The sequence below is a fragment of the Ursus maritimus genome, unplaced genomic scaffold (assembly GCF_017311325.1).
Source record: "Ursus maritimus isolate PB19 unplaced genomic scaffold, ASM1731132v1 scaffold_7, whole genome shotgun sequence".
NCBI classification, from domain to species: domain Eukaryota; kingdom Metazoa; phylum Chordata; class Mammalia; order Carnivora; family Ursidae; genus Ursus; species Ursus maritimus.
Genome location: NW_024426885.1, coordinates 36,952,333 through 37,022,698, shown reverse-complemented (window position 1 = coordinate 37,022,698; position 70,366 = coordinate 36,952,333). Strand labels below are relative to the sequence as shown.

At 47.0% G+C, this 70,366-nt stretch overlaps 2 protein-coding genes and 2 long non-coding RNA genes across 9 annotated transcripts in view; 3 read left to right on the top strand and 1 right to left on the bottom strand.

Moving 5' to 3' along the window:
• The window catches only part of HNRNPF (heterogeneous nuclear ribonucleoprotein F), a 19,599-nt gene extending 8,772 nt beyond the window's left edge, over positions 1-10,827 (top strand). For 2 of the 5 annotated variants that reach the window (XM_040624088.1, XM_008696216.2), the window contains one exon: positions 8,913-10,827. In XM_040624088.1, coding sequence (XP_040480022.1) covers positions 8,964-10,208 — 1,245 coding nt within the window. In that variant the 5' untranslated portion in view covers positions 8,913-8,963 and the 3' untranslated portion in view covers positions 10,209-10,827. Of the gene's footprint in view, positions 1-2,310; positions 2,444-3,318; positions 3,445-5,277; positions 5,344-8,912 lie in introns of those variants that run through there. The other 3 variants (XM_040624085.1, XM_040624086.1, XM_040624087.1) reach the window with 3 other exon arrangements.
• A 10,907-nt stretch (positions 10,828-21,734) lies between these two features.
• Positions 21,735-27,021, bottom strand: FXYD4 (FXYD domain containing ion transport regulator 4). Of its 2 annotated transcripts, XM_008696219.2 has the most exons (9): positions 26,927-27,021; positions 25,666-25,765; positions 24,086-24,145; positions 23,483-23,515; positions 23,344-23,367; positions 22,593-22,667; positions 22,461-22,497; positions 22,118-22,155; positions 21,735-21,925 (listed from the first exon to the last, which is right to left on the bottom strand). In XM_008696219.2, the coding sequence occupies exons 1-9, from the start codon at positions 26,972-26,974 to the stop codon at positions 21,906-21,908; spliced, it is 435 nt and encodes a 144-aa protein (XP_008694441.2). In that variant the 5' UTR covers positions 26,975-27,021; the 3' UTR covers positions 21,735-21,905. The 2 variants fall into 2 exon arrangements, with proteins under 2 accessions (XP_008694441.2, XP_008694440.2); XM_008696218.2 differs by having other exon boundaries at positions 21,735-22,155.
• Positions 27,022-27,828: 807 nt separating this feature from the next.
• LOC121101220 lies at positions 27,829-30,631 on the top strand. Its single transcript, XR_005833172.1, has 3 exons — positions 27,829-27,948; positions 28,276-28,938; positions 30,363-30,631. It is a non-coding gene; the product is annotated as an uncharacterized LOC121101220 (long non-coding RNA).
• A 9,407-nt stretch (positions 30,632-40,038) lies between these two features.
• Positions 40,039-47,080, top strand: LOC121101218. Its single transcript, XR_005833169.1, has 3 exons — positions 40,039-40,396; positions 42,064-42,100; positions 46,437-47,080. It is a non-coding gene; the product is annotated as an uncharacterized LOC121101218 (long non-coding RNA).
• The last annotated feature ends 23,286 nt before the right edge of the window (positions 47,081-70,366 follow it).

The window sequence follows — 70,366 nt, the reverse complement described above, 5'->3', positions numbered from 1 at the left end:
GAGAAGCAGGCTCCCCGCTGAGCAGGGAGCCCTATTTCTTCCTTTCTTTATTGATTTCCTAGTCCACTGTTCTGTGGACCTAGCACAGTGTGTGCATTTTGTACGTGCACAGTATTTCTGAGTTAATGAATGACTCTCCCAAGTTTGGTAAATTTTATCTACCGCACATCACTCAAATCCTTGCACAATTGCTTCATTTCTTCCACAGTGTTTTTATTGCAGGGTACCATCAGTTTTTCCTGAACTGCTCATTGCTTCCCATCTCCTCTCCACACATCTGTTCCCACCATTTATTTTCCAGATAGCAGCTAGACTGTTGTGTTGAAAAGCAGAAACACAAATTATACACCACATTCCATTTTGAAACAATTAAATGACTTCCCATTGGTCTTAGACTAAAGTACAAAATACCAAACCAGGCTTTCAAGACAATGGAGGATCTTCCTTTGCTTTCCTTTCATTGGTCTAAGCACAGCATGCTCCCGGTATCTTTGGTACATGTTGTTCCTTCACCGGGCAGGAGCCATATCATGGCTGATCAATTATTAACTGTCGCCTCCCCAGTGTCACCAAACCACGTAAGCCAAGGCGGCACCTGTAAAACTACTTAACTGCAACAAATACATTCAAATAAAATAAGTGAGAGAACACATACCAACCATATAAATTACCAAGAATATATTTGAAGAGGTTTTCAAAAAGTGAAATAAATGCTTAGGAAGTAGTCAAGGTACTTAAGTTCTGTAGAGCTATTCTTTCCAAAAAGAAGCCAATTTTGTGGTTAATTTTTCTTCAGAATATTGTTTTACTTCTCTTGAATTCATGAGTTTTAGTGCCTGTGTATAACTTTCCATGGGACGGCTGGATTTTGATTCTTGTCACCCTGCTCCCACAGTCGGGCAGTTTTTCTTTACATTTCCCACCTAGTAATTTTTAAACAAATTCCAGCCAACACACTGTTTCATCCACAGACACTTCTGGTGAATGAAACTCGAGAAACTAATTCCTTTATTTTTAAACAGAACTACAATTCTGTATCTAAAATAAGTAAAATATAGTGAATATAAAAAACCTTACTATCAAATTTTTAGTCAGTGTTCAGATATCTCAGTGTTTATAAATTTGACTCAAAATCCAAATATGTCCCGTGTGTTGTGAATCCATGATAAAGCTCTTAAATTGCTTTTATTCAGTAAGTGTTCACTTGGTCTTTTCCCTTGGAGCTATTTTGTAATGAAGGACTGAACTCATTTGCCACAGTCTGGCTTTGCATAGCCTCACCTAGTAGGTTCCTCTTCCCTATAAATCCTATTCATTTCATAGTTATTTCTAGTAAGTAGATGCATACGACTTTCTCTTCTTAAATAATTTCATTACTAAAAGTATTTAACATACAGAAAAGTGGGGACAAAAGTATAAGGAAACTGCGTGTACCCATCGCACAGTTTCAGTAACTACTAAATCATGACCTTTTAGTTTCATCTGTAATCCCACTCGGTCCACTCCGACTTCGAACCAGATTCTAGACATCAAATAGACCTCTAAGTATTGACTTCAAAAATAAAACCATAGCACCATAATTACAACTAAATATTTTAAATTCCTTAATATAAAACTGAGTCACTGTTCACATTGCAGTTGTTTTCAAGATGTTATTTATTTTTTTGACAGCACGAGCACTAGCTGGGAGAGCGGGAGGGAGAGGGAGAAGCAGGTTCCCCGCGGAGCATGGGGCTCCGTCCCAGGACACTGGGATCATGACCTGAGCATAAGGCAGGCAGGCAGACGCTTAACCAACTGAACTACCCGGGTGCCCCTGCGGTTGCTTTAATAATTATTTTCAAGATTGTTCTTTTGAACTCGGATTCAGAGGTTCATGAAATGTAATTCTTTGTTGGGTATTAAGAATTACGAGTTTTAAAATTAATCTTTTAAACTCATGTAAAATATTTACATGAGTCTATGGCCAAATATATAAAACAAGGTACTGTATATACAAAGAGGTTCTACCTTTTGTGCATTAGTTTCCATTCTGATTTCTTCCTGCTTTCAGAGGTGTTTCGGGTTTGTGGGGGGGGGGGTTGCTTTGTTTTAAATTTTATGGTTTCTCCTTCCACATAAATCGTACCAATCTGCCTCTCCCCAGCGCTGGTCCTCTAGACTTTTCCCCATTCCGGCACCTTTCCTCAGAACTCACTGAGAACGGTCTTCCTCGTTGCTTTTCTTCCCTTCTTCCTCCCACTTCCTGCCTGGGCCGACCGCGCGGGCCGCGGGCCGCACCTGCAGGACGCGTTTCCATTGGTGACATCTTGGCGGGCCCGTCGGTGGCACTTCCTCCTTTACACCCCGTGACCCACGTCCGGCCCGCCGCCCTCAGTCACGCGGCCTCTGCCTCCGGGACGCAGCCCCGCGCGCCGGCCTTCCGGACTCCGGACCCGTCGTGGTGAGCCGCCGCGAGCGGACGACCCCCACCCGCTCCCCCATCCCCCCTCACCCAGCCCCCAATCCACCCCCACCTCCCGCGAGTCCCGGGAACGTGTCCCCCCTCCCCCACAACTCCCCCCCCAATCCCGCCCTCTCCAGGAACTCTTTTCTTCCTCGTTGCCCCAGGAACTCTTCTCCCCCCGCGTCCCCAGGGCCCCAGGAAGTCCCCCCGACCCGACCCGGGAGCTCCGCCCCCCCGGGTCCCGGGAACTCTTCCCTGGCCGCCCCAGAAAGCCCCCCCTGACTCGGGAGCTCCGCCCCCTCCCCCGCGGCTCCGGGAAGCCGGGACGGAGAAATCGGCCCCACCTCACTCACTCCCTCGGCAACGGCGGCGAACTCCCCCTCTCCCTCCCTCCATAAGCTTCTCCCCCCGCCCCCGCTTCCCCCGCACGGGATCTCCCCTCCCACCATCAGGCCCAGGAAGCCTTCGCCCTGTGACCTCTTTCCCCCCCCCCCTCCGCTCTGCCCGGGAAGCCTCTCTCCCCTCCTCCCTCCTCCCTCGCTCGGATCGTCCCGCCCCCGCCCCGGAAGCTCCTGTTGACCCCGCCCAGGCCCCGCGAAAGGGGCGCTCTGAGGTCTGTCTTTTCCTGTGGGGCCTGGCGGACCGTAAGGTCTCGCATCAGCCAGGTAGAGGCCGAGTGAGGCCCCCCACCCCCCCCAGCACCTCGTCCGCGTTCCCCCGCCCGAGGAGCTTAGTGCCTGCGACCGTCGCTGTGCTTCCCGCCGAAATCGCTCAGACGCGCCCCTGGCGGCCCGCGCGGCTGCGAGCTGAAGAGCGCAGTTCCAACCCTCCTTTGAAGCGTTTGCGCACAGCCAGTTGAGTTTCATTTTCAGGTTAATAACAAAAGGCGACGCATCTGGACTTTCCCCGGAGCCCTCTGCGGGGTGGAATTAGGGGTCCTTTGGCTGTAAACCGCGCTTATTTGATGAAAATAGAAATCAGTCCTGCTCCCCTCAGCGGTAAGTCTTAGAGCAAAAAAGTCAACTGCTTAGTCCTAAGGCAGCGTCTTTCGCTCACTGATTTGAGAGTAGAACTTTGAGTAATCAGGGCAACCTGGCCTTTGCGTGATACCAGCTGCAGGTGAATATTTATTTACAAATAAGGGTGAAAATGCTCTAGGTCCTACTGCTGCCCAAACAAATAGGAGGGTGAAGCCGGGGTCCCACTGAGTACCCCTGCCTGAACAGAGGATGGGAGTTGAAGCCGCCCTAGTACTGGGTAGATAAACCTAATCAGTCGTGGCACTCGGCGGCGCACCCTGTTTATCTTGATCGGATCTACCTGAATCCGAACTAAATTCCGTCGAACCAGTAGAGTGAAGGAGAGCCTCGCGGGCGCCCTAGGAGCCTGTTAGAAATGCAGAATCTTGCCCTATCCCATATCTCTTGTTGTAGAATCTTTGCATTTTAACAACATCCATCCGTGGTGGTCTGTGCACACAATACAGTCCACTCACCTGGGGTAGTTGTGCAAAATCCTTGACCACATCCTCTACATTACAGTTAAATTAGAATCTCCAGGTGCAGGACCTAAGTATTTTTTTCACACTCCAGCGATTGCAAGGTGGTGCTCCGGTGAGACCCGGGCTCTCTCATCAGTACTTCAGCGTGTGTTCGCGCCTGCGCGCGCCGCCTTTCAGTGTGGTGAAAATTGGTCTCTGTGTCTGGCCGCCCCTGCGCTTTCTTGTCCGAGGAGGGTTCGGAGGGTTCCGTAGATGTTGGTCTGCAGACCACACTGGAAGGAGATAGGAGCTGGGGGAAACCATAGAAGAAGGGAATCAAGTCGTTAAGATGCGTGGGTTCTTCTACCTTTTAGATTCCACTCTTCCGGGGGCACAGGGGAGGGACGGATGAAGCTTTTTGAAAGCCATCTTCCAGAGAATTTGAAGTTATTGTTTCTTAAACTGTAGTACTTAACATTTATACCGGGCTCCCCACCACCACCCGGATGGTATCTAATGTAATAATACAGGAGGCTAGTAAAACAAGGGAAATTTATCTTTAAGACAACACGCTCAGCGAAATTCGCTTGACTTTAGCAGTTACACACGTTTCCAAAACTAAGAATGTGGTTTAGTTCTCCGAAGCACTTAGTGGATTTCACGTATCCTAGCCTTTGGGGACACTTTCATCACTTGGCTGTGGGCAGTGGTAGTGATGATGTTTTTCCTGTTGAAAAGCATTATTTCAACATTTCCTCCCTTTATTCTCAATGTCAGAGCAAATACAACTCACAAGAAATGAAGTTACCAAATAAAACTGGGGAGGAAAGACGTTGAGTATCCACCCTACCCCCCTCCGCACCCCCACCGCCTGGATTCTTGTAAATTGTAAATCCTATTGAACAATTCCAGCGATCGACTCTCCACGGAGCTCATCCCAGTGAAGATCATTGCTGCCAGGGGTCTCACCTGCCCCTTCGGTCCCTCCCTACCCGGGACTGTTGCCTTACTCCACCCTCTCCCTGAAGAAGCCCCTCCCACCCTCGGTATTAGATTTCCTCACAGAGCTTAAGAGTTTTCTAAGTCTCATCAAGGCTGGTGAGATGTTTCCCTGCTGTTATCCTCTGTATTACCCTATGAAAAGGTAAACCTTTTAAATGCTGTGGGGGCAGCCCCGGGTGCGTGCTTTAATTATGGAAGCCTCGGGGCTGTAAAGGGCCTCCAGCAGCCCCAGTCCTTCCTCTCCCCAGGAGGAGGAACGGAGCTGGAGCCCTTCCCAACCACAGCACCCCTGGTTGCTCTGGTGACTCCTGGGGCCCTGAGACAAGACGGCCATATCACTCTTTTTTAGGACAGTTCGTTACCTACCAGGAGTGTCTCCGACTGTGGGCATCCCCTCCCTGGGTTGTTCTTTAAGGTGAGCTCTTTTAAGAAAAGTAATTGCTGTTTCCATTTGGTGTATTGAAGCAGGATGTTTCTTACTGTGAAGTAAGATTTTTGTCATTAGCTTTAAATCTAATGTGGAGCAGAAATCTACAGCACTGTTCTATTGAATTTTAGTTAATGTCCGAAGTACTGTAAAACTCCACAAGGGATCCAAATGTAGAAGGTTCTGAGGGCAAACAAAGTAAGGATATTGAGTTATATTTGCACCTAAAATTAGATTTGCGTTCCATCGGAAGTTTAGAAGAATATGGAGTTAGCAAGTCTAGGACTTCTCGTGAGAAATGCAAGAGAAAATTAATTCTGGAGTATAAATAAGCAACGGAAGTTTATGTGTAGATACGCGTTTTAGAAAAGAATGCCCTTCACCCTTTCTTCAGAGACGTCACTTTGTTTTTGTAACTTTATTTTCTGAAGCAAAACATTTATAGTCTATACTGTACTGTTAGGTGTTTTAAGTAATTTTTATATGAGATGTCGGTGACGTTTAGGCTTCCTGCGTGTCTTTTTCGGCCTAGACTGCCATATTGTAGAGGAAGGTGTTGACCTCGCATGGCCATCAGTTAATCTCTTGCTAATCTTGAGCCTGCCGTGCTGGGGTGGGGCCACAGTGACCAATGGAACAGTCTGTCCGTCCCTGCTAGGAGGCCCTCTGATCAGTTTTGAAGACACATTTTAAGCAAATCAGCAGGATTGCTGTGGGAGTATAGAACCATAAGACGTAATTTATAGTAGAAGGGGAACATCTTGTGGGAAGGTAGTATGTTCGAGCTGAGACCTTCAGGATTAGTTGGATTTAGTTAGAAGGTTGGGTGGAGTATATTTGGGGAGATAATTACCATGTGTGGTTGAATCCAAGAGAGCGGAAAGCCTGGCACATTCCAGGCACAGAAATGAATAAAGGAGTGGGGTTTGTGTTTTTTTTGTTGTTGTTTTTTTTTGCTGCTGTTTGTTTTTAATGGGAGTGATGCAAGCTAGATAAGTGTGTTGTAGGCCAAAGTTGCAAGGTCTGAGTACCCTTAGCTCTGTGGTTTATGTTCCAGTGCCAGTGGGAAGCCACAGGATTTGGAACAGGAGAATGACATAAAGTTGGTTTAGGAGAACACTTGAGCTGCCGATTGGGTTGCAATAAGGGCTAGCCGTTACACTTGGAGAAGTTTAAGAACCGGATAAGAATATCCTGGCATGGGCTGATCGTAGTAGAATTAGAAATGAGGAAGTGGAAAGGGGTAGGAGGGCAATGCAGAAAGAAAAAGGTTGGCAATTGAAATCACAAAAGGATTATTGAGCTCTTACTGTGCCATGTGATGGCTAGGGACTGAGTATAGAACTGTGGGAAACTTTTATGTTAACTTGTTGAAGTCAAGAGTACTTGAATAGGATTTAGTAATGGATGTTGGTTAGGGTGGTGAATGGAATCGCTCCAGAGAGGTAATGAAAGTTGTCCAAGGATTATTTCACTTTTTTTCTAGAACCTCAGGATGACAGGTAAGGCTCCCCCCCCTTATCTGCTCCCCCCCCTTATAGCTAATAGAAGTTTCAGAGAAAATGAATGGTGTGTAGGAGCTATGGAGTAGAGTTTTGTATACCAGGAAACCTGAGGCTGGGGACTAGAGAGTGTCCTGGGCCCAGGTCTAGTTGCCCATGAAGAGCACATGAGGCTGTGTAGAAAAGGACTAACAGGAAGGAGCTGGGAGAACATACCTAACGAATTAATAGAAAACCAGGAGGTGGTTGCATCATTAAGAGTCAAAGGGAGAAAGGATTTCCAGAGTGGGTAGTTAAATCCTGCTGTGGGAACAAGTAAAATGAAAATAAGAAAATACTCTTTCTTGCCAAGGAATGAGAGGTCTTGCCCTTTCAATGGTGAGGAGTAGAGGTGACAGTAGAGGCTTGCCTTCTGAGGTTTTACTGAGGGGGGTCAGCAAATCAGCAAGTAGCTGGAGGCAAAGTTGATGTCAGGGAAGGTATATTATGGCATTGGTTAGAAATGGGCATATTTAATTACTAAGGAGGTTGTCTTCATCTGGGTGGTTCAGTTGATAAGTGTCTGACTCTTGATCTCAGCTCAGGTCTTGACTCCCCTTGATCAGCAGGGTTGTGAGATCAGGCCCTGCGTTGGGCTTATCCCTAGGCATGAAGCTCACTTAAAAAAAAAAAATTTCTCTAGAATGAGTGGAGTTGGGACCAGAGCAGGATTGTGATCCTGCTAATGATGTCAGCTAATAAGAGAAGCAGCTCCTTGTTCATGAGTTCCTAGACTTTGTGGTAGCTCATTCATGTGGTCTCTATTCTATAAACCAGGTGAGGCGATCAGCTGAAGGTAGGGGAGATAAGAATATATAAGGTTGGTGGCCCTGATTCTATAGTAGTTATTCTCAACTGGGAGCAGTTTTACCCCCAGAGAACATTTGGGAATATCTGGAGACCTTTGGGGTTGTCACACCTGGAGAGGGGGTGCTGTTGGCAGTTAGCAGGCAGAGGCCAGGGATGCTGCATAATACCCTACGGTGCCCAGCCCTGTTCCCCACAAGAAGGAATTGTCTGGTCCAAAATAAGAAACGTTTGGGGCTCCTGGGTGGCACAGCGGTTAAGCGTCTGCCTTTGGCTCAGGGCGTGATCTCGGCGTTACGGGATCGAGCCCCACATCAGGCTCCTCCACTATGAGCCTGCTTCTTCCTCTCCCACTCCCCCTGCTTATGTTCCCTCTCTCGCTGGCTGTCTCTATCTCTGTCGAATAAATAAATAAAATCTTTTAAAAAAAAACCAAAAAACAAAATAAGAAACGTTTGCCTGGCTGTGTGCCCTTGGGTATTAACCGTGAAACAGGTCAGATACTTAATCTTCCTGGCTTTTTTACTGGGCACATACAATAAAGGAGGAGGAACATACGAATTTCATTTGTTGTAGGGGGATGGACTGAAGTCATTACAAAATTATCCTTTTGCATATTGGTAGTTTTTTAAAAAGAATGATTATGTGCTACATAGAGTGACTTCATCAAATGCTTAAATTACTATAAATTATTAAAATCATGGTGAGTCAAAATGGTAGTTTGTCAATAATTTGGTTTTCCCTGATGCTAGTGCAGTTGAGCATTTCATATGTTTATTACAAGTTTGTTTTGCCTTTAGTAACAAGAAAATGTCCTTTTACTTGAGCGATGTAATAATCTGTTTTCCTCCAGTTCTGAGAAGTTCTCTTACTATTTCTAAATATTGGCTTATTTTATTCTTTGTCTTCCCTTCTAAAACTTAAAATAATTGACTGTTAGAATTAATAAGTGTTGGCTTATTGGCCGAAGCTTCCAGATTGCTATTGTATTTTAAGACTTCTAATGAGTTCTTTTTCAGTCTACTGTGAATAATACATACATTTTGGGGGAGACCTGGGATTGAATCTCAGCTCAAGTGTGTTCGGTGTATTTCTTAACATATTTTACTCTCTTTTTTCGTCTGTTAAGTCAGGAAAACAAGATTTACTGCATATTCTTGTATATAATAAATGAAAAATTATGTAAAGTAGTTTTTGCTTTCTTTTCAGCCACAAAAAGCTGCACCCAAGCTTGTTTGACGTCTGTCCTCTCAAGTGTCCATGATGCTGGGCCCCGAGGGAGGTGAAGGCTTTGTGGTCAAGCTCCGTGGCCTGCCCTGGTCCTGCTCTGTTGAGGATGTGCAGAATTTCCTTTCTGACTGCACAATTCATGATGGGGCTGCAGGCGTTCATTTCATCTACACTAGAGAAGGCAGGCAGAGTGGTGAGGCTTTTGTTGAACTTGAATCAGAAGATGATGTCAAAATGGCCCTTAAAAAAGACAGGGAAAGCATGGGACACCGGTACATTGAGGTGTTCAAGTCCCACAGAACCGAGATGGATTGGGTGTTGAAGCACAGTGGTCCAAACAGTGCCGACACCGCCAATGATGGCTTCGTGCGGCTTCGAGGACTCCCATTTGGATGCACCAAGGAAGAAATTGTTCAGTTCTTCTCAGGGTTGGAAATTGTGCCAAACGGGATCACACTGCCTGTGGACCCCGAGGGCAAGATTACAGGGGAAGCCTTTGTGCAGTTTGCCTCACAGGAGTTAGCTGAGAAGGCCCTAGGGAAGCACAAGGAGAGAATAGGGCACAGGTATATTGAAGTGTTCAAGAGCAGTCAGGAAGAAGTTAGGTCATACTCCGATCCCCCTCTGAAGTTCATGTCTGTACAGCGGCCGGGGCCCTATGACCGCCCTGGCACAGCCAGGAGGTATATTGGCATTGTCAAGCAAGCGGGCCTGGAGAGGATGAGGTCTGGTGCTTATAGTGCAGGCTATGGGGGCTATGAGGAATACAGCGGCCTCAGCGATGGCTACGGCTTCACCACCGATCTGTTTGGGAGAGACCTCAGTTACTGTCTCTCGGGCATGTATGACCACAGATACGGAGACGGCGAGTTCACTGTCCAGAGTACCACTGGACACTGCGTCCACATGAGAGGGCTGCCGTACAAAGCCACAGAGAACGACATTTACAACTTCTTCTCTCCACTCAACCCTGTGAGAGTCCATATTGAGATTGGCCCTGATGGAAGAGTGACGGGTGAAGCTGATGTTGAGTTTGCCACTCACGAAGAAGCTGTGGCAGCCATGTCCAAAGACCGGGCCAACATGCAGCACAGATACATAGAACTTTTCCTGAATTCCACAACTGGGGCCAGCAATGGGGCATATAGCAGCCAGATGATGCAAGGCATGGGGGTGTCAGCCCAGTCCACTTACAGTGGCCTCGAGAGCCAGTCTGTGAGCGGCTGTTACGGAGCTGGCTATGGAGGCCAGAACAGCATGGGTGGATACGACTAGTTCTGTAGGAGCATTTGAGTTATTGAAATCAAATTTTCACAGGCAGCCAACAAGCAGTGAAAAGCAATTATTACTCTAGAGGAAGCTGTGGGACCCATTTTGCACCATGAGTTTGTGAAATCTGGATTAAAAAATTACCTCTTCAGTGTTTTCTCATGCAAACTTTCTTCTAGCATGTGATATTGAGTAAACTAAAACTATTTTCAGCTTTTCTCAATTAACATTTTGGTAGTGCACTTCAGAGTGATGTTACCTGAGTTAAAGTAGTTTTAAGTACATTAAATGGATCTTTTACACCACATCACCGTGAACACATTGGGGAGATGTGCTTTTTTGGAAAACTCAAGGTGCTAGATCCCTGATTAAAAGAGGAACATTTCTCATGTTTGTTCATTCTAGTTTATTTTCATTTAAAATCTTTTAGGTTAAGTTTAAGCTTTTAAAAAATAAGTTAGTTTTGAAAATTGAGACACATTACTAATACTGTAGGAATTGGTGAGGCCTTGACTTAAAACTTTCTTTGTACTGTGATTTCCTTTTGGGTGTATTTTGCTAAGTGAAACTTGTTAAATTTTTTTGTTAACTAAATTTTTTTCTTAAAATAAAGATTTTTTCACAATGACTGGCACCGACTATATACTCACCAAAAAGAAGCAAAATGGGTGGTTGGAGAGAATTTGTTTTAATACTGCTGTATTTCAGTGTGAATTTCAAAATAATTTAGCACATGAAATCTAAGATTTCCCTTATATTCCTATACCAAGGCTAAATTAAAAGTTTGATTTTAAAAATGTTGAATATGAGTGGTGGAAATGATGACTGAAAACACATCCCAGAGAGTATGAAAATAGAAGCACACAGGCCCAGCCTTCTTCAAAACTGGAGTGCTTTTATCAGCCATTTGTAGTGTCCTGTTCTTCCTTTATGCTGGAGTCAACGTTCATTTCTCATAGCTAGAGATCCTTAATTTTGGGTGCCACATACAGTGGCAGTCACTAACCACAGCCACAATTTGTTTCAGGTTTTTTCAAGTGTAAAATACGCTGATTAGAAAGTTCTTTTCGTGCTACCTCTGACACTCCTGGGTGTTAGTAGTTACAGGTTATTACAGAATACACGTAGTAAGATTGGGACAGACCTGTTTCCGAATTAGAAAGTGGTCCTCCACCTAGTGGTAGAAAACAATGTCCAAGTTCCAAGCACCTCTGCACACAGCATGTTGCCATCACTTTTTTAACTTCGGCATAATACACTAAAACAGACTGAGGTGTGAGTGGAGTTTTTCTTTTTTAACTGCTATTGGTGAGTCCCCCCCCACACCCCCTCTCCCGTCTTTAATTACCATAGAATGTAGCCCAGATATCCTAACTATGCACCACTTCTAGATCTTTATCTGGTATTTCAAAGGGACAATCCTCTGTTGATTAAGCCCCTAAAGATTTTGTTAAATAAGCATTTATGTAGAGAAGAATCTTACCCAACCCCTCTCAGCCTCCTTTGGCTTCATAGGCCCACCTTAACTGCCATCCTTCTACAAGTCTTCTGCAGACTCAGATGGCCTGAGATAGGGCAGCAGGAGTGCCAGAGGTGCTGGGATACAGGCTGGACTAGGAAGATCCACTGTGAAGATAAAATGATGTGAGAATTGTAGGGAGGCAGACATCATGGGCCTGGTCTAAAGCCATGTTCACAGGGATCTCTACCCATCCCAGGGGTTCATCATGTTCCCAAGTTTCCAGCAATAGTCCGCCAGAGTGAAGCAAAGGCCTGGGTTGTGAAGACGGGACCCAGAGAAACCCGGGTAGAGCACCTGGGAGCTTTCGAAACCTGTAATGGTAAGACATGGATATGGCAGTGAAGTTTTAGGGCTATGTTCACTCCCTTGAAACCTCCCTTGCTAGGTTTAGGGTGCAGATAAGGAGTCAGCTCCCAAGAACCTGGGACGGGATATCCGGAGGAATGTGCTATATTATCTGAAATTGCTGGGCTAGCAGCAGTGGCTCCCTCCTAGAAGTAAGACTGTGGAGGCTTCACCTGTGGTAGGTGATTTATAAGATGTCTGCCTCATCAAAGTCTGCTCCGGGTACTGTTTCTAGAATGGATTGGCAAACCACCCATCAAATTCAGCCTACCTGTTTTTACATGGTCTGTGACCTAAGAATGGTGTTTACAGACAGACGATTTAATGTCTGGGAACCCCAGTGGAAAATAACTCCCCAAATGAATTCCATTCTTAGTAGTACATTTGCAGTACAAAACATCGTACTTAATTTTGAGTTACATCAGTAAAAAATACTGTGAAAATTTGGCCTGCAAAACCTAAAATATTTGCTATCTAGCACCTTCAAGAAAACTGATTTTTATGTTCCAGAAAACTAGTGTCAGGACTTCACATGACATAGGAGGGATACGCCCCACTACAGAAGGAGACACACATGCTACCAAAAAGCTGCAGGGCTTGATTCATAATGTGTGGACAGGACTCCTGGCACCCTAGGGGACCTGGGGGATGCTGGACCAGAGGGTTGAGTGTAAAATGGTAATTGGGATCTCTTGGGACTCGGGATTTAAATTCTGAGTAAAATCCTTGGAGTCCAGTCTAATAATCTGCGAAGTCAACTCTAGAAGCTTGGAGGTAATGACCTATAGAAGGGAGGGATGTTGGGTATTGAGCAAGGGGGTCATCAGACTCAGGTGGGCATGGTAGGATTTAGTATATGAGGTGGGGAAAAACCATCTAAAAATGTTCTGCAGAGGAGTGCCTGGTGGGCTTAGAAGAGCATGCATCCCTTGATCTTGGGGTCATGAGGTTGAGCCCCATGTTGGGTGTAGTGATTACTTAAACTTAGAAAAAAGTTCTTGTTGAAGGGCCCGAGTATGCATCTATGTGATAAAGGAATGTGCTAGTGATACGCACCAGCATTTTAAGTTTAATGGAAATTCTCAGCCATGGTTGGGCTGAGAGGGATAAGAGAGAACAGGGATAAGAGGTTAACAAGAAAGCAGTGACTGGTAGTGGTGGACAGTAAAGCCCAAAAGGTAGTATAGGGGCTTCATCTGGCCGACTCTGTATGCGCGGGGGCCACACATAGGCACAGCTATAAGGTCTCAGCTCTCTCCTCCCAGCTATTAATCTTTGGCTGTATGAGCAGAAAGCTAACTGAAAATCAGGATCATCTCTGTTAGAGTGGGAACATGAGGAGGCCAGGTGACAAGTGGATTCCCAGGCCAAGTTCATCTCACTGTAGGCCAAGTAGGTTTGCAGACCCCTCAGGATATCTCCCTGACTGAATTAGTACAAAGGGGTACACTAGGCAGTTGACAGAAACACCCCCCACTCCACCCGATCCTTGGCTTGTGGAATAAGAGCCATAATGGTAGGAAAGGCCAAGTCCTCTTGGCTGCTCAAATGGCGTTCCCCATTCAAGACCATTGCTTAAGGAGAAGTGCCACGTCTGAGGTTTGGGCCATGCTCATAGACTAAAAAGGCAAGCAAACGCCCTTTTAATTTGCTTGTCTGTTTTCAATCAAACCAGCTGAATTCTGGTAGAGGATAGCAGATGACCAGGACCTTAACCAAGTAATTGCCTCTACACAGCTCAGCGCTTAATGTGGTGCCCTTGCCAGTATAGATGGATAAGTCTCCAGCACTTGAGAAGCTCCTGACCTAGTGAATACATTCTCTTCAATCAGCATCAAGGAGGATATTAAAAACATTACCTTCTCATAACATGGTATTAGAACACATTCCCTGGGTTTCTCCAGGGCTCTGGTAACTCTTCTGCTGTCTGTTACAGTAGAGTCTCAGGAGACATTGATCACCTTGCTGTGATCCACTGTATTAATGAACTCCTCATTGGGTTTGTTGGGGAGAAAGCAGCGAGTACTTTGGATGCCTTAGTTGGGCGTGTGTGTGCTAGAGGGAGGAAGAATTCAGGCCTCTGCCACATCAGGGAAGTCTTTAGGGTCTAATAGTCTTGGGCAAGGATGGGGAAACTAGGGACCTAGGGCCAATTCTGGCCTGCTGTCTTTTTTGTAAATGTTTTCTTGGTACACGGCCATGCCTGTTCATTTTGTCTGGTGGCTACTCTTGTGCTACACTGGCAGAGAGATGGGTTGTTTCATCAGAGACCACGTGGCCCACAAAGCCTAACGTTATCCTCATGTATGTACAATCTGAGCCTTTACAGGACATGTTTACCAATCTTTGGCCTTGGGCAGAACTGGGACATTTCCTCCAAAGTAAATGTCAAGATACTACACCACTAAGAGGTAGAATTTTTGGTAAGACATTTTGGATTTTGGAGAAAGCTTATTTTATACATGAAAATACTGCTCCTACCTGATTATTAGGTGACCAGAAGGCTTCAGGGGTTGTGCAAGCTGCCCTGCCATCTGCCGCAAAGGACAGAGTAGGCCCCATCGTGGAGGTATCCGTGTTCACAAATGGTTTTGTGATTCTTGATCTCGGGGGGTCTCTGACCAGTCTCAGTGACCAGTCAGCTTAGACCCTGAGTATTATGAATCAAGGCCATGTCTCCTGCATCACAGGGCTACTTACTATTCAAAAAGCAGCTCCTGGAGCTACTGAGCACATGAGCCACCACCCGTGCTCTGAGATGTTGGCCCATGCAAGTCCTAAGGCTCTTTCAAGGCATCTCAGTTTTTGTTTTGTTGTGTAAAGTTTTTGCATATATTTCATGAGATTTGTTCCCAAGTATTTTATTATATTTTACATGGTGTCTTTGATTTGATTTGCTGAGAGTTTGTTGCTGGGATTTCTTAGGATTAAAAAAAAAAAGAAATACTATGGATATTTTTAAAAGTAAACTCTGCACCCAGGGTGGTGTTTGAACTCATGACCCCAAGGTCAAAAGCATTGCATACTCTACCGACTGAGCCAGCCAGGTGCCCCAAGAAATACTATAATAGATTTTTAAAAAAAGATTATTTTAGAGAGAGAGCGTGGGGTGGGGGGCGAAGGAGAGGGAGAGAGAATCTCAAGCAGACTCCCCACTGATTGCAGAGCCCGACACAGGGCTCAATCTCACGACCCTGAGATAATAACCTGAACAGAAATCAAGAGTTGGACGCTTAACCAACTGAGCCACACAGGAGTCCTGAAATGGATTTTTATATTGATTGTGGCCTTGCTACAGTCACTAAATTCACTTATCTATGCTAATTTAAATGTAGATTTTCTACATAAAAAAACATGCTTGTTTGCAAATAATGATAATTTTATTGATTTCTTTCTAATCCTTATATACTTTGTTCTTTTCTTGCCTTGTTGCCTCTCCCACTCCCCCTGCTTGTGTTCCCTCTCTCGCTGGCTGTCGCTCTCTCTCTGTCAAATAAATAAAATCTAAAAAAAAAAAAAAAAACCTGATTGTTAGGGCACCTGGCTGGCTCAGTCAGTGGAGTATGCGATTCTTGATCTCGGCGTTATGAGTTCAAGCCCCACGTTGAGTCTAGAGGTTTTAAATAAACAAAGAGCAAAAAAACACTTTGATAGTTCTAAAATTTCCACTTTTTTTTTAAATGTAATGCAAAAAGTTTAATTTTTTCACAGTTCTGGAGGTGAGAAGTCAAAATCAAGGTATTGGCAAGGCCACACTCCCTCTGAAGTTCCAAGGAAGAATCCTTCCATGCCTCTTTCTAGCTTCCATGGTTGCCAGCAAACCTGGTGTTCCTTGGCTTGCAGCTGCATCATTCCCATCTCGGCCTCTGTTGTCACATGGCCTTCTACCTGTGTCCAAATTTTCTTATAAGGACACCAGTCATTGAATTAGGACCCATTCTAATCCACTGTGACCCCATCTTAAAATGATTATATCTGCAGAAGCCCTATTTCCAAGTAAGATCATAGTCCCAGGTACTGAGTACTGAGGGTTAAAACTTGAACATACTTTGGGGCGCCTGGGTGGCCCAGCGGTTGGGCGTCTGCCTTCGGCTCAGGGCGTGATCCCAGCGTTCTGGGATTGAGCCCCACATCGGGCTCCTCCACTATGAGCCTGCTTCTTCCTCTCCCACTCCCCCTGCTTGTGTTCCCTCTCTCGCTGGCTGTTTCTGTCTCTGTCGAATAAATAAATAAAATCTTTAAAAAAAGAAAAAAAGAAAACTTGAACATACTTTTTTGAAGTACACAGCTTAACCCACAGTGCATACATTCAGTTTTCTTCTGAGAATCTCCACATATCATCTCATTCCTTGAACATTTTAGTCACAGGTTAAAGTCTTGGTCTGATCATTCCAATATCTGCATCTTCTTTCTCTGCGTTTATGTTGTCTGGTGTCAGTCTTTTATGCCTGGATATCTTTGATAGGATACAGATATTGTGTACATATATCGGAGGCATAGGATAACTACAAGACCCATGTGCTATTATCATCTATGAGGGGATGGTGGCAGGAATGCAGCCAGATTTTTAAAAATTACCCCGAGAATACAAGAAGCTCAAAATGGCCAGTATGTACCCAATGGAAACCATAAAATGGCAGTTTGAGAAGAGCCAAATCTGTGACCCAAATTCAAAATTCTGTAGGCACCAGTTTGTACATTCTGGTCAGGGTGGGAGGCCATAACAAATCAATAAAACATCAATAGTATGAGAATTAGGACTGAATACAAAGAAGCAGCAGTGAACAGGGATGAGGAGGAAAAATGATGGTGCAGCAGTAGCATGGCCAGGAGGCCTCCTAACAAGGGACTACGGGAAGGGAATTTGGGATTCAGGGATGCTGGGGAATTGGGACAATGGGCAGCAGAGGGAAGGGTGTGCAGTGCCTTAAGGCTGAGGCTGGAGCCTATGCTGTGTTCAGACCACACCTAGGAGCAGGGTGAGTATAGGAGAGGAGAGTGAGTGAAGATGGAATGTTGGTAGGGCCTGGGGTCAGAAGTAGGGCCTATAGGCCATGTTAAGGGGATTTTTCTGTAAGATAAATAGGGTATCTCCGGTTCATTTTGAGCCAGATCTCTCTGATGGCTGGGTTGAGACTTGAGTTAATAAACCCCTCTACAGAGCCAGGCATAGGACCTAACCAGTGATCCACCCAGATGACTCCAGTCATCCTCCCTTGTGTTAGCTGTTGGCCCTTACTTCTTACCCTGGGTTTTATAGCATTTTACACAAAAATTGAGGGTAACGGGTGCCTAGCTGGCGCAGTCAGTAGAGCATGTGACTCTTGATCTCAGGGTTACAAGTTTGAGCCCCACATAGGGTGTAGAGATTACTTAAAAATAAAACCTAAAAAAAAGGGTAAGGTGCTGCTACCTTCTGGGAAACAGAAATATTACAATGTTTAAGCCACAAGTCTTAGAATAAAACTTAGAACTTTTTCTTATGTTAGTAGGCCCTCATTTTAAAAGCTCTCAGAGGACTACTCCGCAATACAAAGTAATGAACTATTGATTCGTGTAACAACAACCTGGCTGGATCCCCAGAGAAATACAGAATACTATTATACATTATAATTATTATACATTATTTTATATATATATATATATATAATACTATTTATATATAACAGTTACAGAATATTACATCAAACTTTTGCCTTGTTTATTTCTGAGTGCTGGGTTAAGAACTGATTTACCTAAGTGAGATACCTCTGTAATGTTCAACTTTTCTGTAACAAGCATGAAAGATGTTTGCAGTCAGAAAAGAATAAGATAGGGGCACCTGGGTGGCTCAGTTGGCTAAGTGTCCAACTCTTTGTTTCGGCTCAGGTCATGATCTCTGTGGGTCATGGGATCAAGCTCTGAGTTGGGCTCCACTTTCAACAGGGAGTCTCCTTGAAGGTTCTCTCCCTCTGCCCCTCCCTGTTGGGCCCACTTGCTCTCTCTCTCCCTAAAATAAATAAATCTTAAAAAAAAAAAAAAAGAAAGAAAATAATAAGATTATTTAAATTTAAAAATGGGGAAGGGATGCCTGACTGGCTCACTGGGTAGAGCATAAAACTCTTTTTTTTTTTTTAAGTTTATTCATTTAAGTAATCTCTATCCCCAGCCTGGGGCTCAAACTCACAACTCCAAGATCAACAGTCTCATGCTCTTCCAACTGAGCCAGGCAGGCAGCTGGAGCATGCAACTCTTATCTCCAGGTTGTGAGTTCAAGCACCACGTTGGGCATAGAGCTTACATAAAAAAATATTCACACACATACATACATACATACATACTTACATAAATGGGAAGGGACATAGAGAGTCCCCAAGCAGACACAGTCACTGGGTTCTTTCTCAGATAATACCAGAAAGGTATTAAATACCAGAAAGGCAGGATAGCCCAGTCCTTCAGAAACAGCTTAGGAGCAAGATGGCCTGTGAGAACCTCTGAGAACCTTGGCCTCCTCCTATGTGCAGACGGAATAATACAAGTCCCCATCTCATAAGCTGCGGGGGAAATCGAGTTAATATGAAGTGTTTGTAATAGTGACCTTCACATATTATAAGTGTTCAGTTAAGTAGAAATTACCCTTTGCTCACTCTGATTCATTCCTGGGCAACCCCTCCTCTGGGAGAAGACAACGAAAGGTGGGAATTGTGACTAAAGCCACATTCCTTCAAGGAGAAATAAGCCAGGGAAGAGGATTCTTCCACAAAGGGAAGCTTGGGTGGAGACTCCGCTCATCGGTTTTTTTTTTTTTTTTTTAAGATTTTATTTATTTATTTGAGAGAGAGCATGAGAGGGGAGAGGGTCAGAGGGAGAAGCAGGAGCCTGATGCGGAACTTAATCCTAGGACTCCAGGACCATGACCTGAGCTGAAGGCAGTTGCTTAACCAACTGAGCCACCCAGATGCCCCTGACTCCTCTCATCCTATGGCTACTTTTCTTTCTCCCTACCAGGGGGGTGGTGGTTGAAATGGAGGTGAGGAGGGGAGTGGGGGCAGGACTTGTTTTTCTTGGGAATCAGCAGCCCAACTCCAGGGCCCAGCTGCCAAACTCACAGGCCAACATGGACTCCAACCTGCATGGTGCCCCCTACCTCCTATCACATTCCCTGACTTCTTCCACCCATGATTAATCCAGACCCCAGACGTCTTCCATGAGCCCCTTGCCCCAGCCTTGGACAGGCAGAATCAGCCTAAACTACTAGGCACCAGCCTGTAATTGGACAAAGGCAGGCTCACCGATGCTGCGCGATGAGGGAGTCCCACATGTTGGGGATGTAGGGGTCATGGGGTCCTTCACCCCAGAGTGGTTGCTTAGAGGACTCGAGGGAACTGTGTAATTTGTTCAGACGAAATTGGAATAAAGCTGTGTTTGGCAGGCTGAAAGTAAAGCAGGACTGGGACTGGTGTCCACTTAGCTAAAACGTTAGGATGGATATGGAATGTTGTGTCCAGAAACCCTCTGCCAGAGCGGGCGCCCAGGTCGGAATCACTTAATGTTGGGTCAAAGTGGCTTAGGTGCCACTGTGCCTGGCTGGCTTAGTGGGTAAGAGCATGCCATTCTTGATCTCCCAGTGAATTTGAGCCCCATGATGGGTTTTTGAGATTACTTAAATAAATCAACTTTTAAAAAAAGCAGTTTTCGGTCACTCAGAAGGTGGCGTTCTGATAATGTCACTTCAGTATCTGCTAGTCCGGCCCCACGAACCAATGGCCACAGATTTTGCTTTCCTAAGTGGAGCTCATTTTTGCTTCTCAAATGCAATCCACTCACACCAGTGTCCTCCCGTGTCCAAGGAGGAGGGGGCATGCACCCCACTCCCCAGGATGGAAAAGCGAGTTTGGCAGCTCAGAGTCAGGCGGCTCTGACTTGGGGGTGCTTCTGGTGGACCCCCCCGTACTGGGCTCCGCACCCCTGGGTGCCTGGTGCTCTTCTGCCCTCTTCCTGCTCCTGCCTCCCGTGGGGCTCCGGGGTCTCCCAATTCCCAGCTCAGGAGGGGGCAGTGGTTCTCCCTGCAGTGGCTGCACCTGCCTCCTCTTTGATCTCACCGATGATCCACTCATGCTTTTCTCTGGTCCTCAAAAGGCCTATTGCAGGCGCTATTCTCTCTACCAGGAAAGATATCTGTGCGGCTGGCTCCTCTCATCATTCACCTTTGAGGATTCAGCTCCGATGTCACCTCTTAACCTGATCACATCACCCATCGCTGCCCACGCACACGGGCTGCTGACACACACTTGTTTTTTCTTCTTCACAGGATGCATATGCATTCGCTCAGGATCCTGGGGACTAAGGGCCTTCCTTATAGGATTGGTCCTGGTGGGTGAGGAGCTTGGCTCCCTGCCACCCTCTGTCACCCACTTAGACAGGGGCTGCACTTTCCGCCAGGTGTCTCGAGTCTCACTCAGGTTCCTGGACTTCCTGCTGCAGCTCTGGTCCCGCCTTGGAACTCTCCCCCACCCCCACCCCCACCTCCTTATGTGTCCTCTTTCAAGGGCCTCAAGCAGATCTATGAATCTCATTTTGAGACCTCAGGGCCTGGGATGGGCTGCCAACCAGGAGGAAGGATTCAGCTTTCAGACTCCCCTGCTCTAGCCTCCTAACCCAAGTCTACAAGTCAGGCGCCTGGAGTCTAGGACACGGTAATTTCCACAGGATGTGGCCCCACCCTGAGAAGTGGAGGGAGGGTTTGGAGCAGTGCACCATTAGAGAGAGCTGGCTGGAAGCAACACCAAGATGCACCAACATGGCTGCCCCTTCACCCCAGATCTGGTGCACCCCAGACTGTGCACCACTGTCTGGCAGGGACAGGAGATCTCTGCTGCTTCAGCCTGCCTCCACCCCAGGGTTAATGCAGGGAGCGGGGGCGGGACTGAGGGCACCTTAGCTCCTTCTATCCTGGACTATGGAGGTTGGCATGAAAGATAAGGCCGCAGACAGGCTGACGAGGTAGGAGAGGCATTTCCCCAGCCCTACCCTGTACATGTAGGGAGCTTTCAAGGTATTGCAGGAGTGGACTTCGGATGTACTGGGGAACCTAGATTTGTATGGATGGTCTTTGATTCTAAGATGCACAGCTTCTTCGGATATGGCTCATAGTAGGGTCCTATAGGATATTACCTAGGGTAGGCAGAGAGTCCATGGGTTTGTCTGAGGGTTATATAGGGTTTTATTGGGATGGGTCAATGAAGGAATTGCTTCATTTCCTGAGCTGTGTGAATGACAGAGAGCATTCACTGAGTGAGGTGGCCTCTTAGTGGAGGGTGAGCCCCTGGGAATCAATCTAGGTTAGAGAATGTCATGGGTACCAGGCTCACGGAAACTTCTAGGGTCTCTAGGCAAAGTGTGGAAATTGTAAGGTCCTTTGATTATATAACATTGAGGTATCTTGCATGGTTCCTGGATGAGGCAAGGGGGCAGAAGACCAATTACCAGGTTTTCAAAGTGGGGGGCATGCTGGGAGTAGGCCTCAGGACAGACATGTGGCCACAAGAAGCATTAGCAATCTATAGGACCCCCTCCCCACCAGCCATGGAGGGGCCTGAGCATTCCTGAGCAAGGGGTCAGAGTCCCCGCTCAGCCTCCCATCCCTGATCAGACCCAGAGGAAGACCACTCACAAGACACTGGAGGGAGGGATGAGACAGTTTAATTTAGAAACAAGCTTTGGACAGTCTCCTGATCCGAAGGGAGCCTAAGGGCCCACCCTGGGGGAGAAAGGCCATCTTGGAGGGTAATGCCCCCAGGTGGGGAGCGGACAGCATGGGAGCTGATACCGAGAGTGCCACGAAGCTGGTCCTGTGCTCAGCAGGTACTGGCAGAGCCTGAAGAGAGAACGGGAGTCAGGTCCTCACAGCCATGGTCACTACAAAGGCAACCTGCTCAGCCTCCAGAAACCCCAAGGCTGGGCTGGCTCAGGACAGCCTTACACAAGGCATTTAATAATGCTCAAATACTAGGCCACCCTGCCTGAGTGCCTGGAAGCCTCTCAAAGAAGCCAAAGAAGCCCATCTTACCTGGAGTGATGAGTGGAATGGCTTTCTCAGGTAAGGGGCTGAGAAAGGAACACATCAAATTAGCATCCCCAGACCTTCTTTATCCCCGGTGAAGATGCCTGGTGCTCCCTCTCCAGGGGGCACACTTCCTTGCTTTCTTCCATTGTTACTTTAAACAATACCAAGGGTTATAGCTTTCCCTGATTTGGGGCACTTCAGGGCTGATTATCTGTGAATAACAAATCCTACTGCAAGCCCAGGGAGCAGCCCAGGGGCTGTCTTTTTTCTCTGAATTGCAGGACTTTACCCCAAACTAGGTGTGCTCCGCTCACTCCCAGGGCATACGATAGGGTCCCCGTCTCACCTGTGCTTCTGATTGTACTTGCATTTGCATTTTCCACCTGTGAGAGGAAGAGCTGGTCAGTGCAAAGAACCTGGGGCACCTGGGCCACCCCATACCCTCCCCCATGCCCAGCCTGCCAGCCCCACCACTCACTCAGGGCTATCAAGATTCCAGCGATGCACAGGAGCCCTCCAAAAATCATCCCGCCCAGCTGCAGGCTTTCCCAGTCTGCGGGAGCGGGAGCGGAGAATGAGCTGGCACCAGCCCGGTTCCACCCCACTCACGCATTCAAAAGCTATTTCTGATCACTTGCTTGTGCAGACGCACTTACATTTCAGGCAACAAGAAAGACAAGCCAGTAAATAGATACGCGGTATAGTACCTGGTGGGAAGAGCACTAGGAAGAAAAAATAAGCAGAAAAGCACAGAAAAAGAAGGGAGTTGGAAGACTTTTTGATCAAGGAAGGCTTTTCTGAAAAGTGGCATTTGTGTGGAGGCTAGGGGGAAAGGGGTGTGTGTAGGGATACTGGAGGCCAGTGCAGGGCAGAGGAAGAGGAAAGCTGCTGGGGGCTGTAGGACAACAGGGAGCCAGTGCTCGGGAAGGCAAGTGAGACAGTGGAAGGAAGATCAGGTGAGATACCTAGGGGCCCAACAGCCTCCAGCCCCTTCCCCAGAATCTTCCTAAATAGCCTATGGGTACTTTCCCCCCTTGCTGGAATGAAGTTCTCCCAAAGACCATGTTGCATGCTGGCCTCTCGTTCTTTTCACAGACCATGCCAACTCTGTAATCCCCAGTCCCAGCCCCATCCTGACCCTCTTTCCTCATTAGCCTTCACCAAGCTGTAGCAAAGAGGTCCAGGATAGGCAAAGGTAGGGGTGGGGGATGAGGGAGATCAGCACTTACCATAGTAGAAGGGACTGTCTTTATCTGCAGAAAAGAGGGGGGGGGGGGAGAATAAGGACCAGAACCAGGAGGCAGGATGTGGGGTCTTAGAGGGAAAATGTGGGGCAGCAGGAGCAGGGCAGTCTAGGGCCTCACTCACCAACCAGGTCATTGGCTTCCAAGGCTGGCAGTCCTGGGTTGGGAAAAACAGAAGGATCGGGTATTAATTCATGACATTGGTCTCAGAATGAATCAGCAGGCATGTCCTCAGCCCAGACCAGCCTTCGGGGTGAGGGGGTGGGAGGGGGGCGGGGGGGGACCCTCACACCTTCCGCAGCCCCAAAGAGCCCTGGGATTTTGTCTCCCACCCTATAGCCTTTGCCCACCCCCCACCTCCCAGCCCTTCCTCAGGCTTCCTGCTATTCTTTCTTGCATTTGCAATCGGATGGTGTGTTGGTATCTTTTTACCCTCTTCTGAGAAGCTTCCCACACAGATCCCAGCTAATGCCCTGACAGGGAATAGGGAATGCTCCTCTCTTTATGCCAACAGATGGTTACTGTTCAATTATTTAGGACAAATTTGCAATATCCACTTCCTCCCTGTACTATTATTTCCTCAGTGCCACTCTTTAAATTGACAGTTTAAGTGAAAATACATTTGTTCGACATCAGGCCCCTTTGGGAGATGCCGCCCTGGTTTTCACTGCCCGGGGGCGGGGGGTGGGTGGTGGGTGGCAGCAGGTTCACTTCGGGGAGGGCTCACCTGCCAGTGTGAGGAGAAGGCCCCGGGTCACTCTCTTCATGATACAGCTGCAGAGCAGGGCTGCAGGGGAGAGGGGCGGGCTGAGGTCAGACAGCCAGGACCTGCCCCAGGTTCACAGTGCCTGGGGCACAGAGCCAGGGCACAAATCCCAAGGGTGCACTTGGTTTATGAGGTGGTTTGGGGAAAGTTACTAATTTCTGTTTCCTCATTACTATTTACATAATAGTAAATGTCTAGAGGGGTTACATGGATTGAGTTAATACTAGTTAAGTACTTGGAACAAGGCTCGCACCTAGTGAGTGATTTGTTACAGTCTTTGTTAAACTCTTTAATCAGAAGCCTGACCGACCCTAGGTCAGAGGAGTGGGGCTACTGTTCTAACTCAGGCTTTGGTTCCTTACCCCCACTCAAAAGGCTAAGGTACCCTGAGCTATTGTTCCCAAAGGTCTGGGCCTCAGGCGATATCAGGATGAATTCCAAGATAGTCTCTGCAAAGCGTGAGCACACCCAGGGCTGAGCAGCAGAGGAACGAGCAGCTGAGCAGGGGAAAGGTGGTACTGGAAGCAGGTGAGGGCCTCCCGCCCCAGCCCAGCCCCAGCCCCAGCCCAGGATCCTGCTCCAGGACAGCCCCAAACCCCACAGCAGGAACTGCCTGGTGGGTGGAAGGAACAGTGCTCCTTTCCTTCTCCTCAAGGTGGGAACTATCCATGTCCCTAAGTACTAGTTCCTACAGTGGCTGTTTCCTTGAGATAAGACCCCTTCCAGCTTTCCGCATGTTGTTGGCAGCAGGCAAGCTGAGGGATTGTCAGCTGTTGCAAACTGAAGCCCCGGTTATTATCTGCAGGGCCGGCCGACTGAAACTCTAATCCCCTCAAAATCACCGAACAGCTGTGTGAGTCAGTGGGTTACCTAACCTCTCGGTGCTTCAGTGTCCTGTAAAATGAGGACAATTAATAGCCACTGCATAAGGTTATGACTGAATTAAAGGAATTACTATATGTGAAGCCTAAGAATAAAGCCTAGCACATACTAAGTAATGATATGTGTTACAATAAATACATAGCCCTCTATACTTGTTAGATGGGATGCTGCCTGATTCATGAATCGCTTAATAAAGCCAAGTTGATAGATAAACAGATACATACATACATACATACATACATACATACATACATGGGTCCTTTTGCCCTAGATGGAAGGGTCTAGTAATGTGCAGCTTCTGAATGTGGGAGTTTGTGGGCTTTTAGCAGTCTCCGAAGCTGGCCCTCCTTTGGACTCATCCCTCCTCAACACCCTGGGATTCCTGAGTCATGAGGGTTGCAACTCCCCTTTATAGATTCTTTAGCCAAAGGCAGGCTCCTGTTTCCTTCTGCCCCTATCCCACTGTCTATATGACAGTGGTCACAGAGCAAATGGCCTCCAATCCTCAAAACCCTCAAACGTGAACCCTGATACTGAGAATACCTGGGCACCCACCACCCTTCCTCAGACTGGTACCCCCACCCCCAACCCCGACCCTCACCCTTCTTCCCCCACCCTTCCGCTTAGCAGCCCTGAAGTACTAGTAGACCCTTGCTCACCTGAGAGCTGGGCACAGATCTGGAGAGGCTGCTGGGGCTGTGTTCGCCCAGGTGGGTTCCGGCTCTTTAAACCCAGCAGCTCCGCCCAGGGCAACAATACCTGCAGGCAGGTGGGAACTGGTCAGATTCCTTGAGATTCCAGTAGTTCCTTACCACCACCCCCCCCCCACCCCGCCTTAGGACAGCTTGCCCTGCCACGCCCAGTGCAGAGCTGAGCTCCTGGGGGCCCCAGGGCCATCAGAGGCTAAGGCGGTGGTGGGAGAGGGATGGGCTGGGCCTCAAGACCTTTCTCTTGAGGAGAAGGTAGACTTTCCGCTTCTTTAGCTCACCTAGATCCTAAAAGAGGGGTCCAGAGAGTTGCTGGAAGGGGGACAGGATGTTTCTGGGCTCTTGTGCTGGCAGTGGGGATTCCGGGACTTCTGTGTGGGGTGTCCTGGGGACAACTGAATCGACTAGGAGTCAGGGACTGGCCTTGAGGTCACATTGCTTTTCCCTGGACTGGGTGTTTATTGACCAGACCCCAACACCCACTTAGCCCCGGGAAACTGATGGGTAGGTTTAGAAACCACCCTGGCCCAAACCATGGTTTCCTGCCTGCTCCACAGGGTGTGGGGGGAGGGGTGGTGCCAGGAGGAGGACTGCCAGTTCCAGGCTGAATAGTGGGCTGCTTCCCTCTGCGGACCCCCAGATCTGCCTCACAGGCTGCTGGTCAAGCTCCCCTTTCACCCCTCACTCCACCACATGCTTTTGGCCTGTGCCCTTGGCTCTGGATGAGCCCAGGCCTCTCCATTCTGCTGTCCCTCCTCCCCAATTCCTCTGCTGCTTTTACCACTAGATGGTGATCAGCTGAAGGCAGGACTCTTGCCACCCTTACTCCCAGTGGCCAGTCATGGACACCAGTAAATAGATTTTGATTGAATTGTTGAATCAATGAGGGCAAGAAGCCACCAGAGGCTCCCAGTGGTGGGGACCACGGGGGAAAACAAAGCCTTGAAAGGCAGGGTGGGGAGGAAGGGTGAGCAGGATGGGGGAGGATATTCCTAGTATGAACATGTTACACCTTCTCATGAAAACCTTCCATGGTGCTCCCTGGTTTCAAGATTCAGTTTCTGGGGAGTTCAAGTTCAGGGGCTCTGGGGCTAGGAAGAGCTAGAGTTGAAGTCCAGCCTGCCGTTTGCTCACTGGGTAAGCTCAGGTAGCTCCTTCATCATTCTGATCCCCAGTTCCCTCTCCCCTAAAATGGAATAATGATAGGACTGACCTTTGAGGTTTGGGGTGTAGGTTCTGCAGGGGTATGGGGCTGCTCCATGATCAGCCCTCAAATGTATTTGTGGATCGAATGCCTCCTAGGTCTGGTGCGAGGAAAGTTTGTTAACCTCAAGATTCAGAAGAACCATTAATTGCACATACTTTGAAGTCAAATCCAGGCTCTGTTAGTTACTTGCTATGTGCACCCGAGCAACTAATTTACCCTTTTCCTGCCTATTTATTCATCCATAAAGTAGGAACCATGACCGAGCCTACTCTGAATGTTTGTGGTGACATCTGATTATGCTGCTCAGTTCACTGTAACTATAGCTGGGAGCGGCCCTGATACACACCCAGAGATCTGCAGCATAAGAGAAAGGGGGTCTTCAGTAGCGAGCCCCCCACGGAGAATCCATGTTCCAGAGAAGAGAAAGGTCTTGCTCAAGTCCCCATTGTGCCTTGGTAGTGGAAGGTGGGTCTCAGCCCAAGAGACCAGACCCTTCAGCTGAGTTCTTCTGCCCCATCAGGCTACAGTGAGGAAGAAGCAGCCATGAAGCAGGCATTTGTAAAAAGGTGACATTTTAGGTCCCCAGGGCCCTCTTTGCTTTGGGAGGTCTCCAGGAAGTATGAAAAGGACCTCAGATCCACTTCTCCAGAAGCACCTTTGCTCTGCCTTGCAGCTTCTGCCCTCTTCGGGGATCCTCCACTCCCATCCCTGTCACCATGAGATAGTATCATCTTTAACAGGTAGAAAGGAAACTTCACCTGAGCCTGGTGGTATTGCACTGGTCCAAGGTAGGGCTAGGTAGAGCCTGGCGCAGAACCAGCGAGAGGGAGCCCAGCTACTGTGTGTGACTTCTGCAGGCACAATGGTAAGTCACCACCTCCTCTCTTCCTTTTGTCCAAACTGACGGTAGGTGTAGGTGCACCATGGCCGAAGAGTGCATCTGTCCCTCTGAGGGGCCTCAAAGGCTGGCCATTCCCAGCAGGCAGCAGTGCCTTCTACACTGGAAGTGATGCGAAGTCAGTTCCCAGGTCAGTGAATTTATCTTCTTGGATGTTAAAACCAGTACTTACACACGGTCATGAAACTGGGTGTTGAAATCTATAGACCTTTGGCATGTTAAGTGTTTACTAACCTGTCTTTTCATTCATTAGGAGTATTTAGGATAAACAACTGCTTGCTCTCTGAAAGTACAATTCCTGAGAGGCTGGACTGGCAGTGAAGGCTGTTTTCAGGAAATCACTTTCAAGGAGGGCTGGCTGCTTGCTCTGCTTCTTGGACATACATTCCTCGTCAGAATCTCTGGAGCCATCCATTTGGGTCTGATTTCTTTTCTTTCTTTTTCTTTTCTTTTAAAGATTTTATTTATTTGAGAGAAAGAGCACGAGCAGGGTGAGGAGCAGAGGGAGAAGCAGACTCCCCGTTGAGCGGAGAGCCCGACGCGAGGCGACGTGAGGCGGGGCTCAATCCTGGGACTCCAGGATCATGACTTGAGCTGAAGGCAGATGCTTAACCGACTGAGCCATCCAGGCGCCCCCTGGGTCTGATTTCTTATCTTCCAAATGGGAGATCTGGGTAAGAGGCACTGAGGCTTACAGGGAAATCAAACCTTGGGATGATGGAAGGCTGGGAAGAGTGGGTGATGGAGAGCCAGACTTAGTTGGATGGGTGCAGATGACAGCCTGGAGGTATTAAAAGTTGAGAGTGAGAAAACAGAAAGATCCAGTCTGAACTCTTTCTTCCCCTTCTGGAGTCAGTGTTGCAATGGATACAAAGGACCTTGTGTGGAAGGCAGGAAGTCTGTTGCCAAGCGTGGCCAGCCGCTGAAAATCAGCACTGATGCCCAGGATCCCGCCTCTGCTCATGTCAATCACTGCCACACCTCCCCACACTCCCACGCTGTGCTTTCCCCCTCCTGCAAGCACCAGTATCGCTCTGTGAAAAACAGAGATGGATCCTCAAAGCCATTAACTTCCCTGAGGAAAGATAATAAAACAGGAGTTATCTAAGATTGACCAGAGGTAAGTAAAATAAAAGGGAGGTGGCTAGTATCTTGCCTGGCACATAGTGGGAGCATAACGTGTTTTTTTCCTACCTTCCAAGAGGGACTGAATATCTGCATCTCCAGAAGGCTGAGATTATCTATTTTGAGGGGGTCTGGTAGAGGAGGGAAAAAACTCCAGGAGAGGTTATCTCTGTCCTCTGAGGCTTTGCCCAGTTGTCTCCAGTGTTTCATCCCTATGAGAAATACATCGTGAATTCCCACCTGGCCCCACTTCCTGTGCTCTGCCTCCCTCAGGAGTCCCCCTGCTCCTCTTCCCCTCTCCGCATTTTCAGCAGATCCCTCTATGTGTGTTCAGAGAGCTGGGCTCCTACTGGTCTGGGGCCCACAGATCTGGGCCTCACTCCCTTTGATGATGGAGGATGGGGGTAGGAGAGAAAGAGGCAGCCCGTGAGAGGAGGGTAGCAGGTGTAAGACAGGGTGCAAGGGCGGCCATCTAAAGGGTAGCGGCGGTCTGAGGCTTCATTTTTAGGCCTTGGCTGACTCTTGTGCGTTAGGAAGGCAGCAGGAGGGGCCCTTCACTGCGGATTTTAAGTGCCTTCGGGAAGAGGGGATACGGAAACGATGCGGGAAAGGTGGTCTCACGAATGGGTATATATGGGTCTCGGTGGCAGCCGCTCCCTTCAGTAATGTGTAGTAAAAGCCTGGCTTTCTTTGGCCGACTCCGGCCTCCAGAAACTACTCTCCGTCTCTAAAACACCCCTTCCAAGTGGCCATCAATTACCACCCTCCCACTCCGCGCAAAGGACGGAGAAACAGCCAATCGGAATAGAACCATGTTGGCTTCCAGCCAATCACCACTAAGAGATGGCTGTTGAGGCGGGGCCGCGGGTGAAGCCGCCTGTGGGGCGAAGGCCCAGGCAGCATGGGCGGGGCTTTTCTGTCGTCCCTCCTCGCGCCGATTGGCTGCTCCGGTTCAGCCGCGCGTTTGTCAAGCAGCCGCCGTATTACGCATGCGCAGCTGTTCAGGCACCTCTTTGCTCTGTAAAGGTGGTGACTGTTTAAATTTTGACATAGTCTTTGTCCATCCATTCATACGTTCGTGCCCCGTGATTGTCACGGTCTTCGGGAAGTCGTGGTCTTCGGTAACTGGGACCCTAGAGGCTGTGAAGGATAGCTGAGGTGAAGGGACAGCACAGCTGCTGTCAAGCAGGCCAGGGAGGAGGAAGACAAGAGCAGGGCGGCCTGGGGAGTGAACGGGCAGGAGGAGGCGAGCTGCATGGAGGGAGGCCAGAAAGCCGGCAGGGAATCTTGGACTTGGGGAGGGCTTCAAACAAGGGCGAGATACGAGGCTGGAGACCTGTGCAGGAGAGAGGCGAAAACTGTTCATTGAACCGAGGTCGTGACGACACTTCTCATTGACTTTTGTTCTGTTTCTGTTAGACCTCAGTGATGCTTTCTTCCTACCCACGGGTCCCTTAGCATACTTGTGCAACTACTACGCGTGTCTCTCATCAACCAGATGTCTCAGCTCTCGACCTTGTATTTGAAGCATCTCGTGGACACGCCTCTTCACTTCCTAGGGGTACTTGACAGTCAGCAACTTCCAAAAAAAGCATTCCCAGGTGCCTGGCTGGCTCAGTCGGTAGGACTCTTGATCTTGGGGTTGTGAGTTCGAGACCCAGGTAGGGTGGAGAGATTACTTAAGGGGAACCTGGGTGGCTAAGTTGGTTAAGTGTCTGCCTTCAGCTCAGGTCATGATCCCAGGGTACTGAGATCAGAACCCCTTGTCCCTCCCCCCTGCTTTCTCTCTCAAATAAATAAATAAATAAATAAAATCTTTTAAAAAATCTTCCCATTGTCTCTCTCTCTCTCTGTCTCTCTCTCTCTCTCACACACACACACACACACACACACCCCATAGATCAGAGTTCCCTGTCTTAGGTCACCCCCTTATCCACCTGGCCACACAGGCCACCACTAAGCACATAAGGAGATTCTCTGTTGATGTGTCTGCTCCTCAGGTTATGACCCCTTCAAGGGCACTAGCACCTCTCACTCTGGGTGACAGCAGCTTTGTCCACTAGAGCAGCCTAAGTGAGTGCTTTCTACCTGACAGGCTGTTTTCCAGCACTTTCCAAGTGTTAACTCAGGTTATCCTAACAACAATCTATCTACAGAGGATTCATCGCTGGATTTCAGGATGAGGAACTGAAGTAAATGGTTAAATGAAGCTCTGGGCCACACAGCTGAAAGTGGCTCTCCAGCCCCAGAGCTGGCTCTTAACCACCACTCTCCACATTAAACTGTGCACGAGATTTATTTATTTATTTATTTAAGATTTTATTTATTTATTTGACAGAGAGAGAGACAGCCAGTGAGAGAGGGAACACAAGCAGGGGGAGTGGGAGAGGAAGAAGCAGGCTCCTAGCGGAGGAGCCTGATGCGGGATTCGATCCCAGAACACTGGGATCACGCCCTGAGCCAAAGGCAGACGCTTAACGACTGAGCCACCCAGGCGCCCCACGAGATTTATTTTTAATATGATTTTAAAATAGCTCTGTTGAGAAATGATTTACCTACCAAGCAGTTACCCCATTTAAAGTGTACAATTTGGGGCACCTGGGTGGCTCAGTCGGTTGAGCTTCTAGGTGTTGGTTTCAGCTCAGGTCGTGATCTCATGGGTAATGGGATGGAGCCCGGCAGTTGGGCCCCGCCAGTGCTCCGAGGGAAGTCTGCTTGAGATTCTTTGTCTGCCTCCCCCTTTGCCCCTCCCCCTCTGCACGTGTGTGTGTGTGTGTGTGTGTGTGTGTGTGTGTGTGCTCTCTCAATTAAATAAAATACATCTTTATTTTTTTTTAAGTATTTATTTATTTGACAGAGAGCACAAGCAGGGGGAGGGGCAGACAGAGGGAGAGGGAGACGCAGGCTCCCTGCTGAGCAGAGAGCCAGACCTGGGGCTCAATCCCAGGACCCTGGGATCATGACCTAAGCAGAAGGTAGACACTTAACCGACTGAGCCACCCAGGAGCCCCTAAAATACATCTTAAAAATATATATATATACATATATATGTATATTATATACATATGCACGCATATAAATATGCATATAAAAATATATATTTCTCTTTGGGGCATGTGTGTGATTTTTATGCAGATAATAATATTTAGATATTAAAAAATTTTTAAAGTAATTTCTGTGCCCAGTGTGCAGCTCGAACCACAACCTGAGATCTAGAGTTGCATTCTCTACCAACTGAGTCAGCCAGGCACACCAATTTCATTTTCATTTTCATTAAAAAAAAAAAATAAACTCTACCCGCCCAATGTAGGGCTCAAACTCACAACCCCGAGATCAAGAGTCACATACTTTATAATCTGAGCCAGCTGGGCACCCCTAGATATTTTGAGCCAGTAAGTGTACTTTTTATTTTGACTAGGGTGCCAATTGCCAAAAAGTTGGTATCACTTACATGTATATATATGCCATGCTTTTTAAAATAAGTTACAGGGGTTCCTGACTGGCTCAGTTGGTAGAGCATGAGACTCTTGATCTTGGGGGTCATGAGTTCAAGCCCCACCTTGGGGGTAGAGTTTACTTACTAAAAAAAAAGAACAAAGATAAAATAAGTTACAATTTGATTTTACAACTTTTCAAAATATTTTTGTTCTAATATAATTAATTTAATATCTGTTTAATAATTCAACACACATTTTGATTCTCATCCCAGTTCCATGAACTGGGGGCTCTGAACCAGGCAATGCAAAGCTCCTGCCCTGAGTGGCTGACATCACAGTGAGGGCAAGGAGTTGGAAAAAGAAACAGATGGTACAATATTTCAAGTACTGATCGACAGGTGCAGTCAAGACACAGAAAGTAGCTGAGATGTAGAGAGTGATGGGGGAGAGAGACAGCTTTCTTAGACTGGGACATCAGAATTGGTCAGTGATAGAAACGTAGATTTAAAAGCATTTGTATGCCACAAATTTCCCTTTGCCATTTTTTTTTTCTGGTTAAATTGAGCCAATGAAGTCAAACATATACCCAGATTAATTTACAAAAAAGGTTTTTTTTTATCTCGAGCCAGTGGCTCTCATTCCAAGAAATGTCTCTCCATCAAATCTGTTTATCTTGTTAAAACAAGATAACAGGCCCCCAAATGGAGTCACTTATGCTAAGCCCCACATCACCAAACTTAGACTTAATTACAGTTTTGACTCTTTCCAAAATGGAATCTTAAACCAGTCAATCAGGAACTACCTGATCAGCACTAAAGGGGTAATCTGCCTGATAGACCCCTGTCATCTCCTAAAAGAAAGTGACCTTGCCACAGCCAATCCACTTTTTGCTAGTATAACGTCTTTGTTCCCCCTCTCTTCTGCCGATAGAAGTCTTTCACTTTGTACAGTGCCTCAGAGCTCCCTTCTGTCTGCTAGATGGGATGTTGCCAGATTCATGAATCTTCGAATAAAGCCAATAAATAAGATCTTTAAAATTGACTCTGCTAGAATTTTGTTTTTTAAAGAATCTATATCTTTATATAAGTTAATTATAATAAGTGTCTTATAAGGAAAATTACTTAGTTATTGGCAGTAATAGAATGAGAGAATGTTTTTACTGACTGGCACTGTTAAAGTTGAAAGATCCAAAATGGTGGTTCAAGGGGCGCCTGGGTGGCTCAATCAGTTAAGGGTCTGCCTTCAGCTCAGGTCGTGTTCCTGGGATCCTGGGATTGAGCCCTCCTCGGGCTCCCTGCTCAGCGGGGAGCCTGTTTCTCTCTCTCCTTCTGCTGCTCCCGCTGTTTGTGCTCTCTCTCTCTGTCAAATAAATAAATAAAATCTTTAAAAAAAATAAAAGAATAAAGATGGTGGTTCAAGAGACCACACTATGATCGGAAAGGGTCTGCACTGAAGCTGGTTTTAGTTCTGTGTTGGCACAGAATGTTGATTATGAATGTTAGTAGTTTCTAGAAGCTTGTCTGTTAAGTTAAAGAATGCATTGAATTTGTGGCCGCTTGAAATCTGAATTCAAATACAATCAAAGCTGGACAAAGTCTTTGTTGTCTCCACTGCATTAGCTAATTTAAGAACCCTGCGACATTTTGCTGTCATTTGTTATGCAGTTTTACCAGTACACAAAGGGAGTTAGTGTTACGTTCTACTCTAATCAGACTACAAAAGAGAATGACAAGTTCCTCCAAGCAATGTTTACCAAACTAAAAAGAACTATTGAGAAACTGAAGTTTAGTAAACAATGGGAAATAAATCATAGTATAAACATTGAGTAGCAATTTAAACTTTTTTCCTGCAATGTAAAATTAAAATGCCTTGTAGGTTGATATATAAAGTCTTGATAGCTATTACTTACCTTTAAGTTCTTAATAAACTAGTAAAATATTAATATATTAACTTCTAATGATCAACATTGGGATTTTCCACAGTGAGGGCTGTAGCCATTCCTTCCACCACACGCCCTTGGAGAACCAGTTTTGCTGCTAGAGGTGGGTGGAGTTTGCTATATTCTACCCTTTCATCCATGGTGACTGAGACCTTCTAGCCTTCTAGGTCTGGGCACAGTGGGGTACACAGGTCTCAGTTCACCTGTCTTGAAAAACAATATTGCTTCTGAAAACTGAAATTGTGTGACCTTGGTGCCCAGTGGTGATGCCCCAGATATGTCCCTCAGAGAACAGACACACCTGCCCTAGAAGACCCCCGTGGGCGATTCCGGAAGTGGAAGCTGAAGCCATGCAATGCCGGGAGTTCTCTCTAGGAAGAGAACACAAAATTATGAACGTAATGTTTGTATGAAAGCCTATATATATATATATATATATACATATACATATACATATATACATACACACATACACACACGCACCACACATAATTTTATTTATAAATATATATTTATATGTAATAAATATATCATAAAATAGTAAAACAAATATGTAATATATATTTAAGATTTTATTTTAAAGTAATCTGTATACCCATGGTGGGGCTCAAACCTACAACCCCGAGATGTAGTGGCATGCTCCACCGAGCCAGCCAGGCATCCCCGAAGCTTTATATATGTTTAGAATGACAAAGCAAAGCAATTGCAAATTTAAAAAAGCTGACGACAAAATTTTTAATATAACACATTTTAAAATTAATTGCCTGTCAAAATATTAATTTTATTAGTAACATTGCATAATCATAGCCACTACTTCATACGATAGTGATTTTGAATATTTTTTTAAAAAAGATTTTATTTATATATTTGACTGAGAGAGAGCACAAGCAGGGGGAGCTGCAGGCAGAGGGAGAAGCAAGCTCCCAGCCCAGCAGGGAGCCGGACCCAGGGCTTGAGCCCAGAATCCCGGGATCATGGCCTGAGCCAAAGGCAGATGCTTAACCAACTAAACCACCCAGGTGCCCCCTGAATTTGAATATTTTAAATTAGAATATGTAAAATTAGAATAATTTCTATGAGAAAGAATGGAAGTCTTCCTTCTAGGGTGATTAACCCACTTTTTTTTTTTTAAGATTTTTATTTATTTATTATTTGAGAGAGAGAAAGGGAGAACATGCATGAGCAGGGGGAAGGCCTGGAAGCAGGGTTGTGGTCAGAGGTTGGGGGGATCAGACTTGGGGTGGGGGCTTGGGACCTGGGCGAAGACAGCCTGGGGATGTGTGGTGGAGGGGCCTGGAAATGGGTGGGCAGGGACACTGAAGGACATCTGAGAGGGCGTTTGATGTGGAAGGAGGCCCAAATGTGGGTGGAGTTGGGTGTGGGAGGGCGTCAGGCCCTGGGGTGGGGAGTTGTGTGCCAGCGTGCCCTGGCCTTGGGGAGGGGGCCCGCATGTAGGCTGGCGGACATGAGGGTGGATCCCAGAGCGAGTGCAGTGGGTGGCTAGGATTGGGGGGACAGAACTTTGAGGTCATCTGGCTGTGGGAGGTGTGGGGTAGGGGGTCTGGATGTGGGCAGGGATCTGGGCTGCAGGCAGAGGCCAGCTTGGGTGAGGTTGGGGCGTGGGACCTCTTAAGCTTAAGCTTCAATAGCTTCAGTAGCTCAGAAATGTTCCCATCAGGACTGTTTTTGATGGAAGAAAACCCAGAAACAGTGTTAATATCCATTGACCGGAGAAAGAAAATTATTACATTTCGTGGGTTAGAACTGTATTCGGCAGGGAAGCGAGTGATTTAGTCACGGATTAGGGTAACTATGAGCCTATCGAATGAAAAAAAGTTGTAGAAGAATGTCATTTACATATAGTTAAGACTGTATAGTAGTAAAACTATGAATGAAAGTACTGGACTAGGTAATAATTTAAAAAGGGCACGATTCAGACTGGGGTTGCCTCTGAAAAGCACATGTGTACAGGGAGGCCTCACCTGCCCCAGTAATAATAGGTCTGTTACACTGGACCGGGTGCCACTTGTTTCACTGCTTGAGGTCGTGCAAGGAAATCACCCAGAGCACAGGTGAAGCATAGTCAGCGCCTGGCTGGAGAAGGCTGTGAGGGAGCAAAGGGACTGCTGATTTGAAGAAGGCCTTCCAGGTGTTTCATGGGAATGACATGGAAATAGAGGGATTATCTGAGGACCAGCAGCTGTTGTTCGGACAGCCCGGAATTGATGAGCAGTGGAGGGAATGTTCTGAGGATTAGCAGCCATAGGCTGGGCAGGCCAGACTTTATGGAGAGGCACGAAGAGGAAGAGGTAGGGGCCGAGTGGTGTGGAGGGATGAAGAGGCACAGCCGAGGGGATAGGACATTTGAAAGCCACAGTAGCCAAGTCTCACATCTCAAGTCCTTTAGGGTCTCTCATGACATTTAAATGAGATACTTACCACTGATGAGTTTAGAGTTCCTGTGCCCATTTTACAGACAAGAAACTGAAGTTTTCCCAAGGCCAGTCTGACTCCAAAGGCCCTTGTCTTAACACTGTTCAGTGCCACATTTTGCAACATGAACTCACGGACTCCTCCCCACAGCACGATGAAGTTGACCCTAGCAGTATTCTATTTTATAGTTCCTATCTGTATTCTGTGTTATGGTTGGGGAAGTGGAGGCACAGAGACCTGGATGGTAAGGGATGAGACCAGAATTAGAATCCAGGTCAGCTCCCATAATCTAGGCCTCTGGGCCAGCAACAGTGGTGGTGTCTGTTGAAGAAAACTGAGTGTGGCCAGGGGGTGACACATGGTGGGGAGTACAAGAGGAGAATGCGGAATAGTGGATTGAACAGGTGAGCTCCCATTTCCTACCTTCTCCGTCCCTGTCCCTTCACTGTTAACGCACCCCGAATTCTCCCAGAGCCTGGAGCCTGCCGAGTGTCCACCTGGAGGCAGCCCTGTTCTGCTGGTAAACCTGGGAACTGAGCAGACTGCCTGGGGCAGGTGGGGAGGAGGGTCAGAACAGGTCCTGTTGATCATCAGCCAGGCAGGGGTCCTCACTGAAACCCAGGAAAGACGAATGGGCCCTCCAAATTCACAGCTGTTTCCCAGCCTCAGTGGGACAGCCTGTTGTTTTCTCCTAAGCATGTGCTGCAGGCGTGTTTATGTATATGGAAATATACAGCACGTATATGAAAGGGAGCCTACAAACACTGGCCAGAAGAGCAGGGGTGAAGGTTTGGGAAGCGGGACTGCAACAGGGCAGCGGCCTCGTCTGTCCTGGGGGATGCTGTGAAGTAAGCCGATTTGTTTTTTTTGTTTTTTTCAGGTTTCTTTCTTTCTTTCTTTCTTCCTTTCTTTTTCTTTTTTTAAGTTTTTTTTTTTAAAGATTTTATTTATTTATTCGACAGAGATAGACAGCCAGTGAGAGAGGGAACACAAGCAGGGGGAGTGGGAGAGGAAGAAGCAGGCTCATAGCGAAGGAGCCTGATGTGGGGCTCGATCCCATAACGCCGGGATCACGCCCTGAGCTGAAGGTAGACGCTTAACCGCTGTGCCACCCAGGCGCCCCTTAAAGATTTTTATTTATTTATTTGTAGGAGAGAGAGAGCGCACAAGTAGGAAGAGCAGCAGGCAGGTAGAGAAGCAGGCTCCCCTCTAAAAAGGGAGCCCAATGAGGAATCCATCTCAGGACCCTGGGATCATGACCTGAGCCAAAGGCAGACGCTTAACCGGCTGAGCCACCCAGGTGCCCCAGAGTAAGCTAATTTGTGCAGAATCCCGGAAAGGACTAGGAATGAGATTGTCCAGAACCTTCGGAAAGTGGGTGTTCAGATGTGCTGGAGGACTGCCTGCAAGTCCACAGGAACAGCAGGGGTGAGGGTTTTTCCTGTTGCAGGATCCTCTTGCCTGGCCATTCTGTGTGTCTGTGGCTCTGAATTCCTCAGTGCCGCTTCATGGGTCTAATTGCGACCCTCNNNCCCTTCCTCCCTCTCTAGTCCTTTCATCTTTCTGGGACTCTGAGTTGTTTGCATATGGATTTCTGTATCTTTGGTATATCTAGGTGTCTCAAACTTCCCTGCATTTGCTTGTCTCTGACATTTCTGTGACTCCGGATGTCTCTGTTTGTAGTACCCTTCAGGTCAGGCCCAGCAACTCGCCCCTCGGCCTGCAGCCCTAACGAGGCATGAAGCCAGGGTTAGCTCATCATTTTACCCACCTGGGGCTCTTTCTGAGGCTTGACCTCTGAGGCAGGCAAGTAAGGGTGCGGATCCCAGGGCAGTTTTCATTTGGGAGACAAGGCCGCGCCCACCCCTAGTAGCCACAAGGTGGCAGTAGAGGACTGTTGTCCGCATTATTCCTTTCCCTCCTGTGGTCTCATTGCTGAGACACTCCCAGGTTAGGGGGAGTAGATTTGGGGATGTATTTGTCCAAATCTGAAGTTTTCTTTAAAAACCAGGACTAGCCCACCAATTCTCATGGCACTTAAAAGATTTATAGAGTTTCTACTGTGCCAGATGTTCCTTGTCGGTCCCCAGTTGCCTCTAACCTGGGGATAACAGAAAATCCTTCATAGGAGAGGTAATGTGGAATGAGCCCCGGTACAAACTTAGTGCTCAATGCCCTTTGAGAACCATTATGGTCACATGCTCCAATCCATGTTCACCACTGGCTGGTTCTACCCCCTGGGGTCAGTGTTCCCACCGGCACCCTAGGGCAGGACCATCCTTGGCTTGACGTTGCTGGAGTTTTGGTGGGAAAAACTTGTCTTCATAGAGTCCAGATGCCTCGACAAGTAACTAATCATTAAGTATCTGAATATGTATTTTTTTAAAAGATTTTATTTATTTATTTGACACACAGAGAGAGACAGCCAGCGAGAGAGGGAACACAAACAGGGGGAGTGGGAGAGGAAGAAGCAGGCTCCTAGTGGAGGAGCCCGATGTGGGGCTTGATCCCAGAGCACCGGGATCACGCCCTGAGCTGAAGGCAGACGCTTAACGACTGCGCCATCCAGGCGCCCCTGAATATGTATTTTTTGAATCACTGAATACATCTTATCTATCAAGAAATGTAAAAAAAAAGTGTGTGTACAGGGTCCTTTTAAACATTATGTTTATTTATATAACCACTGTATAGATGGAAATACCTATCTATACCTATCTACAAAGATAAATGTGTGTATTTTTGCAGGTTTTACCATTTCTCCACCTGGAATCAATTTTAGCACTATTTTACACCTTTTCTTCATTTTTTCAATATTTATGTAGCCACTATATTTGTCTAACCATTTTACATATTTATATACATTTTTTACCAAACCAGTCTACAGCCTTCTGTAGGAAGATGTTGTATAATACCTTTCTTGCGTGGTTGGCACATCAGATTCCCCCGTTTTATAAAATGTTCTATATACTACGTGCTTCCTGTCACTGACATGTGTGCACCTTGCCAGTGCTCTTCCCGAGGACCTTTTCTAAGCTGACTGCTGCTTTCCGTCATGCTGAACAGCCTGCCGGGACGTGATGGCCACTCTGATCCAGAGTTTGCGGCCAGAAAGTCCCAGCCTGGGTTTTCTCATCAGTAAAATGGGCCTAAGAGTTAGGATTGTGATCATTATTCGACACCCAGGGGTTAGTCAATAGATGTTTCTGTCCCCTCAAAAGTCATCTGCTGAAATCTAATTCCCAGTGTGATTGTATTTGGAGAAGTGGAGCGTTTGGGAGGTGATTAGGTCATGAGGGTAGGGCCCTCGTGATTGGGATCAGTACGTTTTTAAGAGAGACTCCATATTGCTGTGGAGGAGGCCGGGATGCCCTGTAGGGAATGGTCGTGCCGGGCAACTGTCTGAGTGACCTTTCACGCATGCCCAGCGGTCCTGGTGGCATCAGGAGGCAGAAGCTGTGATGGATGGGGCGGCTGCAGCAGGCAGGAAAAAAAAAAGAGAGAGAGAGACTCCAGAGAGCTCCCTCGCCCTTTCTATCGCGCGAGGACACAGTGAAAAGACAGCTGTCTATGAACGAGGAAGTGAGCTCTCACTAGGCACCAAATCTTCCAGTGCCTTGAACTTGGACTTCCCAGCCTACAAAACTGTGAGTAATACATTTCTGTTGTTTAGAAGCTGCCCAGTCTGTGATAGTTTTGTTATAGCAGTCTGAACACACTTAGTGTCCATTTTGGCAGACCCTAGACTAAGAGCCCTTCTGTTCATGAGCTTGTGACTTTAAAAATAATGACTGAAAAAACACTTGTTGTTGGGGCGCCTGGTAGGCTCAGTTGAAAGAGCATGTGACTCTTGATCTTGGGGTTGTGAGGTTGAGCCCCATGTTGGGTGTAAAGATAACTTAAAAATAAATCTTTTTTTTTTTTTAATGCTTGTTATTGAAGTGTAATATACACACAGAAGAGTGCAGCTAAGGGTGGCACTTGATGACTCTTCACAAAGCGAGCTCACCTGGGCGTCCAGCGCAGCAGCTTGAGAACCAACATTCCCAGGCCCCGGCAGGCCCCTGGTGCCCCCTCCCACCCGGCCCAAGTAACAATTCTTTGAACTTCTAACCCATAGATTTGTTTTTCTGGCCTTTGAACTTCATATAAATGGAATCAAACAAGCTGTACTATTTTAGGCATTTATGAGCTTTTCTCATGCACTTGAGGCCTTTTTATTCTCATTACTTTATGGCATCTCCATGGTGTGTATTCTTCAGTTTATCGGTTTTGCTGCTAATGAACACGTAGGCAGCAAATTTGGGTTTGGGCTATCAAGAATAGTGCTGGTAGCTGAACCTCTATCCGCCTTTTTCTTGGGTCTATTCCTGACAAACGCCAGTCGCAGGGACCCCAGGATTTGCACAGATTCTGCCAAACAGGTTCCAAGTGGTTGTTCCTTTTCACACTCCCCCCTGGAGAGCCCTGTCTGCTCCCTTGCACCCCCACTGGCTTGGCATTTTCCAGTGTGTTTGTGTGAATCTTTTTGGTAGGTGTGCTTGCCTTTTTTTTTTTTTTTTTTAAGATTTATTTATTTATTTAGAGAGAAGTTGAAAGAGAGAGCACGCTAGTGGGGGGAGGGCAGAAGGAGAGAATCTCAAGCAGACTTTCTGCTGAGTGCCAAGCCTACCGCAGGGCTTGATCTCATAACCCGTGAGATCATGACCTGAGTCAAAATCATAAGTCGGTCACTTAATTGACTGAGCCACCCAGGTACCCCTTGGTAGGTGTGCCTTTATTTTTTAAAGACTTTATTTACTTGAGAGAGAAAGAGAGCACAAGCCGGGGGCGGGGGTGCAGAGGGAGAGGGAGAAGCAGACTCCCTGCTGAGTGGGTAGCCGTACCCAGACTGGGGCGGATCCCAGGACCCCAGATCGTGACCTGAGCTGAAGGCAGACGTTTAACCGACTGAGTCACGCAGGTGTTCTTTTCATCTGCATTTCCCTGATGAAATGGAGCGGCTCCTCATTCTTGGTCATTTGCATCACCTCGTGGGGGCTATGGATCTTCTGTCTCTTCTGGTAGATGATCTGTCTTTTTCCCTTTCATTTGTAGCAATTCTTTAGATACATTCTGGAGGCAGGTATGTTGCCTTCCCATTCTCTTAATGATACTTTCTGTTGAAGAGAAATATCCAGTGTATCGATTTTCTCTTTTATGGTCAGTGCTTTTTACTTGCTATTAAGACATTTTTGCCTATTTTAAGGTCATGGAAGGTGCTCTCCTTTGTTTTTCTTTTAACACTTTATTTTTTTTTTACCTTCACATTTAGCTCAACATTACATCTGGAAATGATCACATGGTGTCAGGTAGGAGTCAAGGTATATTTATTTATTTTTGATGTGGAAATCCAGTTGGCCCAGTACTATTTGTTTGAAAGATATATCTATACACATTTTTCTCTTTACCAGATTTAGGATGCCCCTTTCTATTTCTGGTATGCAAAATGTTTTATGTATCATAAATGGACATAATTTTATAAAAATGCTTTTTTTCTCCTGCATTTGTCTATTGCAGTGAGTTGCATGTTGATTTCCTGGTCTTTGTCCAGCTTTGGAGTCTGCTCTGCCCATGCAGAAAGCAGGTCAGAAGGGCCTGAGATTTACTGCTCCCCAGGAGCAGCGCTCAACCAGTGACTGGGGTGAAGTGGTGGAAAGACACCCCCTCCTGTGGGATAACTCGAAGCGGGTGCTTTCCACAGTCTCCCAGAGTTCTCCAACAGGATTGAGTCCCGTTGTTTGCAGTGATGACTTACTTTACTGCACACCTTCCTTTGGTCCATCCTGCTCCTGCCCAGCTTCCCTACCGTCTTTTTGGGATCAAGTCCCAAATGGCTTATACTGAATCCTTGTTTCAGGGTCAGCTTCTGGGGGACTGGAAATCAAGACACAGTCTAATACAAATGATTACTTTCTTCAGTATTCTAATACTGCTAGAACCTTAGAATAAACTCCGTTAACTCTTTATACCTTCTGCATTACTGCTGTCATGCATTTTAGTTTTATGTGTGTATATATATACATATTTTTTCTTTTTCATTTTTAAAAACAGCTTTATTGAGATATAATTCACATACCAAACAATTCACCCGTTTAAAGTGTACAACTGAAGGTTTTTTGTATATCCACAATATGTGCAGTCGTCACCACAATTGCATTTTAAACTTTAATTACCTCATAGAGAAACCCTGTACTATGTCAGCTACATGTCAATTAAAAAAATGAGATAACATTAAAAAAAACCCTACAATCCATAGCCTTTAGCTGTAACCTTCCTGACCTCTTGTCCTTTCAGCTCTAAACAACCACTGTGTCTTTTCAGTGTCTATTTCCCTCTTCTGGACTTTCATATAAATAGAATTATATACTTTGTGGCCTTTTGTGACAGGCTTTTTACATGTAACCATGTTTTCAAGATACATTTGTGTTGTAGCATATATCAACACTTCATTCCTTTTTATGGCCAAATAATATTCCATTGTGTGGGTATATCATATTTTGTTTTCCATTCATCCATTGATAGACATTTGGGTTTTTCCGCCTTTCGGAAATTAGGAATAATGGTGCTATAAACATTTGTGTATAAGTTTTAGTGTAGAAATATATTTTTATTTCTTTTGGGCGTATACCTGTAAGTATAATGTCTGGGTCATACGGTAACTGTTTAATTGTTTGAAGAACTCAGAGTCTTTTACAAAGTGTCTGCACTATTTTACATTCTGACAGAGTATAGTGTTCCAATTTCTTCACATCTCCATCAACACTTATTGTTAGCTGACTTTTTTGATTCTAGACATCCTAGTGGGTGTGAAGTGGTATCGTTGTGGTATTGATGTGGCATTTCTCTGATGACTAATGTGTCCACATCTTTTCATGTGCTTTTCGTTTGTATATCTTCCCTGGAAAAATGTCTATTCAGATTCTTTGCTCATTTATAAACTGGGTTATTTGTCCTTTTATTATTTTATTCTTTTTGGTGCTATTGTGAGCATTTTCCTAAGTTAATTTTTGGATTGTTCACTGCAAGTGTGTAGAAATACAATAGACTTTTGTATATTCATTTTTTATCCTGTAACCTTGCTGAACTCATTTATTGGTTCTAAAGGTTTTTTATTCTTTTGATTCTTTAGGATTTTCTATAAGCAAGATCATGTCGTCTGTGAATAAGACAGTTTTTACTTCTTCCTTTGCAATCTGGATGCTATTTATTTATTTATTTATTTATTTCAATTAGCCAACATATAGTACATCATTAGTTTTTGATGTGGTTGCCTTTTAATTGTTTTTCTTGCTTAATTGCCCTATCACCTCCAGTACAATTTTGAGTAGAAGTGGCAGGAGCAGACGTCCTTGTCTTATTCCTGATCTTAGGAGAAAAGCAGTCTGAATACTGATTTCCCTCCACCTGTTCCGGCTAGCTTGTGGTGGTGTTTGCTTGCTCGTTGTGCAACTTCACTTGTCTGTTTTAGCGAAGTCTGTTTCCCCTACAATGCAGAGCCTCTGATGACACTTCTCAGAGGGTGCAGTGTTAGGCAAGTGCACATTCACCCTGGGGTGATCATGTTTTTAGCAGGGCTCTGTTGACTGTCTCTTTCCTTGATCTCTCTGTTAAGTTGTCTGCCTCATTTGGTATTACGTCAATATGTTAGGCTCCACTAATTACTGGCTAATTGCTATTATTTTCTACAGTGCCCTGGGGCATAAATTGTTTATTGGTCTGATCCAATTAGATTCAGGCAAGGGTAGTTTCAGAGGCCAGTTTTTGAGTAGATTGTCTATTAGCTCTCTTTCTTCCTGGTTGTCTCTAGTGAATTAGCTTGCCCATGGTTTAGTTTGTTGCTCTTAATTAAGAGGAACTATTGTTTTTAAGAGTGTCCTTAGACTTGAACCATTCCACACTCCATTTTAAATAAAGTCAATTCCTTTGGGGAGAGCTTCAGAGCTCTCTTTTCTAAATGGCTGCCTTTCCCCCAGGGGATATCTGCGATCCACTATTTAGGGAGCTGGGTGGGGGTGGTAGCCTCTGGTCTTCTCAGCTTGCTTTCCCTGGTGTGGACTCTCTGTCCTACCAATAAGCTGGGGCAGAAGCGATCAGGACTTCGATATTCTTGGCGTGCTGCACCTGGAGTAGAGCCTCTATCCTCTGGATTGAGAACAGGAGCCCCTGACCTCTTGGCCTCACTCACCAGTAATTTAGCCCCCTCAACTTAGAGCTGGAGATGAGAAGTGCTGGTGGCCTGCTTCTCCTGATGAAAAACAGTAACCCTTTGTGTAAGAAAAACACTCCTGAGGCACCTGGCTGGCTCATTCAGTAGAGCTTGTGACTGTTGACCTCAGAGTTGTGAGTTCAAACCCCATGTTGGGTGTGATTACTTAAAATCCTAAAAAAGAAAGAAAGAAAATCACTCCAGTGTTTCTCTTTTATTCTCATACTACTATAACACTCACAACACTTTTGACACCAGATGTGTGTGTTTTCCATCCATCATGTGATTCTGCAACACTGGCTGACACTGCGTGGAGTGAGTGTCAGATCCCACAGTCTAAGGGTTCACTCCCGCAAAACTGCTCCATTTCAGATGCCAACTGCAAGTTCCAGATGGTCATCTGTACTTACTATTGACTGGCTATAAATTGGGGTTCCTATGACCCCCTCCTAGGGGCTGACAATTTGCTAGAGTGGCTCACAGAACTCGGGGGAATACTTATGTTTTGCCAGTTTACTATAGAGGGCATAATAAAGGATGTGCGTGAAGAGTCAGATAAAGGGAGACATAAGATGAGGTCCAGAAAAGTCCCGAAAGCAGAAGCTTCTGTCCTCGTGGAGTTGGAGTGTGTCACCCTCCTGACATATAGGTGTGTTCACCAACCCAGAGGCTCTCTGAATCCCATATTTTGGGAATTTTATGGAGGCTTCATTACATACATGGAGGCATGATCTATCATTAACCCAGTCTTCAGTCCCTCCGGAGGATGAGGGATGGGGTTGAAAATTTCAAATCTAATCATAGCTTAGTCTTTCTGGTGACTGGCTCCCATCCTGAAGCTACCCAGGAGCCCACCAAGAGTCGTCGCATTAGAATTAAAGACACTCCTATCACCCAGGAGGTTGCCCTACACCTAAGGGATTTAGGAGCTCTGTGCCAGGGGCTGGAGGCAAAGATCATTATACATATTGTTTATTATTTTACACCCTTGGTTGGGGACTGAGGGAAGAGGGATCCTGGTCTTCTTGGCTACATCTGCCCAGAGTAGAGCTTTTGTCAAACTGAGCTGGGGAGGGGAGAGGAGGGAAGGAACAGGATGTGGTTCAAATCCCAGACTCTCACTGTTCTTACTGGGTTTTAGTAGATTTTCTTGAATAAATGTTTCTTCATTTATTGAATACCCTTAAGACAGTTTCTAGAGACGTTAAACGGTGTAGCTTTACCAGCTTTGCTTGTTTCCCTGTGGAGCTCCTCACGCCGCCATCCTGGAAGTGGAACTCTGTGAGTGGTGTTTCTTCACAGACACCCTCAGGGAAAGGCCCTCAGCTTGGTTCTGCCCTCGGGCCCCCCCCCCCAAACATTGTAGGGAGGAGTTGCTCTCATATATCACGTGTCTTTATTTAGCACTTATGGATGTGTGTCCCCATTTTGTTCCACAGGTTTTACGAGAGTCCCTGTCCTTCCTGCTCTCCTCACGCAGGGATGGAATCTTCGATGACAGCAGCAGCTCGTCAGGCCAGTATGTCTTACACGTGGCTCACTGCTGCTCCAAGGATTCCCCACGCAGTCTGCTAACAACATACCTTTCAAAGCTTACTGAATGTCTCACTTTTCACTGCCTTGTCCTTTTCTTTAGAAAGATTCCTTCCTTCCTTCCTGGGGAGGTTAGAAAGGGTACAGATCATCTTGGAGCCCAAGGGCAGCCACTGCAGAGGGAGGTCCACAGGGGTCAGCCCCAGGTAGCCGGGCCTCACAGCAGGCAAGTGGGGCCAGCAGCTGAAGGAAGCTTTGTGCTCTGCGTGGTTGTGGTGGTTGTTGGGCAAGGGCCTGACCGTAAGCTTTTGAGAGCCCAGGCATCCATTTCAAAGGCATTCATCTCGAGGAACAGACTGCCAGCGATATGACACAGCGCCAAGCTGCACGACTAGATAAGGAGCCAGGCCTGCACCACCCATGAAGTTCCCCTCTTACAAATCCCTGGGTGACCTAGATAACCGACCGCTTGAGTGACCCCACTTTTCCCTTCCCGCCCCAGTTGCTGCTCTTATGTTTTCAGTTTGCCAATAAAGAGTGAACCCCTGCAGCTCTGAGCACCCCAGGCACCAAGGAGAGGCACGTGGCCGAGTGCAACTTCAGAGCGAGGCCTGCTTTGCTGGCCCGCTGTGGGGCAGCACGAGGACCATGAGGAAAGATTTTGGCTGTGCTCCTTCCCTCCCCAGCCCGTTCCAGAAATTCTATTTCTTCTTCTATTTCCCCTTCCCAGGAAAGCCTTCTGACTTCTATCATTTTATCTGGCATACCTCCCCCTGCTCCCCCAGACCTTTGTCACGTCCTTCTCCAAACTGCCACTCCACCTTCTGCTGCAGCTGGTTGGCTTCCTCTGTGTCCCTCACCCAAACCTGCCAGCTGCTGGGTGGGGGGAGCCGGGCCTCACCTGTACCACTGCCGTCCTGGAGCCTGGGGCCCAGCGGCCGCATGTTCCCAAATGCCTGCTCGGTGCCTGATCACTAGTGCAGCGGAAGACAAGGGGCCCGGGTACAGTGGGCCCTGGAGTGGACGTCTCCATCAGCAAGCTGGGGGGAGGCTTCCAGAGAACCCCGGAGGTGCTCACTGCACAAAGGCCACGCCCATCTGGGACGCATGGGTTGAGAGCCTGTCACCAGAGGGAAGTTTGGCCAGAAATAAAGATTCAGAGGCCTATTTTCTGTTCCTGACCTGATGCTGTGTCCAGGGGCTCGGTGGGCAAACTTCACCTGCCGCGAGCCAGAGCCTGAGGCTGGGAGGCTGCTGCTGAGCAGGCCTTCTGTCAGGGCTGCGGGGCAAGGAGGCACCCCTGAACCTCCTGCTGTTTGTGGGCACAGGAGTTGACGGAATCAGCCGCAGGGCCCCCACCAAGATGTCCTGCTCCGGAAACCTGGAAACATCTGGGAAATCTGGGCTTATCACATTGTTTTCCATGTATTTGAAAAACAAAATTGTAATTTATTTGTTTATTTTTTAAAGATTTTATTTATTTATTTGAGAGAGAGGGAGAGAGAGCACAAGCGGGTTGGGGGGGGAGCAGCCGGCAGAGGGAGAAGCAGGATTCCCACTGAGCAGGGAGCCCATGCGGGGCTGGATCTCAATACCCTGGGGTCATGACCTAAGCCGAAGGCAGACGCTTAACCACCTGAGCCACCCGGGCATCCCCCAAATTGTAATTTAAAAAATGAACAACAGAGACCGAGTGCAGTGAGTGAGCAGAAGTCTGGGAGCCTCTCGGAGCACAAGGGGATCTTCGAGTGGTTGACAGCGCCATATCCCAAGGTGAGACTGAAGGTCTGACATCCAGAAGGAGGCAGAGGCTTGATGTCAGGCCCCCAGCGTCCAGGCCAGGACTTCAGGTGCTGCTCACCCTACCTGAAGAAATGAGAGAAGAACTATTCCTGAGACTTAAACCCCAGTCCCCCCGCCCCCCACTCCCCAGTCCACATCCAGCCTGTTCAATATAAAACAATAATTCAAGGGGCGCCTGGGTGGCACAGCGGTTAAGCGTCTACCTTTGGCTCAGGGCGTGATCCCAGCATTATGGGATCGAGCCCCACATCAGGCTCCTCTGCTATGAGCCTGCTTCTTCCTCTCCCACTCCCCCTGCTTGTGTTCCCTCTCTCGCTGGCTGTCTCTATCTCTGTCAAATAAATAAATAAAATCTTAAAAAAAAATAATTCAAGCAAAGGTAGACTGACAGAACTGAGAAGAGGGTTAAAGGGGAACAGGCAAATAATCCTCTAGTCGAGGCTGGTACAACAGCTCTTATTTCTCCAGGGTGCTGTTAGTGACAGGGGTTAGGGTTGGGGTGGGGGGGAGGGCTGGGGTTCGTGAAGGGGGAGGAGGGCGCTACCCTGGCCAGGCCCTCCCAGCGCCCCTGCGGGAGGTTGTCTGCACTCCCACCAGCCCCTGCTCCACCTCCTTCTGCTCTCAGTGCATCAGTCACTGATAGTAGTTCAGAGATGTGTGTATCCACACGCAAGGTCAGAAACGTAGCCCCTCAGGCTGCGCTGAACCTCCCGCTGCCCCCTGCAAGGCTGGGCTGTGTTGGTGAGGAACTGGGAAGTGCCTTCGGAAGCCAGGCCCAGCGGAGCCACAGCTGCTCTCAGCCTGCTGGCAGCCACAACCCTGCCAAAGCGTGCTTTTGGCCCCAAGCAGCATCTCTTTTTGAAGCCCCTTCCCCCTGCCCTCTCCCCAGGCAAGTACTGGTCTGCTTTCCGCCACTATAGATTAGTTTGCATTTTCTAGAATTTTATACAGATACAATCATACAATATATACTCGTTCGTCTGGCTTCTTCCCATCAGCACAATTACTTTGAGATTCATCCGTGTTACTGTGTCAATAGTTCGCTCTTTACTGCTGAGTAGTGTTTCACCTTGTGGATTTGTGGATGTGCCATCATTCGTTTATCCGTTCTCAAACTGATGGACGTTTCAGGATGTTTCTCGTTTTTGGCTATTACAAATAAAGCCCCTATGGACATGAACAAGTCTGTGTGTGGGCGTATATTTTCATTAAACTTGGGTAAATGGCAAGGAGTGGAATGACAGAGTCGAATGAAATTTGTATGTTTAAATTTATAAAAACCTGCTTAACCTTTTTCTAAAGTAGTTGCACCATTTTACATTCCGCCAGCAGTGTGGAAAGTTCCAGTCTCCACATCCTTGCCAACACTGGCCTGGTCAGTCTTTTTGATCGTAGCCTCCTAGTGGGCGAGTAGTAGTATCTCTCTGTGGTTCTAATCTACACTTACTGAATGACTAATGATGTTGGGCATCTTTTCATGTGCTTATTTGCCATCGATGTATCTTCTTTGCTGAAGTTTTTATTCATATTTTTTACCCATTTTTTAAAAACAGGAACAAAACGTTGTACAAGGAAGTGCTCCCAACCTTCCCCTTCCTCTGTCTTCTGAGGAGGTGTTAGTGTATTTGCTGCTTATTAAGGGCAGGGATGAGAAGAAGGGGCATGGGTCTAGAATGATCTATTTAGAACAGTCAAAAAAACTAAGAGGCAGCCCACGGAATGGGAGAATATATTTGCAAATGACACTACAGATAAAGGACTGGTATCCAAGATCTACAAAGAACTTCTCAAACTCAATACACGAGAAACAAATAAACAAATCAAAAAATGGGCAGAAGATATGAACAGGCACTTTTCCAATGAAGACATACAAATGGCTAACAGACACATGAAAAAATGTTCAAAATCATTAGCCATCAGGGAAATTCAAATCAAAACCACACTGAGATACCACCTTACGCCAGTTAGAATGGCAAAAATAGACAAGGCAAGAAACAACAACTGTTGGAGAGGATGTGGAGAAAGGGGATCCCTCCTACATTGTTGGTGGGAATGCAAGTTGGTACAGCCACTCTGGAAAACAGTGTGGAGGTCCCTTAAAAAGTTAAAAATTGAGCTACCCTATGACCCAGCCATTGCACTACTGGGCATTTACCCCAAAGATACAGACGTAGTGAAGAGAAGGGCCATATGCACCCCAATGTTCATAGCAGCAATGTCCACAATAGCTAAATCGTGGAAGGAACCGAGATGCCCTTCAACAGATGACTGGATTAAGAAGTTGTGGTCCATATACAATGGAATATTACCTCAGCTATCAGAAGAACGCATTTCTCAACATCTTTAACATGAGACGGACTGAGGAGATAATAAGTGAAATAAGTCAGCAGAGAAAGACAACTATCTATGAAGTTTCTCTCATCTATGGAACATAAGAACTAGGATGATCGGTAGGGGAAGAAGGATAAAGAAAGGGGAGTAATCAGAAGGGGAATGAAACATGAGAGACTATGGACTCTGAGAAACAAACTGAGGGCCTCAGAGGGGAGGGGGTGGGGGAATGGGATAGACCGGTGATGGGTAGTAAGGGGGGCACGTATTGCATGGTGCCCTGGGTGTTATACGCAACTAATGAATCATGGAACTTTACATCGGAAACCGGGGATGTACTGTATGGTGACTAACATAATATAATAAAAAATCATTAAAAAAAAAACAAACAAAAAAAAAAACCCAACCCAAAGAACCCTGTTGAAGGGACGTGGGAGGAGGGGAGGAGAAGGCTGGGAGCTGAGGGCGGGAGGCAGCTCTGGGAGAGAGGAGGGGTGGAGCTAGGGGATCTGCCGTGAGGATCCTCCCCTCCCAGTGCCCTCCAGAATTGCCCAAGCTCTTCCTGTCTGCTCAAAGCTTTTGGAATTGGGTCAGTGTTACTTTTGGCTGTGTCCCTACGCTGAGACGATGGGGGCGGGGGCGGGGAGTGGTTTTATTAGAGTGTTACATAGACACTGAGCAGTTGCAGTTTTACTCTTGGTGTTGGCCTTAGCAGCAGAGGAACAGCGATGGAGAGGGGCAGGGTGGGGAAGCATTTTAAAACATAATATAGATTAAAACATTTTTATTTTGCAGCAACTAGAGATCCATGACAAGGTGCAGAAAAATGTTCAAGGACGTGTCACGTACCCTTCACCCAGTTGTCCCCAAAGGTAACGTCTTCCCTAACTACGGGTACAACGTAAAACCAGCAAATTGCCACTGCTTATTCACGTTTCGCTAGTTTTACCTGCACCCGTGTGTGTGGGCGTGTGTGCGTGCGTGTGAGTGTGTGAGAATGTGAATAGTTCTGTGCAATTTTATCACAGGTGTAGATTCATGTAATCAGCCCTACACTCAAGACACACCACAATTATGTCACCTCGAGACTCCCTCAGGCTGTCCTTTATTGACCTCTACCCCCCTTTCTCCCTCTCCTCTACTCCTAACCCTCAGCAGCCACTCATCTGATTTCCATCTCTACCATTTGGTCATTTCAAATATGTTATATAAAGGGAATCACACAGTGTGTTGCCTTTTGAGATTGGATCAGTGTTACTTTTCTCACTCAACACAATTCACTTGAGACGCACCCAAGCCGTTGAACCTGTCAGTACGCTGTTCCATTTTATTGCTGTTTCCTGGTGTGGATGTACCGCAGTTTGTTTAACCGCTCACCCACCGAAGGACATTTTCTTCCCCCCAGTTTTTAGCAATTGGGAATAATGCTGCTATGAACATTTGTGATCAGATTTTGGTGTGAACATGTTTTCATGTCTCTGTGACAGATGTCCAAGAATGTGATTGCTGGGTTTTATGGTGAGTGTATATTTAATTTTATAGGAAACTACCCAATTATTTCCCAGAGTGGCTGTACCATTTTACATTCCCACCGGCAATGGATGCACAATCTAGTTTCTCTGTACCCTCGCCAGCATTTGGTATTGTCACTATTTTGTGTTTTCATCATTCTGATAGGTATGTAGTGATATCTGATTGTGGGTTTAATTTGCATTCCCCTAACGGCTAATGATGTTTAACATCCTTTCATGAGCTTATTTGCCAACGTATATCTTCTCTGGTGAAATGTATGTTTATGTCTTTTGCTCATTCACCGATTGGGTTTTTTAAAAATTGGGTTGTCTTCTCATTGAGTTATAAGAGTTCTTCAGTCCAGATTCAAGTCCTTTGTCAGATATATATTTTGCAAACATTTTCTTCAATTTTATAGCTTCCCTTTCCATTTTCATTGCAGCGTCTTGTGTCTTTTGAAGAACAAAAGTTTTAATTTTGATGAACTCTACTGGGTTTTGTTTTGCTATGGATGATGCTGTTTGTGTTTTACTTAAACAGTCTTTGCCAAACCAAAGGTCTCTAAGATTTTCTTTTGTTTTCTTCCAGAAGTTTGTGCTAATTACACATAATTATCTTCAGTGTTCGATTGCTGAAATGACCTATAGGACTCATACAGTTTTACTCATATTTTATTACAGGCATTGCAGTCCTAGCAGAAGGAGGATATGCACTGCAGGGGTCTGAAGATCTCAGGCGCAGGCTTCTTTGAACTTCTACCACTCAGTTACCCAGGATGCACTTTGATTTCGGGTCTCAAACCACTTGTGTACCCTGTATGCGAAGCCCCTCAGTATTGGAAGCCCAAGTCTGCTCAGGGTGGGGTCTTATAATTATATTGAGCAGGTCACAAAGGCACATTACAGCTACGTGACCAGCCTTAACTTCTAACATCCCGCAGGCCTCATTAAGGTACAAATAACAAATTCAGTGATTACTGAACAGTGTTGACAGGCTGGTGGTCCTGCTCTGAATCAACTCACTACCCATGGTTGTATTTTTTTTTTAATTTTTATTTATTTATATGAGAGACAGAGAGAGAGGCAGAGGAAGAAGCAAGCTCCCTGTGAAGCAGGGGGCCTGATGCGGGACTCGATTCCAGGACCCCGGGATCACAATCTGAGCTGAAGGCAGACACTTAACCGACTGAGCCACCCAGGCGCCCCACTACCCATGGTTTAGAACATCATTTATCTTCAGTTAATGTAGTCCACAGCGTTGGCCAAGGGTCGATACCTTGAGTTAACCCAGATCAGCTGAAGTTAACCTGCGCCGTACAGATATTATAGTTTTAGCTTGCACATTTCGGTTTATGATCCATTTTGAGTTAATTCAATACAAGCTGTTGACCTTGTATCTTCCAACCTGTTAAATGGGTCCGTGAAGGTTTTAGGGGTCTAGTGGTTTGTGGCAGGCTTAGATACTCCCTCCAAAATAAAAGGCAAATGATTATATCTCATACTTCTCTCCAATAAGAATGAAGCGCAATGTTGAGTAGGCTTCTTTGGGTCTGAGGTTGGTAGATTCCATGGGTGGGAATGTTGCTCTGGCCATTTACTGAATTACATGGAGGGCCGTTGGTGTTGACTGGGGCCCTGAGCAGGATAGGGCTCCGCAGTGAGTCAGGCTGTGTTGCTGGCGGCCCTGCCACTTGCACCATATAGTCTGGCAGACCTTACGTATTTGTGTTATCTGTGTTAGGAAAAGATGCTATCTGGCGTTTATGGCAAGTCCCTGAGAGAATCACAATGTTGGCACTTCTGGTTCTGGATCAAGGCCATGTCATCTGTAATTGAGAATTATATGTGTATCATCCAAAAAACCCAACCAACCCAACCCAACAGTTCCTGATGTGCTATTGGACCTTGATGGAGACAGAACCCAGCAAGAGAAGTTCAAGTGACTCTACAGCCAGAACTGCCCATCTTGAGCTGGGGTCTGCCAGACCCACCAAGTCATCCGGTCAGTGGGCCCAACAGCAGTTTATAGTAAGATGGTAGCAGCTCATCCCATGTTGGGCACAAGTCAGCTGCACAAGCAGGTGGTCCAGGCCCCGTGTCATCCACTAATGTTGTTGCATCAGGGCCTCTCAGCTTGTAACTGGGGCTGCATGAAGGGTCCCTTATAAACAGCTTATAGAGGAGGGGAGAAAGGGGTCAAGCTTGAGCCATGAATGCGTGGGTTGAGATAAGCCAAACATACTGCTGTGCTATGGCCTCGCAGACCATGGCCCTGAACAACAGTGGTGAGGGGCAGAAGTTCAGACAGAGTAACTGGTCCTTCATTTTGTGTGGAAAGAAGTGGACTGAGCTTGGAATATATATGAGCTCAGGGCAGTGACTTGGCTTGGCTAGTTAAGCAGGAATCTAGAAGGAGAAAGGTAGAGGATGTGGTTGATTGAAAATTGCACCTGCATCCTCCAAAGATATGTCCATATTCTTTTTTTTTTTTTAAAGATTTTATTTATTTATTTGACAGAGAGAGACAATGAGAGAGGGAACACAAGCAGGGGGAGTGGGAGTAGAAGAAGCAAGGCTCCTAGCGGAGAAGCCTGATGTGGGGCTTGATCCCAGAGCACCGGGATCACGCCCTGAGCAGAAGGCAGACGCTTAACGATTGCACCACCCAGGCACCCCGATATGTCCATATTCTAATCCTAAAACCTTTGTAAAAAGGGTCTTTGCATATGTAATTCACTTAAGTATTTTGAGATAAGAGCAGCTGGGTTATTGGGTGGGTCCTAAATGCCATCACAATTGTCCTTATACAGAGATGGAGAGTAGACACACACAGAAGAGAAGGCCGTGTTGGGGCGCCTGGGTGGCTCAGTTGTTAAGCGTCTGCCTTCAGCTCAGGGCATGATCCCAGGGTCATGGCATCAAGTCTCCACATCCGGCTTCCTGCTCAGCAGGGAGTCTGCCTCTCTCTCTCTCTCCCTCCGCCCCTCCCCACCCCTCCCCCAAATAAATGAATTAAAAAAAAAAAAAAAGAATAGGCCATGTGACCACAGAAGCAGAGATTGGAGTGACGTAGCCCCAAACCAAGAACCCTAGCTCACCATAAACTGGAAAAGGCAAGGAACTAATTCTCTCCTAGAGCCTCTGGAGGGAGTGCAGCCCTGCTGATACATTGATTTCAGTCTCCTGGGCTCCAGAATTTGAGAAGATAAATTTCTGTTTTCTCAAGTCACTAAGTAGTTTGTTATTGTAGGCTTGGGAAACTGACAGACGAGGTGAGGACCTGTGGGACTGGGCATGTAAAGGTCCATGTATCGCATATTCCCATGGAGGAGGCATCTAATAGCCCTGTATACAGCAAGACTTGCCCACTGGCATCAGCCAGTACTGGCACCATGGGCACATGAGCAAGGCAGCCATGGTGGCAGGGGTGAGATGTGCATGGATGCAACAGCACAGGCTCCCGCTCACCGAGGCTGGTCTGAATACCACCCTGGCCCACTGTCCAGCCTGCCGGCGATAGGCACCAACACTGCACTTGCCATGTCGCATTGTTCTCCCAAGACGCGGACCAGCTACAGAGTGGCAAGTTGATTATCCTGGATCTTTCTACTCTAGATCGTCTCCATTCGGTGGTCATCTTGAGTGGAGCTGACACATATTCGAAGCGTGGGTTTGCCCTGCTTCACTATCCTAGGGCATACGGAGTGTTTAATCCATCAGCGTGGGACTCTGGATGACATTGCACTGGACCAAGGAAGCTCCTTTGCAGCAAAGTGGGCATGTGACTATGGGCTGTACTGGTTCTAGCATAGGATACCCCTTCCCTCCCCCTCCCCCTGGAGCTGCTATCCTGACAGAGGGCTGGAATGGCCTTTTGCTGAGGCAGCTGAGGCTCCAGCTAAGAGACTAATCCTGTAAGGATGGGGTGCCATCCCCCTTAGTCATCCCCATTATATGAGGCTGTTGCCACCTCCTAACAGGTAGAGTACCAGGGGGTGGAAGGAGGAGTGGCCTTCCTTTTCAGCAAGCCACTTAGAGAATTTAGATTTTCTGTCTCCACAGCTCTAGGCCTTGTAGGCCCAGGGGTCCTGGTTCCAGAGGGACGTGACTTCATCACGAATGTGAAGTCATGATGGTCCCCTACTACCTTTGGATTCTTTGTGCCAGGAGGCCAGCAGGTAAACAGAGGAGACATCATCTAAGGAGACTGAGTCCCCAGAGGAGATGGAGCCAACCTGAGCCCACAGGACGCCAGCTCCTGTCCTGATGCCCCTGAGCCAGAGCCTTTGTCTCTCTTCCTCCATCTCTCTGCTAACCATTTAGCCCTTTCTTCCTTCTGGGCCCCCACACCTGTTCCGTCTGCTCTCCTCAAATTTGTTGCTCTTTCCCCTTCTCTTCCTATTCCAGGCCACCCCTTTCCTTGCCAGCTTCTTCCATCTGGTTCAGCCCATCTTTCCATCCATCCATGAACATCCCTCCTCTTTGTATTTTATATCAGCCCACCCGAGTCCTTCTCATCCTATCCAGGCCCTCCCCTACCTAGTGAAAGCGGGAGGGCAAGACAGACCGCTCTGGAGAGAGACTGCCTTGTGGGTATCTGTGTCTTTGGGTAATTAACATTTTGGGGCCTGGCTTTCCCCACCTGCTCACAGTACTACTCATATCACAGGGTTTGCAGAGTTTGAAGGAAGGTTAAGAGAGCTTAGGGTGGACCACTAGTAGTAATAAGTGTTGCCTGTTTTCATGTGAGCTCCTCAAGGGCATGAACCTTCTTTATAATCTCTGAGGGGATGAATCTTCTCTGGCCATGAATGGGGACAAAGGCACACCCTGTTCCTGTGCTGTCTCTCTCCTGGCCCTTCGCTTCATCCCATTGGCAGGCTGTCTGCCCATGAGCGGAGTTCTCAGGTCTTCCTGAGGAGGGAGAACCTGGGACCAGTGCTCTGGGCTCCCACCAGCCTAGCACCAGGGAGTGTGGAGCCTCAGCTCCAACTCTGCTGCCAGTGGTGAATACAGAATGTGTTTCTTTTGGTTACCATGGTGGCATGACAGCTATCCCGAAGCTCATTGGCTTAAAACAACAGCCACGATCTCATGGGTAAGAAGGGCAGGCAGGGCTCTGGCAGCCACTCCTGCTCAGTGATTGTGCACTGGGGTTGCTTGCTGGTGTTCACTGGTAGCTGGGGTGGTCTGGAGGGCCCACGATGGCTTCATTCACATGCCTGGTGCTTTGGTGGAGATGGGCAGAAGCTGGGCTCAGCAAGGTCTTTATGCATTTCAGGACCTCTCCACATGATCTCTTCAGGAGGATAGTGAGAGTTCTTACATGGCAGCTGAGAATCCCAAAGCTGGATGTTCCAAGAGACATAAAATCCTGAGCCCAAAGCTGGCCCAGTGCTATTTCCTCTGTATTCTATTGGTCAAACTAGTTAAAGAGCCTGACCAAATTTAAGGCAGAGGACGAAGACCCTACTTTTCTATGGGAGAAGTTCCAAAGAATTCATGGCCATCTTTCATCTGCCACAATGGAACAGCCAAAGTCCCAGCAAGGACTGATGAGTTGGGAGGGAAGGAGAAGACCACCAGGCAGAAGTTACAGGGCAGGTGAAGGTTCTGCCAAGGTGGGGCCTCCTTCAAGGTCAAGAGCCTTAGTGTCCAGCCGAGGCTATTCTGTGGCAAGTTTCTGTGCTTCCCCAGCCTGTTTTCCTTCAATGAAATAAGAGATGATGATTTCTAGCCTGTCCAGAACTGTCCAGCATCCCACACATTTTACCTTGACTGTGGCTGTGAGATTTCCTGCCTCATGAGACCACAGTCACGGAAACCAACATGTCCTGGGGCAGGAACTGCCACTCTTCTGAACATTTGCCATCTACGTTCCTAAAGTCAATCTGTGCCCAGCCACAGGAATGAGATATGGTGTCATACAAAGCGGCCTCATTAAGCAGTAATCCTCAAATATAGTAGGGTACCATTTATGTAAATTATTTTAAAAAACACAGTATATTTGTATCAGTCAGAGCTCATGTCATCACAGCTGGTATTTAAAATGACCTTCTTCATTACCCATTCTGTATTCTCTTTGCCTTTAGCAAGCATCTCAGCTGTTGTGATTGTTTATCTGGTAGGGTGACCCAAATCTTCATTCCTGAATGGTCTGGGCCATTGGCAGTCGAGACTGACTTGGCTGTTACAGTTTTCCATTGATTTTAATCACAGGGCGTGATAGTATAAGAGACTCCCTAAGGGATCTTCTGTATTCCAGACATATTTCCTTACCTCCATTGTGTGGTAGCAGCCCAATTTGCCCTTGGTAATCAGGATCAGTCACCCTACATAACACAATAACTTCCTTATTTGCTTGTTGGTTCAGAGGGATGAAGAGCCTGAAGTGGTCAGGGGGCAGTCTCAGCTTCTAGTTCAGTGGAATCATTATCGTGCTTCCAGGGGCAAGCATTCCTCCCCTTGGAACCAGGGCTTCTAGATTAGTGGAGCATAAGGCAATGGGGGTGGGAAGCAAATTTTTTGCTAGTGGATCATGGGGAATAATAGTGAGTGGAGCCACTTCCATTTCCACATTCTAGATTCCTGGACCCATGAATCCTGGCTATGGGGAAAATAGACCACATATTGGATGCTGATTTCTGCATCCTGTAGAACATAGTGATGGTCCCTCAATTTCTACCTACATGGCACCAAAACCGAGTCTTTAAAAGGCCCTTCCACCATTATGTCAAGCCAACTGCTCTAGGACGATGGGAAACATGGTAAGATCAGTGGATTCCATGAGCACAGGCCTATTTCTTCACTCCATTTGCTGTGAAGTGAGTTCTTTCACCAGAAGTGGTGCTGTGTAGAACACAAGATGGTAGATAAGGCATTCTGTAAATCCACAGATGGTAGTGTTGGCAGAAGCATTGTGGGCAGGAAAAGGGAGTCCATATCCAGAGTAAGCTTTCATTTCTGTAAGACCAAAGTGCTTGCTGTCACATCCATGATGGAAGCTGTCCAACAGAATCAACTTGGGAATGGTGCCATACTGGGGACTTAGTTTCTGTTGCTGGCAAGTGAGGCAGTGGCTGTAGCCAGGTTGGCCTTGGTGAATGATCCCTGTGCTGAGCCCATGCATAACCTCCATCCCTGCTGTCAAGGCCACTTTGTTCATAAGCCCATTGGGTGATGAATGGAGTGGCTGGGAAAAGGGGCTGAGTAGTAACCATGGAATGGGTCATCCTATCCACTTGATTATTACAATCCTTCTCTGCTGAGGTCACCCTTTGGTGAGCATTCACATAGGACACAAATCATGTTTCTTAGCCCAGAGAGGTCTATCCACACACCTCTTCCCCTAAATTCACCATCACCAATTTTCCAACTGTGTTCCTTCCAAATCCCTGATCATCTAATCAAACACTGGTGGCAACCCATGAGTCAGCAGAGACTCATGACTCTGGCCAACTCTCCTTCCAGGAAAAATAAACAACCAGGCTTATTGTTACTCTCCAAGATAGTCCGTCTTCTGCACAGGCCAAATAGGTGAGTTGAGTTGGGATGTGGTGGAAGTAGCCACCCCTGCATCCTTCAAATCCTTGATGGCGGTACTCATCTCTGCAAACCTTTCAAGAATTGCTTTTGGTTTACTGTTTTCCTAGGGAGAGGCAGTTCTAGTGGTTTCCACTTGGCCTTTCCTGCCGTAATAGCCCTCACTCCACAGGTCAGGGAACCAATGTGAGAATTCTGCCAGTTGCTGAGCAAGTCTGTTCCAATTCTGGAACTGGACAAGGAATCACAGGGTGGGATCAGGGATCCACTGTGCCCACTGTGAGATGAACCAGAGCTAAAACTCCATGGATCACCTGTGCTCCACACGCTCCTGCTCTGAATGGTGGGTTTCCAGGAACTAGTTCAGTCAGTGTCCATTAATCTCTGAAGGGTATAATTTCTTCTCTTTCTCCAATGCACAGCAGTGACCCTGGCAAGTAGCTGTTGGTCCCTTTGGGGAAGGCTAAGAGAAAGATTAACAATATAAATTTTTGGCAGTTTAGTGGGGTCCTTCTTCAAGGGGACCTGGCCTCCCCTTTATTTAAGAAGTTCTGGGTCTGTAAAATGGCTTAAGCCTGGGAATTGAATGAAGGCTGTGACTCTCTGTTTTTATGATTCAAGTGAGACTTCTGTTTACCTGACCTAGAATTCTTCTACTAATACAGATCAAGTAAGAGTTTAGTAGACTGCTCCTCTGTTTCTCTTCTGGGGACATCATGATCATTAACCAACGTCGTAGGTCTCTGTGAGTCAACTATTCTGATTACTGCATTGACTCTGTTGTCCATAACCACCTTGCCTGTTGGTGACTGAGGGCCGTTGCTCAGCCCCTGCCACCTCATGATCCAATTATCCCCACTGTATCTGGGGATCCCAATTCAGTCCCTGCTATAGTTTTTGACCTATAGTAAAGAGTGACCAGATTGTTCTTCAAGGATGCTGGGGTCCCTTCACAAATTTATTTCTTACAGTCATGGTGAAAAGTGGCTCTTCTGGACCCTTCTGGGGTGGGTGAGCAGGTCTTGCATAAATGCACTCCAGTATTACAATCTTCCTAAGCATTTGGATACTTTCCTCTACAGTATACCAAGGCAGTTCTGGCATTTCAACTTAATTTAGTGTAGGCCACTTTTGGGTTCAGCTTTCAGTCAGCCAAAAAAACTGTTAGAATACTTCCTAGCCCCTTGAGCTACAATAATCTGTCATCTGTACTCTCTGCTTAATAGGCTTACCTCATTAAATCTGGCCTGATCTAACTTTCTGTTCTTTCTGGCATTATCCTGCTTCTTTAATATCCATTCCACACATCACAGGGTGAGCAGAGAGGAGGCATGAGATCCATGTTGATGGTAGAAAAACCTCTCACAAGACCCCAAATCTGATTGTTGGCAACTGAAGATAGAGTATGTCATTTTAGATGCTCTGGGTCCAAGTGAGGAGTGCAAGAGGTTTGTGGGGGAGCAACGCCTATGAAAGATAAAGCAGGAGGACGCAGTCCTGGGCAGAGGGAGACGTAGTCCATGATGCAGGCCTGAGAAAGGCTTGGTCAACCCAGCGGGAGTTCAGAGCAAGGACCTGCCTTTTGAATGGTGCAGCACTGAGTGGAGATGGCCAAGTGAGCCTCCTGCCTTGCTCAGTTATTGGGGGTTGCTCTGGAAGAGTAGACTTTGGTTTCAATACCATGAATTAACAGAGAAACAGTAAATTATTGTAACCTGTCAGGTCTTTCAATAACTCCGATTTCACTAATTGAGAGAGATTGAAAGTTTGTGGCCTGCCAAGGGAGCCTGAGTGGTGCCTGCCCACAGTAACCAGACCTTGTCCTCTAGTGCAGGGCTGTGGAAATTATTGTAAATAACAGAGGGCACCAGTTTTTGTGCCGACTGATTCAGTCTGTGAATAAATCTCTGGTTCCTATCTGTGCACTTGCCTGTTTAGTCAAGAATAACTATAGAACGTGCTGACCCCTGGGAGATTCCCATCTCCCCAGGGGCACTGGAGGCACCTCAGCTTCAGCCTGCAGGAGCCCTAGCATCAGAGGGAAAACAGAATCTGAAGCATTCCTTGCCATGGTGGTACAATTTAATTTCCTTCCTGTGGTTCTGAGCCTTGCCCTTCATCTCCCAGAGAGAGGCAATGGGACAAGAATAACTTTGTAAGCCAGGCTGAAAACTGGGTGAGCATAAAGAGCTAGAGTCTTGGAGCTCACAGGGATGCTCAGAATGGCAGTCACATGTGGAAAGATTTGAGCCCTGGAGATTGCATCTAACTCCTTACTTTGCTATGCACTGGCCGTGGGATGTGGAAGTTCCTTTACCTTCTCTGTGCTTCCCAACTAATATGATAATCACAGAACCTATCTCACCAGGCTGAGAATGCAATGCGTTACTCTATGTAGAGAGCTCAGAACAATCACTGACAGGCTTAGTGAGGGCTCTGTAAGTGTGTCCTGTCATTATATCAGCTGTTGAAATGCTGAAAGAAGATAATTTCTCCATGCCTTGGGAAGCCCTGTCTACCCCACAGCACTGTTCTGATGGCCAAATGAAAGTTATTTGCTGCCCCCATCATAACCCAGTCCCCGATAGAACTCCCCAGAAGAAAATGGCTCCCCAAACTATATGCTCAGAATTCCTCCTAATAACCAGTTCCAGGTTTCAGGTGTTCAGGAAGGGGCCACTAGCACCTCTGTAAATGTGTAAAAAAGAGCACAGGGGGGCTCCTGGGTGGCGCAGTCGTTAAGTGTCTGCCTTCGGCTCAGGGCATGATCCCAGGGTTCTGGGATCGAGTCCCACATCAGGCTCCTCTGCTGGGAGCCTGCTTCTTCCTCTCCCACTCCCCCTGCTTGTGTTCCCTCTCTCGCTGGCTGTCTCTCTCAGTCAAATAAATAAATAAAATCTTAAAAAAAAAAAAAAAAAAAAGCACAGGGCTCTGCCCTGCTCTGAGACCTTGAGGATACCTCATGGGCAGCCTTGCCATCCTGCTTGAGCCCCTTTGGGCTTTATTCCAGGCATCCTGGGGTATGTCACAGGCTCGGATTCCACTGTGGGGCCATGGTCTTCACTTCCTTCATTGTTGTCTGTCGTCCCAGGTTGTTTTTTGGAATCTGTTTCTTGGGTTTTATAGAGGAAGTATATTCTTTGGGGAGTATGGGGGCTCAGGAGTGGCCAGGGGAGCCTGTTTTTTTTTTTTTTAATGTTTTTGTATTATAATTTTTTAGTCACCATACAGTACATCCCCGGTTTCCGACGTAAAGTTCGATGATTCATTAGTTGCGTATAACACGCAGTGTACCATGCAATACATGCCCTCCTTACTACCCATCACGGGTCTATCCCATTCCCCCACCTCCCTCCCCTCTGAGGCCCTCAGTTTGTTTCTCATAGTCCATAGTCTCTCATGCTTCATTTAGGGGAGGCTGTTTTTTATGCAACGTGGACATTAGTGGCATTGCCCGGGGACAGTGTTTTGAAGTCTCTGTCCCTACTCTTTAGCCTCTTCATCCCAGTGGTAAGGGACATAGCCCGCCTTTTTAAAAAATTTTTCTTATTTTTAAAAAATTTTTAAGTAATCTCTACACCCAGTGTGGGGGGCTTGAACCCACAAACCCAAGATCAAGAGTCACATCCTCTGTCAACTGAGCCAGCCAAGTGGCCCTGCTTCTTTCTATCTTTGCCAGTCCCCAGCTATGGGGCTTTTCCTGAGTGTTGACCAGTACCCTTAGTCGCCGCTTCCCGCCAGCTCCCAGGTGTCCTCTAGGCTCCGCCCCCTGCAGGTCCCGCCCACGCCGCACCTGCTGACCAATCCTGGGCTCCGCTCCTCACGCATCACAATAGCGCCCTTGGGACCGCCTCCTGCAGTCCCGCCCCTGGCCGAGTTTTGCCGTGGGGACCACCTGGGCCAGTAGGAGAGAGGAGGATTTTCCCCAGAGGAAGCGGCCTCACCTAGGGAGACACGCACAGGTACCCAAGGAGCAGGTGAGCTGCTGAGGGGATGCGACAGCACGAAAACAAGTCTTTCAGAGTCCCGCACAGCCCTCCTTGTTGGTTACTGAAGATATGGGCTCTCCCTCCTGTCTCCTCACCCCTGTCATCTTTCCAGATTCTTTCTGCTTCTCGTACCCTGGTCTCTCAGGTCCTTGACTCCTTGTCCCCAACACGAAAGTCGTTTCTTCCCCAGTTGTCATTCCTTTCTTCTTCGTCAAAGCAATAACATTCTTTGGGCCTCTTGAGCAAAGTGCGCGGAGCCGAGTCCCCTGAGGGCCTTTCCTGTTGTCAGACACTGGATGGAGGGGAGAGTCTGGCCCTATTCTGACCCGTAGGACCGGAGACCAGGGACTGGGTGTGTGCGGTCTGGAGCTCTTGTCTCTGGGAAATGACGTGTGGAGCCGTGGGGAAGGAAGAGCCTCTTGGAGAGGTGGACTTGGAGCCCTGCTTACAAGTGGCTGAGAAGTTGAACTAACTGAGTCCGCACAGGTGATACCCATTTCTAACCCCCGCCACACCTCCAGGCTTTCCACTTCACCTCACCTTCCCTCTTCCTTGAAGCCCTTTTCCCACTTTGCTTGAGGTGACATTCCTTGGTCTTTTCTCAGTGGGCCCCCTGAACCTCATCCTCTCCACCTGGGATGGTGGCAGTACCACAGGATTAACCCTTGGACCTTTCCTCTTCTCTGCATCCCGCTAAGTGAAGTTATTGAGGCTGTGGGTTTAAATCCTGTGGGCTGACTCTCCAAACCACTGTCTCCAGTCTGTTTTTCTGAACACAAGGCCCAAATAGCCCACTACCTTATATACATCGACATGTAAGTGCCTAATAACTATCTCAAATTGAGTATGTTCAAAATAAAATTATTGATTATGCTTCAAAAAACAGGAACATCCATAAGCATTCCCTCTTTCCAGGAAAGGAGCCAGCTTTACCTGGAGTCCTAGGCCTTGACCCTCTTTTCTCCCATCTCTTATCTGGTCCATGTCTAAATCGCATTGCCCCCCATTGCTCCATTGCTCCTGCTCTAAACTATTTCAAGAGCCTAAGAAGGGATCCCCCTGTTGTTTCTCTGGATTCTAATCCACTCTCCCTACACTTTAAATTAGAGCACATCACTGTGACTTGGATGGCTGGCCCCCTCCTCGTCAGGGGAGCCTGCTTCCTTGCTTGGCTCACACTTGCCCCTATGCAGTCTCCTAAAGTAGCAAGCTCATTGTTGCCTCCAGGACTTTTACCTTCTCTGACCATCATGTCTAAACCTGCCCACTGGTCTAAGGCACTCCCAAGAAGGCAGTACTCCAAAGAAAGAAATACTGCTAATGAGCATGTGAGATAGTTTTCAGCTTAACAGCTGTGGTTGAATTATTGGGTCTGGACATTGAACTTGGCAGGTGGCTTGCTTTGGCCAATGAAACTCTTGTGGCTGTGATGTGAGCAGAGGCTTTCTCTCATGTGTTTCTGCCATTGTGTGTGGAAGAATGTGCCCAGGTTGCCTGTTGGTCCCAGGAGAATTAAAGACCCAGAGAACAGACCTGAGCCCATCCTGAGGCCAGACTAAGCCACGCCTATTGGCTGAGGCCCAGCCACCCCACAGGATAATGAATACGAAACAAAATCTTATATGCCACAGAGATTCTGTAGCTGGCTTTTACAGAGCATGATTCTAGTAATAGTCAACTGATACACTTTCATAGGAACTTTGATAATTCACAGAGACATATAATTTTTCATCTAGGAAGCTGGCAGTGATTTATAGAGATATAGAGATAGAGACTATGAAATATGCATTTGGCAAAGGTTCAGGAAACAGGAAATAGCCCAGTTTACTGCTGGTAAGAGTGTAAATCGGTAGCAACCTGTTTGGAAGTCTTTTTTTTTTTTTTTTTTTTTTTTTTTTTTTTTTTTTTTTTAGTAGGCTCCATGCTGAGCATAGGGCTTGAAATCACAACCCTGAAATCAAGATCTGAGCTGAGATCAAGAGTCAGATGCTTAACCCACTGAGTCACCTGGGCTGGAAGTCTTATTTGGCTATCTTTGTCAAAATCCTTATACTAACTCAATAATTCTATTACTAAAAATTTATTCTAAGAAACAATTAAGGGCATGCACAAGATAATTATTGACAAGGGCATTCACTAAAATGTTATTTCAAAGGGTGGTGAAATGTAAATGTTAGCAGGGGACTATGTTGCTTTATAATTTCCAAATGATACACACTAGAACTCTTCTGACAGAAGCATCTGTTATGTGGAATGCTTGGCAATGTGCCAGGCAAGTAGGTGTCTGAGGGAGGAGTGGGACCCATGTGTCCACGGCCCACATTCTGTCCCATTGCCCAGAGTTCATCCTCAGGTCTGGCAACATGGAGAGAAGCTCAGCCATGGCCGTTTGCTCACCTACCCTACTCCTGGTGGAGGCAAAAGCAGAAACAGGAGGGGTTCTCCAGCAGGGAGGGGGTGCAGACAGGTACAGGGGCTCCGGCAGGAGCCTAGAGCTGCAGTGGGAAGGGAAAAACATCGTTCTAGGGAAGCTACAGAAACCTACTATACTGATTTCCCAGGCCTGCTCCCATGTCATCAATGAGTGCCCTTGACGAAGCACTTACCCATGATCTTAGTTGATCTCCAGGCTGGAGCTGAGACAGACAGCAGTCATCAAAGCTCAAAGGGACAATCTTCCTCCTGGTCTCCAAGTGAAAATGAGATATAACATCATGGTCACTCATGATGCTGTGCTATTTCTAAGTTCTTTGTACACGTTAATTCATTTAAGTTTCATAACAAGCCAAAGTGGTGAGGCCCTCAGCATTTTTCTATGGAAAGGGAAAACAGAAATGCAGACAGGCCATGGCTAGCTTGTGGCAGAGCTGGGGCATGAACTCAGGAGTGTGTCATTCAGGTTTCATACGCTCAGCCACTATGGCTTGGATCCCAGCTGGCTGTCAGCCTGGCTCTCAAATACCTTCTCTGCCTCACTGCCTTGCTCTGGGCAAAGATGCAGACTGAGGGCTGGGAGCGGGTGGATTGTCCCGGCTGGCCACATCAGGGACTGCTGCAACATGTAAGATTGATTCTTAGTAACAAGACTCCTTTGGAGCAGGGCTGAAGCAGAGGATGATCCGGGAGAAGTGTGAGCTGCAGATGTCTCCCCAGGCATGAGCCCAGTCATCTGTCATCTCACCTGGGGGCTGGGGCCTGGGGGCTGGGGAGCAGGATGCTGAGCTACTACTGAGTCTTCATTCTCTTCTTCACCAGAGCCCAGGCCTGCCACTATCTATTCATGGAGTTTGTGAGTCAGAGTGAAGGCCCGTTGACTGAGGATCTGTGACTTTCTTCCCCCCGGGACGCTGAGGGAGGGCAGTACCAATGCACAAGGCAACGGCACGCCCGTCTCCGTGGATTCTTGAAACAGAGGTCAGTGCCCAGCCCCAGTGCTATGGTGATTTGCTGGTTTCTCTTCCAAACTAAGAGTCCTAGGAATCCTTACTCAGTTCCCTGGGACAGTTGTACAGGTAATGTTAGCTGATGCTAAGAATCCTGTACCCATGAGTCTTTTTTTTTGTAGCATCCTTTGCTTGGTATCCAACCAGTCCCCTCCACTCTGGCTTTGAGACAGTCCTTTGTTGGACATGTAATGTCTGGCTTTTAATGGGTCTTCTGGCAAGCATGGCTGGAAAGCAGAAACCATCTGCTGAAGATAAGACTGAGTGTTTAAATTATAACAGTAACCAGCAACATCAGAGTGAAGAGAAGTAACCTTTTGTGGGATTTGATACAGAACGTCACAAGGATGTTCCCAGGGGGCACGAACACATTGACATAGCCAGGCTTTTCAAGTCATCCTGTAAAGCGTACAAACTCTAATTAAAAAAAAAAATTTAGGGGCGCCTGGGTGGCACAGCGGTTAAGCGTCTGCCTTCGGCTCAGGGCGTGATCCCAGCGTTGTGGGATCGAGCCCCACGTCAGGCTCCTCTGCTATGAGCCTGCTTCTTCCTCTCCCACTCCCCCTGCTTGTGTTCCCTCTCTCGCTGGCTGTCTCTATCTCTGTCGAATAAATAAATAAAATCTTTAAAAAAAATTTATATTTATTTTTTATTAATATAATATTTTATTAATGCGTTGTACATTTGCCCATATAAAATTAATCTCTGAATGACTGGACTTCACTTTAAGACTTTATAGCTTTTCCTATCCTGTGGGCTGGATAAATAAGTCAGCAGGTCAACTCTTTAATGTTGTACTACTAAAAAATATGGAGTTAATGAAATGTAAAGGATAGCACTGTGCCTTTTATTTCGAGGGTCTCTTGCATGTTATTGCCATGTTGGGGGTAAAGTTGAGGGAGCAAGCCTCGGGGGCTGGTGGCTGTCCGTGAAACACCAAAATGGGTTGGGTGTAAAACCACGCTGACTGTCTTGGTTTTTTTGAGTTTAGTGTCTGATTATAAGGAAAACAACATCTAAAAGGCTTGTCTGAAGAGACTGGCCTCTTGGTTGGGGCTGAATCCTAAGTACTTGAGAGGAAGACCCAGGCACAAGGCCACAGATAGAGAATGTTCTAGGGCATATGAAGCTAGCCCTTTCAAAATACAACACAAATGTAGTAAAACTACAAAGAAAATTAATCAAGGAAACCATTACAACTGGAGATTAAAGTGGACTTGAGGGCGGGTCAGGGGTTATGTCCATATGCAAGGCCAACAGTTTGCACCCTTGAGATGTAGACTCAGGCCCTGGGACACGGAGGATGTCTGAGGTAATGGTGTGTTCTATTTCATAGGCTGAGTCTTTACTTATGAACACACTGGCCCGTATTTATTAGTGCTCTTTATATCTTACTTTATAACCTCTCACGTGCAAAATATCACATTTATTCTTTTAAGGTGAGAAAATCAATTACACACAAAAACTTGAACCTCAAAAAATCTGTGCAAGCCTAGGACACAACTCTTGAGTCTCCTTGGCATAAATGTCCCACGCAAATATGGTTTGGGAAAACTCACCCTCAAGATGAGTTAAGGAAAAAGAACCAGCAAAGGATCACTTTGAAGATACTTCCCAAAAAGAGAAGTAAAGGGAGCACAAATGGACGAGGGAGAAGACTGTTGCCGCGAGGTGCCTGGAAAGCTTGACCAAACGTCTTGTATCACATGACACAAGCTGATACAGGTGTCACCTCTGCAAACAGGGGACATGTGTTGTGATACAAGAGCTGAGGGGAAGGTGGCGGGACCTCAGAGGAGGTGAAATGCGACCTGGCAGAGCTCAGGGATGGAAAAGTCCAACTGAGCAAGGACATCCTTTGGGAGTGGGCAGTGGGGCAAGGAGAAGGGAGTCGCTGTTTTCCATCATACAGCCTTAGAGAGATACTTGGCTCTTCAAACTATGTGATCTATAACGACGATTTGAAACATTTACAAAGAGCCTCTTTCTTCACTCCCACCCGGTGTTGGAGTCCTCTGGACAGATTCCCTTGCAGNAATGCTAAGGAATCTGCTCACATGTCTGCAGCGGCTGGGAGGCCCAGTATAGGACTGCTCTGCAGTGAAGGAGGCCTTCATCAGGACAAGCTGTTCTCTCCCCTTGCCCCATGACTCCCTACTAGCTGGTCCTAGATCTCTGCTTTCTGGGGCTCTGGAACCTTCTAGGCTCCATCCTCTGGACCTTTCCCTTCTTTCCTAATCTAAGCTTCTTAAACCCCAAATCCCTGGTCCCTCCCAGGTGTTACAGCCTTGGTCCCTAGTTTCATAGTCCCTGACTTCAAGACCCTTTTTCTCCTGTTAAAAGTACCCTGGCCATCCTTTCCCCAGGACCCTGACCCTCCAGTTGAGTCTCCCATTTCTTTCTGTTCTGGCTCATTGCCTCTGGACATCTGAGCATTGAATTAAAGATGGGTATGTGGGGACCTGGAAGTGATGCAGAGACAACAGTTTAGTTGTACACCATTACCATAGAAACATCCGGTCATGTGCTCTGGGTGCAGCTTCATGGGGTGGCACCAGAGATAGACCAGGAGGAATGCTAGCCTCCCCCCATATAGACTGACTTTTCTTTTCTTTTCTTTTCTTTTCTTTTCTTTTCTTTTCTTTTCTTTTCTTTTCCTTTCCTTTCCTTTCCTTTCCTTTCCTTTCCTTTCCTTTCCCTTCCCTTCCTTCCCTTTCCTTTCCTTTCCTTTCCTTTCCTTTCCTTTCCTTTCCTTTCCTTTCCTTTCCTTTCCTTTCCTTTCCTTTCCTTTCCTTTCCTTTCCTTTCCTTTCCTTTCCTTTCCTTTCCTTTCCTTTCCTTTGAGAGGGAACACAAGCAGGGGGAGTGGGAGAGGAAGAAGAAGGGTCCCAGTGGAGCAGGGAGCCTGACACAGGGCTTGATCCCAGGACCCTGAGATCATGCCCTGAGCCGAAGGCAGACGCTTCACGACTGAGCCACCCAGGCGCCCCTCATATAGTGTTTCTGAGCAGCTGTTCTCCTGCCAGGTTTCTTCTCTCCCCTAATCTTCCCAGACCATTTGGTCCCTGGGGCTCAGCGAGGAATTGGGAAGCTTCATGATTGAGGGCCTTCCCCACTTCTAGCTCAGTGTGTGAGGGAGGCCGAACAAGTATCAGATAAGGAGCGCATCATAGGACAGACAGAGCAGAATAAACACCAGATAAAAGAGAGATCATTGG

Excerpts from the sequence above, each read along its gene's own strand:
- FXYD4 (XM_008696218.2), bottom strand. The coding sequence starts at position 26,974 with ATGGAGCAGCCCCATACCCCTGCAGAACCTACACCCCAAACCTCAAAG. Across the intron at positions 25,766-26,926 it reads CTACACCCCAAACCTCAAAG|GTATTGTTGCCCTGGGCGGA; the intron begins GTCAGTCCTATC and ends ACCTGCCTGCAG. Across the intron at positions 22,498-22,592 it reads TGGAATCTTGATAGCCCTGA|GTGGAAAATGCAAATGCAAG; the intron begins GTGAGTGGTGGG and ends TTCCTCTCACAG.